The sequence below is a fragment of the Ylistrum balloti genome, unplaced genomic scaffold (assembly GCF_031769215.1).
Source record: "Ylistrum balloti isolate Yb309-2 unplaced genomic scaffold, AGI_CSIRO_Ybal_v1 Utg370138, whole genome shotgun sequence".
NCBI classification, from domain to species: domain Eukaryota; kingdom Metazoa; phylum Mollusca; class Bivalvia; order Pectinida; family Pectinidae; genus Ylistrum; species Ylistrum balloti.
The window spans coordinates 75,606-147,694 of record NW_026782146.1 but is presented as its reverse complement, the minus strand read 5'-3'; the positions used below and the strand labels follow the sequence as shown (position 1 = coordinate 147,694).

General features: G+C 37.1%; 3 protein-coding genes and 1 long non-coding RNA gene across 4 annotated transcripts; 1 reads left to right on the top strand and 3 right to left on the bottom strand.

Annotated features, from left to right (window-relative positions):
* The first annotated feature begins 13,808 nt into the window (after window positions 1–13,808).
* LOC132550644 (large ribosomal subunit protein uL10m-like) lies at window positions 13,809–19,197 on the top strand. The gene is made up of 5 exons (XM_060214735.1): window positions 13,809–13,837; window positions 15,062–15,258; window positions 15,743–15,930; window positions 17,900–18,036; window positions 18,504–19,197. Exons 1-5 carry the CDS (start codon window positions 13,810–13,812, stop codon window positions 18,737–18,739), a joined length of 786 nt encoding a protein of 261 aa, XP_060070718.1. The 5' UTR covers window position 13,809; the 3' UTR covers window positions 18,740–19,197.
* Window positions 19,198–24,011: 4,814 nt separating this feature from the next.
* Window positions 24,012–34,514, bottom strand: LOC132550659 (uncharacterized). Its single transcript, XM_060214750.1, has 5 exons — window positions 34,477–34,514; window positions 34,168–34,306; window positions 28,282–28,433; window positions 24,145–24,214; window positions 24,012–24,044 (listed from the first exon to the last, which is right to left on the bottom strand). The coding sequence occupies exons 2-5, from the start codon at window positions 34,243–34,245 to the stop codon at window positions 24,012–24,014; spliced, it is 333 nt and encodes a 110-aa protein (XP_060070733.1). The 5' UTR covers window positions 34,246–34,306; window positions 34,477–34,514.
* A 10,648-nt stretch (window positions 34,515–45,162) lies between these two features.
* LOC132550646 (beta-1,4-galactosyltransferase 3-like) lies at window positions 45,163–58,756 on the bottom strand. Its single transcript, XM_060214737.1, has 8 exons — window positions 58,717–58,756; window positions 57,805–58,013; window positions 56,623–56,855; window positions 54,769–54,956; window positions 52,251–52,373; window positions 48,639–48,734; window positions 47,388–47,576; window positions 45,163–47,124 (listed from the first exon to the last, which is right to left on the bottom strand). The coding sequence occupies exons 2-8, from the start codon at window positions 57,998–58,000 to the stop codon at window positions 47,100–47,102; spliced, it is 1,050 nt and encodes a 349-aa protein (XP_060070720.1). The 5' UTR covers window positions 58,001–58,013; window positions 58,717–58,756; the 3' UTR covers window positions 45,163–47,099.
* Window positions 58,757–64,332: 5,576 nt separating this feature from the next.
* LOC132550649 (uncharacterized) lies at window positions 64,333–66,990 on the bottom strand. Its single transcript, XR_009554224.1, has 2 exons — window positions 66,751–66,990; window positions 64,333–65,598 (listed from the first exon to the last, which is right to left on the bottom strand). It is a non-coding gene; the product is annotated as an uncharacterized LOC132550649 (long non-coding RNA).
* Window positions 66,991–72,089: the final 5,099 nt, after the last annotated feature.

Below are 72,089 nucleotides of genomic sequence, written 5' to 3'. Positions count from 1 at the left end.
TATCACTTTTATCAGTTTGAGATATCACAATATTTCACTGCTAAAAATGTAATAAAGTGTTATATCAACCCTAGATGTTTAAGTAGGAAAACACTCTGAAATCCTCGTTGTGTAATTATCTTTCCCATAGGCAGGTTGTGTAGATATATTGTTACAAAATGTGGTTTCGAAATTTGTGTAACTCACATACATAAGTCAATAATCTTTGACTGACTGGTTGATTAATTTTATCAATACGTAATATCTGGTAGACTGGGTGTGAATAATGAATGTACAGTGGACAGCACTGATATCTTCTGATCCTAGTCTATTCCATTGACAAATTGCTCACTATATGAACAACGTGTAGTGACCATTAATGCGTGTAGTGCCAAACACCCCCAGGGAGTTGACTCGGTAAACATGGCTGAAATAAGTGTACCTGAAAGCAATCGCGGTGAAATTCGAAAGTACCTCTTTCACGAACAATGGAATTTTGCCCACGACCCGACCTAATCCGAACCATATGGTATTTACAGCACCCCAATACACTCCCCTGAAATGGCCCCATAACAAGGCAAGGGCTTCTTATAACCACTTATTTTGTTCGTTGGAATCTATTTGTCATTTTAAGCAAATATTAATTGTCAAATTTGGCATAAGATAAAAATTTATGACCAATTAAATAAAGAAAAATGTGATTTTTTTCTTGATTTTTAGAACAAAGTTTGATCTCAGGACGAGTGTTTCAAACTCTGCCGGTTTCGGTGCACCCAAGCGCTTTTAATATAAATTGGCTATTTATAATTGCTGTTCTCAGCCAAAAACTTGAAAAAAAATTCGTGTCCGGTAAATTTATCAATTAGCAGCTTAATTGCGTGGAGTCAGAATCTCGAAAGTGACGTCATGTGATTGATATGATGTTTTGACATATTTCTTATCTTTGTTTTTATTCTTCAAAATATGAAACAGAGATAAAGGAAGTTTGGAGATGACATTGGATAAAAAAAATCTTTGCAAGTCAAGTAAGAGGCCTGGAGGGCCCATGTCAGTTCTTTAAGATACACCATTTTCATAGGCATCGCCGCGTTTAACTACAGGAATAAGGCTATACCAACCTGGCTCAAGTGGATGGCTGATTTACAATACAGATTCATTGAATTTACGACTGGCAGACTGGAGGATTTTAGGATTTGTCTGATGGCTATAATAGCCAAGGTAGTATAACATTGATGCAACATGTGCACACATGCCGGACGTTCTTTTCCCTGCAGGGCAAACACAGTAATATGCATTGATAGGATCATCTGAATCAGTTGTTTCAAACTGGATCCAAACATAGTACTTTGTTTGTGACTTGTGGAGTGAATGAATCTGTCCTAGAATGAGATCATCCGCAAGCTGGTATACCCAGATCTCATAGCCACCTTCAGTTGACTGGTGCTCAACAATATAACCAGGGGACAGTTTGATCTAGTATATACCACATGCTAATGTTTCAAGGTACTCAAGATTCCAATGAGGAAAGGAAACATTGGATGCTTCTAGTTCTAGAGCTGCAATTTGTTTGTCTCTCTGCTCACGCTGGGGGTCTGAAACGTATATTGGCCCTCTGAAACCATTCAGGCTTGCGGTTACTATACGTAAGTTTCTCAATGATTGTAATCAGATGATTTGAAGTGAGTGTATCTTTAAACAGTACCCATTATTTCAATTTTCCATGGTAAGACTCCACAACCCAACGTACCTTGGTACAGCAACGATTATCATTAGCTTGTTGGGAATCCAGTTGAGTCTTACCAGGAGGCAGGAAAGATGGCATTTTTCCATCATAACCCAACTGGGCAAGGAGATCAAGTACATCCCTGAAACCACGGTCTACAGTCATATTGTCATTTTCACGTAACCATGATCTTAGAAGATCAAAATTACCCATGATCTTTTTTGTAATGCTTGCATCATTGATGCTGCCATAGTATGGTTCTATTGTGTCTAACACGTATCCATCAGGTAACACAAATGACATGACACGATAAGACGCCAATTGAAACTCATGATGGCTGCTTTTGTTTAGATAAATATATGTTCCATCCAATATGAGATTTACATTGTCACCATAGAATGTCTTTGCAAAAACTGTATTGTAGGATATGGCTTCATCACGAGAACGATGTCCTGTTCCAAGATATTTTGGCACAAGTGTTGTGTTCAAAACATCAACTACGTTGTGAAAATATCTGTAGAGGTTCTCGATTACTCAAAGGTACCTCAGTATCCGGATGCAAGTAAGTGCCAATAAGGTGTTGCGGGCAGATCTGGAGGGCACCATAGGCATTTTTCAATCAGCAAAATATGGCGGACAGACTTAGGTATAGCAACACATAAATCATTATACTGCAAACGTATGGAACATTTGCGATGTGAAGATGAAGCATACTTAATATCAGTGATATTAAGGAATGTCGGCATCGGAGATATACTTGTGTGATTTTGCAAATTCGCATCAATTCAATTCACTGAAGAAATATTGGACTGCGATTCCTGACTACACTCCTCCTCCTCCTCCTCCTCCTCCTCCTCAGGATAGGGTCTTTTCCTTAGATACTGTGTCTAACATCTCTTACAAATATTACTGCCAACTTCTACAATCACCCCATCTCTCAGCCAACGGTTTTGTGGGGAATCTAGGCTCCTTGATGATTTTCTAGCCTTACCACAATCCTTAAATCGAATCTTGCAGCTTGGATTTATGCATACATCTCCCATAGTTGCCACAAAATCAATGAAGAAATTCAAGAATTCGTTGGTTCAAATGTTACAAGTATTCAAATGCGATATATAGATAGCAAGGTGTTTGCCTGTAAACACAGAATCATATAATGACTATGACAGCCAACAATGATACATTTTGGACTTAATTTAATTTTTACAGAGGTGTTTCTTCAAGGAGGCTTATTTGTATCATGTAATTACTGCCATTTTCATACTTATTACTAAGAGCATTCAATTCCCACAATTAATTCAATGTTTAAGTTTTACAAACTCTTTTTACAGGATTTTTATTATCAAAAAATGAGTTTCTGAGAAAATATTTTGCTAATTCAGCATGGTGACTTAGGTATGAATTAAAAAAGTATGACAATTTGCTTAATATCATTAATCATTTTCCACAATTGTATGGATTTCAAATCAACAGTATAACCATTTTCATCCTGCAACTGCATGGGCCTCCGTAAACGAAATACAGCTGCTACGTATACTTTTGCTGTATTCTGGCCGTGCGGAGATAAACTGTATGGATTTGCGTGCGTCGGAACTTTATTATCATTTATACAGGGAATTTTATACATACATTCAGATCTTTAACAAACCTTCAGTTTTAATGTCTATCTTATGTTCCCTTTTATTGTTGTAAAATAAAGAAAACAAAGGTTTTAGTAGAAAACATTGCAACTATATTTGGTACCGAGTACATTAAACTGCCAGACATGTAATTGTTATGCTCTCCGACCCACTTCAACAGCTGATAATATATTCATGCATCAAAAGATGACTGTCAAAAGATACACTTTTCAAATACAGCTTACATTCTCAGACTCTGACCATGTATTACAAATAGTATTACTGGTTACAGTTTTTTATAACTACAAATTTACCAGATATATCTAATGAAATAAAGTCAAATGGAATGAGGTGCACACAAGTAAATAGTGTGTTATTCTACTTGATGTTCATAACGAAATGTGTAACTTTACTGTGCATACTGAATATGTTTTCTAAAAGACTTGATCTAAAGAACTGATGCGGGCCCTCCAGGTCTCTTACTTTACTCGCAAAGATGTATTTATTCAATGTCATCTCTAAACTTTCTTTATCTCTGCTTCAGAACAAAAAAAAAAAAAAAAAGATAAGAAATACATCAACATCATATCAAGTTTGATATAGGTAGTTATAACATTGTTTGATATAGGTAGTTATAACATTATTTATATGGGTAGTTATAACATTGTTTGGTATAAATAGTTAAAACATTGTTTGATATAAGCAGTTATAACATTGTTTGATATAGAAAGTTACAACATTGTTTGATATGGATAGTTATAACATTGTTTGATATAGGTAGTTATAACATTGTTTGATATAGATAGTTATAACATTGTTTGATATAGGTAGTTATAACATTGTTTGATATAGGTAGTTATAACATTGTTTGGAATAGACAGTTATAACATTGTTTGATATAGGTAGTTATAACTTTGTTTGATATAGGTAGTTATAACATTTTTTGATATAGGTAGTTATAACATTGTTTGATATAGGTAGTTATAACTTTGTTTGGAATAGATAGTTATAACATTGTTTGATATAGGTAGTTATAACATTGTTTGATATAGGTAGTTATAACTTTGTTTGATATAGGTAGTTATAATTTTGTTTGATATAGGTAGTTATAACATTGTTTGATATAGGTAGTTATAACTTTGTTTGATATAGGTAGTTATAACATTGTTTGATATAGGTAGTTATAACATTGTTTGATATATGTAGTTAAAACATTGTTTGATATAGGTAGTTATAACATTGTTTGATATAGGTAGTTATATCATTTTTTGATATAAGTAGTTATAACATTGTTTGATATAAGTAGTTATAACATTGTTTGATATATGTAGTTATAACATTGTTTGATATAGGTAGTTATATCATTTTTTGATATAAGTAGTTATAACATTGTTTGATATATGTAGTTATAACATTGTTTGATATAGATAGTTATAACATTGTTTGATATATGTAGTTATAATATTGTTTGATATAGATAGTTATAACATTGTTTGATATAGATAGTTATAACATTGTTTGATATATGTAGTTATAATATTGTTTGATATAGATAGTTATAACATTGTTTGATATAGGTAGTTATAACATTGTTTGATATAGGTAGTTATAATATTGTTTGATATATGTAGTTATAACATTGTTTGATATAGATAGTTATAACATTGTTTGATATAGATAGTTATAACATTGTTTGATATATGTAGTTATAATATTGTTTGATATAGATAGTTATAACATTGTTTGATATAGATAGTTATAACATTGTTTGATATATGTAGTTAAAACATTGTTTGATATAGATAGTTATAACATTGTTTGATATATGTAGTTATAACATTGTTTGATATATGTAGTTATAATATTGTTTGATATATGTAGTTATAACATTGTTTGATATATGATAGTTATAACATTGTTTGATATATGTAGTTATAATATTGTTTGATATATGATAGTTATAACATTGTTTGATATAGATAGTTATAACATTGTTTGATATATGTAGTTAAAACATTGTTTGATATAGATAGTTATAACATTGTTTGATATATGTAGTTATAATATTGTTTGATATAGATAGTTATAACATTGTTTGATATAGATAGTTATAACATTGTTTGATATAGGTAGTTATAACATTGTTTGATATAGATAGTTATAACATTGTTTGATATAGGTAGTTATAATATTGTGTTGATATAGATAGTTATAACATTGTTTGATACGCATACTTTTTAATGCTCACAGATTCACCCCGCACAATGGGCATATTTTGTTTTATTTTGTTTGTTTGTCTGAGGTCAACGTTAGCCTTGCCCATAGCTGTTTCACCATATGAGGTAGGGCTTTCATATTTGGCATGCGTCGTCCTTGTGCCAGGTTTTTGCCATGTTTTAAACTACTTGTGACAAGAAATCGGATGGTATTTTAGATAAGATGTTCTTTCGTGTAACAGCAGTTCATGATGTAAATTAGCCTCTATAAGTTGTCTAATCGGCGATACCAAACCCTTTCCGTTTTCGTCTGTGTTAACTACTTCCCGTTAAGTAGATGGCTTGAGAATGATAGAGCGACCATGTCGAAAGGATACTTGTAGTCTGACCTATATGCTTGTCAGTGATGTCATACTATAAAACATGAACTGGTCCCATCTCTTCTCATTAGTCTGGTCACAAAGACTGATCCGGTCTCGTCTGATTGGTCTGGTCCCAAATATTGATCTCGTCTCGTCTGATTTGTCTGGTCCCAAAGATTGATCTGGTCTCGTCTGATTGGTCTGGTCCCAAAGATTGATCTGGTCTGGTCACAAGAACTGATCTCGTCTCGTCTGATTTGTCTGATCTCAAAGATTGATCTGGTCTCGTCTGATTGGTCTGGTCCCAAAGATTGATCTGGTCTGGTAACAAGAACTGATCTCGTCTCGTCTGATTTGTCTGATCTCAAAGATTGATCTGGTCTCGTCTGATTGGTCTGGTCCCAAAGATTGATCTGGTCTTGTCTGATTTGTCTGGCACCAAAGATTGATCTGGTCTTGTTTCGTTGGTCTGGCCCCAAAGATTGATCTGGTCTCGTCTGATTTGTCTGGCCCCAAAGATTGATCTGGTCTCGTCTGATTTGTCTGGCACCAAAGATTGATCTGGTCTTGTTTCGTTGGTCTGGCCCCAAAGATTGATCTGGTCTCGTCTGATTTGTCTGGCCCCAAAGATTGATCTGGTCTCGTCTGATTTGTCTGGCCCCAAAGATTGATCTGGTCTTGTTTCGTTGGTCTGGCCCCAAAGATTAATCTGGTCTCGTCTGATTTGTCTGGCCCCAACTATTGTTCTGGTCTCGTCTGATTTGTATGGCCCCAAAGATTGATCTGGTCTTGTTTCGTTGGTCTGGCCCCAAATATTGATCTGGTCGTGTCTCGTTGGTCTGGCCCCAAAGATTGATCTGGTCTTGTCTCGTTGGTCTGGCCCCAAATATTGATCTGGTCTTGTCTCATGTCATTTTTGCATTTCAGATTGACTGTGATTTCGATAATAAAAGCATGCTGAAGTAATACCGTAACTGTTATTTAATGTAAAAATGTGTGTATAAGGAAGAAAAAAGAATATACACATGTCTAGATCATGTTTTATAATATACCACAGAAATGTAGACTGTCCCTCGAATCAAGAAAATAACGATGTAAAGTGAGTTTTATCACTGTAATTTTATACTTGTCAAAGGGGGGATGTTATCTACTCAAACCTATACTTCATACCCAACCTGAAACTTCCGGAATAAAAATATATATATAAACACACATTCTTGTCAACAATTACATTACAGTTACAGGTTTTGCGAGATATTTGATAGAGTGCAATTTAAAATCTATGCTTAAAAATGTATCCGTAAGAACATTCATGTTTGTGTCTGTTAATTAACGGGTTTGTATTATTAATGCACATCCGGTTTGTTTGCAAAGCAAAATGCAAGAAGTTGAAAGTTCAAAATGTTGAACTCAACACCGAGCATCATCAATACTGATTAAATCCTGCACGCATGAATGAACCAGTTTAGGTATTTGTTAAAGGCACCTGTTATTTTTCTCCGATAAGCATCAGGAAACTGTAACAATGACACGGTAGATTCCTTACTGGTTTAACATAACTGAATGGATTAATTTTAAAAATAATATAAAACTTCCGGCCCTGTTATCTTATAGGTAATGACAAAAGTATCACTATAGACAGGTAATGACACATATGTGTCACTATAGACAGGTTATGACGCATGTACTACACATATGTGTCACTATAGACAGGAAATGACATATGTATCACTATAGACAGCAAATGACACATGTATTACTATAGACAGGAAATGACACATGAATCACTACAGACAGGTAATGACATATGTATCACTTTAGACAGGAAATGACACATGTATCACTATACACAGGTAATGACACATGTATCACTACAGACAGGTATTGACCTATGTATCAATATAGACAGGTAATGACACATGTATCACTATAAACAGGTAATGTCATATGTATCACTAAAGACAGGTAATGACATATGTATCACTATAGACAGGACATGACACATGTATCACTGTAGACATGTAATTATACATGTATCACTATAGACAGGTAATGACACATGTGTCACTATAGACAGGTAATGACATATTTATCACTACAGACAGGTAATGACACATATGTATCACTACAGACAGGTAATGACACATGTGTCACTATAGACAGGTAATGACATATGTATCACTACAGACAGGTAATGACACATATGTATCACTACAGACAGGTAATGACACATATGTGTCACTATAGTAATGTCACATGTATCACTAAAGACAGGTAATGACGCATGCATCACTATAGACAGGCAATGACACATATGTATCACTAAAGACGGGTAATGACACATGTATCACTGTAGACAGGTAATTATACATGTATCACAATAGACAGGTATTGACCTATGTATCAATATAGACAGGTAATGACACATGTATCACTGTAGACATGTAATTATACATGTATCACTATAGACAGGTTTTGACCTATGTATCAATATAGACAGGTAATGACACACATATTACTATAAACAGGTAATGTCATATGTATCACTAAAGACAGGTAATGACATATGTATCACTATAGACAGGTAATGACACACATGTCTCACTAAAGACAGGTAATGACAAATGTATCACTGTAGACAGGCAATGACACATGTATCACTATAAACAGCTAATGACACATGTATCACTATAGACAGGTAATGACACGTATATATCACTATAGACAGGTAATGACACATGTATCACTATAGACAGGTAATGACACTTGTATCATATAGACAGGTAATTATATATGTATCACTATAGACAGGAAATGACACATGTATCACTATAGACAGGTAATGACACATGTGTCACTATGGACAGGTAATGACACATATGTATCACTATAGACAAGTAATGACACATGTATCATTTAGACAGGTAATGACACATGTATCACTATAGACAGGTAATGAGATGTATCACTATATACAGTTAATGACACATGTATCACTAAAGACAGGTAATGACACATGTATCATATAGACAGGTAATAACACATATGTATCACTAAAGACAGGAAATGACACACATTTTTCACTAAAGACAGGTAATGACACATGTATCATATAGACAGGTAATGACATGTATCACTATATACAGGTAATGACACATATGTATCACTATAGAAAGGAAATGACACATGTATCACTAAAGACAGGCTATGACATATATGTATCACTATACACAGGAAATGTCACATATGTATCACTATAGGCATGTAATGACACATATGTATCACTATAGACAGGTAATGACACACGTATTACTATAAACAGGTAATGTCATATGTATCACTATAGAGAGGTAATGACACATATGTGTCACTAAAGACAGGTAATGACACATGTATCATATAGACAGGTAATAACACATATGTATCACTAAAGACAGGAAATGACACACATTTTTCACTAAAGACAGGTAATGACACATGTATCATATAGACAGGTAATGACATGTATCACTATATACAGGTAATGACACATATGTATCACTATAGAAAGGAAATGACACATGTATCACTAAAGACAGGCTATGACATATATGTATCACTATACAAAGGAAATGTCACATATGTATCACTATAGGCATGTAATGACACATATGTATCACTATAGACAGGTAATGACACACGTATTACTATAAACAGGTAATGTCATATGTATCACTATAGAGAGGTAATGACACATATGTGTCACTAAAGACAGGTAATGACACATGTATCACTGTAGGCAGGTAATGACATGTATCACTATAGACATGACACATGTATCACTTTAGACAGGATATGACTTATGCATCACTACAGACAGGTAATGACACATATGTGTCACTATAGTAATGTCACATGTATCACTATAAACAGGTAATGACACATGTATCACTATAAACAGGTAATGTCATATGTATCACTGTAGACAGGTAATGACACATATGTATCACTAAAGACAGGTAATGACAAATGTATCACTATAGACAGGTAATGACACATGTATCATATAGCCAGGTAATGACACATGTATCATATAGACAGGTAATGACACAGGTATCACTATGGACAGGTGAAGACACATGTATCACTATAGACAGGTAATGACACATGTATCACTATAGACAGGTAATGACACAGGTATCACTATGGACAGGTAATGACACATGTATCATATAGAGAGGTAATGACACAGGTATCACTATGGACAGGTAAAGACACAGGTATCACTATGGACAGGTAATGACACAGGTATCACTATGGACAGGTAATGACACATGTGTCATATAGAGAGGTAATGACACAGGTATCACTATGGACAGGTAATGACACATGTATCATATAGAGAGGTAATGACACATGTATCACTATGGACAGGTTATGACATATATGTATCACTATACACAGGAAATGACACATATGTATCACTATAGACAGGTAATGACACATGTATTACTATAAACAGGTAATGTCATATGTATCACTATAGAGAGGTAATGACACATATGTGTCACTAAAGACAGGTAATGACACATGTATCACTGTAGGCAGGTAATGACATGTATCACTATAGATATGACACATGTATCACTTTAGACAGGATATGACTTATGTATCACTACAGACAGGTAATGACACATATGTGTCACTATAGTAATGTCACATGTATCACTATAAACAGGTAATGACACATGTATCACTATAAACAGGTAATGTCATATGTATCACTATAGACAGGTAATGACACATATGTATCACTAAAGACAGGCAATGACACATGTATCACTATAGACAGGCAATGACACATGTATCACTATAGACAGGTAATGACACATGTATCATATAGACAGGTAATGACACAGGTATCACTATGGACAGGTGAAGACACATGTATCACTATAGACAGGTAATGACACATGTATCACTATAGACAGGTAATGACACAGGTATCACTATGGACAGGTAATGACACATGTATCATATAGACAGGTAATGACACAGGTATCACTATGAACAGGTAATGACACATGTATCATATAGAGAGGTAATGACACAGGTATCACTATGGACAGGTAATGACACATGTATCATATAGAGAGGTAATGACACAGGTATCACTATGGACAGGTGAAGACACAGGTATCACTACAGACAGGTAATGACACAGGTATCACTATGGACAGGTAATGACACATGTATCATATAGAGAGGTAATGACACATGTATCACTATGGACAGGTGAAGACACAGGTATCACTACAGACAGGTAATGACACAGGTATCACTATGGACAGGTGAAGACACATGTATCATATAGAGAGGTAATGACACATGTATCACTATGGACAGGTGAAGACACATGTATCACTATAGACAGGTAATGACACATGTATCACTATAGACAGGTAATGACACAGGTATCACTATGGACAGGTAATGACACATGTATCATATAGAGAGGTAATGACACATGTATCACTATGGACAGGTGAAGACACAGGTATCACTACAGACAGGTAATGACACATGTATCACTAAAGACAGGTGAAGACACAGGTATCACTACAGACAGGTAATGACACAGGTATCACTATGGACAGGTAATGACACATGTATCATATAGAGAGGTAATGACACAGGTATCACTACAGACAGGTAATGACACAGGTATCACTACAGACAGGTAATGACACATGTATCACTATGGACAGGTGAAGACACAGGTATCACTACAGACAGGTAATGACACATGTATCACTATGGACAGGTGAAGACACAGGTATCACTACAGACAGGTAATGACACAGGTATAACTATGGACAGGTAATGACGCATGTATTATAGAGAGAGGTAATGACACAGGTATCACTACAGACAGGTAATGACACAGGTATCACTACAGACAGGTAATGACACATGTATCACTATGGACAGGTGAAGACACAGGTATCACTACAGACAGGTAATGACACAGGTATCACTATGGACGGGTAATGACACATGTATCATATAGAGAGGTAATGACACAGGTATCACTACAGACAGGTAATGACACAGGTACCACTACAGACAGGTAATGACACAGGTATCACTATGGACAGGTAATGACACATGTTTCATATAGAGAGGTAATGACACATGTATCACTATGGACAGGTGAATCACAGGTATCACTACAGACAGGTAATGACACAGGTATCACTATGGACAGGTGAAGACACAGGTATCACTACAGACAGGTAATGACACAGGTATCACTATGGACAGGTGAAGACACAGGTATCACTATGGACAGGTAATGACACAGGTATCACTATGGACAGGTGAAGACACAGGTATCACTACAGACAGGTAATGACACAGGTATCACTATGGACAGGTGAAGACACAGGTATCACTACAGACAGGTAATGACACAGGTATCACTATGGACAGGTGAAGACACAGGTATCACTACAGACAGGTAATGACACAGGTATCACTATGGACAGGTGAAGACACATATCTGTATTTCTGTCATATTATCTTACATAGGCATGATCATCTGATTGCTTTTCGCGTGATATAACAAAAACACTGATTTTTGTTTGTTTGGTTTTAATTTATCAGTTCACCAAAGCGGGCAGTCGATCTGCTTTGTCATATTTTGACATCACAATTTCTGACTGGCGCACTCAATGAAAATAAAAGGAGATCGCAATAGGTCATCACTTCGGTCTGATGACCTAAAAACGCACCAGAGTATAGAACACAAGTGACACATACCTGTACATGTGTGTAGAATCAGTACACGTGCGAATTCATTTGTTAACAGGCAGATTATGTTTTGAACTAGTCTTTGTATTGATACCATAGTTGAGATTTAAAAAATTAAAAAAAGAAAAGATATAAAAAGAAATAACGTTTTATTTCCTGATCTGGTCTGGCACTCCCATCCAGGATCATTTCAGTAAAAGTTGTGTTATTTAAAAACATATAGAAACACTTTAATTTGTCCATTTATATTTCTTTTCAATGCCAAATTCATTAGACGATAAATGCACTTTATATCGTGGTATGATTGTACGATCACTGACCCTAGAAATAAACCTTTTCAAGTCTAAAACTTAAAAGTGAACGATGACTTTTGCGTTTAATCAATTACAGTCAGATTTCTATATCAAAACTTAAATAACACGGAGGGCAGGAGGTTTACAAGTTATAAACGAAAATCTGTTCATTCAAGCATGGAATTTTAGTTATTCATATCATCGTTTTTCGTCTTTCAACTAGGGCGGGGCCTCGTCTTTCAAATACATTTAGTTTATTGAAGCAGGTGAGCGATAAAGGCCCTATGGACCTCTTAGTTATGAAAATAATAAAATATCCCGAGCAAAGAAAGATTTCTTTTCCTTCCAAAAAGAAGTTACATTTTATCGGCACAACGAATATTTACTTCTTTTTTTAGAAATATGATGTCCGTTCGAATGTATGATTGTAATCTATACATCTAAACCCTCCTTGGAAAGTAGGGCGGGGCCTCGTCTTTCAAATACATTTAGTTTATTGAAGCAGGTGAGCGATAAAGGCCCTATGGACCTCTTAGTTATGAAAATAATAAAATATCCCGAGCAAAGAAAGATTTCTTTTCCTTCCAAAAAGAAGTTACATTTTATCGGCACAACGAATATTTACTTCATTTTTTTAGAAATATGATGTCCGTTCGAATGTCATTCAGCATGTTGTGCAATTTTGTTAGTACACACCATAGCTTTTCCTGCTGTGGATTTACCTTTGTTGTATCTTTTTAATTGTAAGATTGGTTGGAAATTGAAAATAATATTTTTTCCGGAACTTTAATCCGGTACCGATGTCTATTTTACGCGAAAAGCAAGATGGCGTCGCTTGTGAAGTCGACACGAGGTGACGATAGTTTTCTAACGTTATTATTTGTCTTAAAAATTCTTCAATGGTGGTATTATATTATTATTGATATGTTTTGGTCAAAACCAACTCCAACTATCTTAAATTTGACTGCACGCAAATTATACTGGTTCGAATGTTGTCTGTCCTTCCTACTACTTGTCAAGTTCATATTCTTGCGCAGCATTTGGTGAAATGTTTTGAGAGTGTACGCTTGCTAGCCTATATTGTTACTACTCGTCTGCACACAGTGTCTCATTTAATTGTAAAGTTTGATCTCTTTTCGGCTCTAGTCTCACATTCCCTTAGACTTATCGATTGTATGTTGAAAAATCCGGATTTCTGCAGGTTCGTAAATTACATGTCAATTTTACCAAATGTCTGTGAAAACAGACGTATGGTATTTATTTAGGGCTCTGGTGAAAAGAATGCTACCCTGATGGACAAAAAGTCTTTTTTTCCTCTCCCGTGATTTGTTAATAATATGAAAGAAACAACTCTACTTTTGAATATATCGTTAAAGCTGTTCATAACTACTCATTTGTTTTTACATTCAAACTACACAATGTATTCAAAAGTACTTAAGTTAATGTATGTTATCTGAATAGATTTAAGTTATTATTTTGATAACCATCCATTAAGTTATCCTACATATAATTATAAATTATCTAAAGAAAAAAAATACACCTGTATTTTACGATTGTTCCACAATACATAATCATATCAAGTCTTGACTCTGGCCCTGATACAACTTTACCTCTTGAGTCTATTTTAACAGATTGGGACTTTGAACACTTTCAGAAAGTTGAGACTGTCAAAATTTTTCAAGACTTTTTTTTTGTTAAAACCTTGTGGTGCCTTATTTTCATATCATACATACCACACTTTCAGTAAGTGGCAAAATTTTCCATATTTTCAACCCAGATTTTGTCTTGCAATGTGCAATCTCCTGTAGTTTATAATTTCCTCTCAGATTTATTTGTTGCCATATTTGTGTCACAAAACATATTTTTTCATGATATTTGGGGATAATTTTTAACCATTCATAAATTACTTGAAATTGCAGTTGTTAATCAAGTCATTTCTACTCATTTTATCAACTGTATGTGACTGTCCTGTATTTTTGTCCCCCTGGAGTTGGCTTAATTAAAATACTGACTGAAGGAATATCTGAACATTTAAATCTTGTTTTCTCCATATGTCAGATGTTGATTGATTTTACAGTGTGTCTGGCCCCGGTATGTCGTACATGGTCACAGCAAGTTCGAATGAAGCATAAGTTTAACAGTAAAAAACCTTGGAAAAATCATCGCTCCCACAAGTACAGGATATTCCAGGCAGTGACACAACCATTGTATGTACATGAAGATTATCCAGTGCAAACATGCCCTCGTTTGGAGAGGAAAAAAAACCTTCAGGAGGTAGGTACATGTGTGTCTATATATAAGCTCACACAGTTAAGCCCACTACAAAGTGTCTTACTGATCAAATTTGTCTGTAGCCATTCCTCATCCATAATTATCAGATGAATAATTACTGAAGATGATAAATACTTACAGGACATAGAAACATATTTGGTAGCCAGACTTCATATCATCTTGAGACAATGCTGTATTATTAGCTCAATGAACACTTGCAACAATTTGAATTATAGTTTATACAATTCTATATTATTAATTAAAGTTGAATTTATTATTAGTTCACATAAGATTAATGAATCCCTTATTTTTTAAACCAATTATAGTCCAGACGACTGAGGGATGCCAACAACAACAAAAAAATTGTGTCAGCTTGCTAGAATTATCTAGAATAATAGCACTAATACCAAATCTTTTACAATAACTTTTGATTATGTTGTGGTATCCAGAATTGTACATAACATCAACAGTCTACTTTGTCTTATAGAATGCTGATGATGCGATGTCGCCTGCCGAGGAATTCATCTATAGGGGATGTGAGCATATGTTTCAAGAGAACAAGATGATTATAGTGTGTCAGGTGCTGCCCTGTCCTGCTGTTGAGGTAGCCAAGGCCAAAGGATTACTTTTAAAATTTGGACTGAAACTCAAAGTCTACAGCAACAAATATGCAAGGTTTGTGAATAGTGAATATATATAGTATCATGCATTGATATGTGTTTTATAGACAAAGAATTTGCAAATCAGAAGGAAGGAACTTGACAGCGTAGAATAAGGCTTGTCAACACACTTTTGACATTTTTAGGGATACAATGTGATGGCCTGATAATCGCTTGTCTGCTGATTATTGCTTTTCCAATTGCACTGATCAATTTTGACTGAGCCAAACCAGTTATCATTAAAACATATGTGAACATGCCTTCCATGTTTTTCCATTCAAATATGCACCAGGAGGTCAACATAATCATGATGATACTTGTCAGTATAAAGTATACAACAAGCTGAAACACTATCCATACCGGTACACCTGGTTGTGTACAGAAATTTCCTACTGGTACATGTGGTTATGTACAGATATAACCTACCTGTAACCTGGTTATGTACAGAAATTTCCTACTGGTACACCTGGTTATGTACAGATATTTCCTACTGGTACACCTGGTTATGTACAGATAATTCCTACTGGTACACCTGGTTGTGTACAGGTATTTCCTACTGGTACACCTGGTTGTTTAGAGATATTTCCTACCTATACACCTGCTTATGTACAGATATTTCCTACTGGTACACCTGGTTGTTTAGAGATATTTCCTACCTACACACCTGGTTATGTACAGGAATTTCCTACTGGTACACCTGGTTGTTTAGAGATATTTCCTACCTATACACCTGGTTATGTACAGATATTTCCTACTGGTACACCTGATTGTTTAGAGATATATCCTACCTACACACCTGGTTATGTACAGATATGTCCTTCTGGTACACCTGGTTGTTTAGAGATATATCCTACCTACACACCTGGTTATGTACAGATATTTCCTTCTGGTACACCTGGTTGTTTAGAGATATATCCTACCTACACACCTGGTTATGTACAGATATTTCCTTCTGGTACACCTGGTTGTTTAGAGATATATCCTACCTACACACCTGGTGATGTACAGATATTTCCTAAGATGAACCAAAATTGTGAATTATACAGTCCCAATATCCCCATGGGCCTGAAGGGTGTTGCCAAAAGGGTCAAATTGACTCAGATTTCAGAGGTTATTGATTTTTCCCCAGATTTTCTATTTGCAATGGTGTCAAAATGGATCACTTTATCCCTTTGTGACATGAAGCAATAACACACATTTGTGTATATGAGCTGACATTCCTTAGTTTTATGAGAAATCTCAGGCAAGTGTGGTATGTTCATTCTTGGGGATGTATAATGTTCCATATCTCTTTGACATTAATCCGAGGTGTCCTAATAAGCCCATCCACATTGTTTAGTAGACAACAACTAATATATCATTTTCCTGACTTGAGTCAATGGTGAAGTGTTGACTCCATTTTTCAGGGCTTAAAATTGGATGAGAGAGTAAGACTCAGCTCAGGAGTCCTATGAGTCTAAATAGGAAATTCACAAAAATAACTTAGGAGTAGCTAATTTCTGAGTTAAAATATTATCTACCAAATTGGTGTGTTGGTGTGTAAGTTTAATGACAATAGATTGTAAAAGTTGAACAAGATTCAACTTATAAAAAGCTGCAAAAAGGTTGAACAATACTTGGCACCAAAATCTCTCTTGAGAACTGTTGTATTCCATCCTCTTGGCATTTGTATCCTAATAGCTTTACACATTTTTTCCTTTTAAAGTCATCTGTGAATATTGATAACAGCAAACTAGTGCATTTTATTGAAAAAAATTGATTTGAAGGATGTGTATTGTGCATCGTATCACAGCTAAACATAATGTTGCAATCCTACGGCAATTGTGTGATTGTCCACATTTTACATCTCTTGTTTCTTTGTATACACCCTCCATATAAAAAATAAAGCAAAATTGTAAAGTAACTGAGGTGACAAAGACTGCATCAATAAATGAATAGAAATAGAAAAGGTAGGCTGCTGAATTTGTTTTTATCTTCTTTTATAGAATGGCTGTGACTGGAACAGAACTGGAAAATATGAAGCCATGGTTTCAAGGGAGAAATGTCTTCCTTGTCTCTGAAGAGCAAAATATAGCAGCAGTAGTGAAAAACCTTCGGAAAATACCGTTTTTATTGATGTTAGGTATGAAATTGTGTTCTTATATTTTGTGTCGTTAATCCCATATATACAGTGAAACAGGGACAAGTCAACTGGATCAAATGAAATATTTGACTTACCAGATGGTTCGACTTTGCCATGTTGCTATGAACAAAGACATTTTGCATCGAAGATTGACCCTATTTTCATCAGCTGTTTACCCGATACATGTCTCCTAGCATAGTGTGACAGTAATGAATAAATATCTTTTATCTAAATAAACAATTATAAGTACAAATATAAAACAAAATATGTAATGTGAAACACTCGACATTGAATTGAACTCAGTGAAATTGATATCCTAAGTAATACAAACACTGTATTCACATTTATGTCTTTAAGGGTAACTATGATGTATACTGTACAATGAGATTATTAAATATCTGCTGTGCATGTATTTGTGATCATTTTGATGTTTTGCCTAATTTTTAATCTGTGCCTTCATTTTTTAGGCGGGCTTGTTGATGGGCGGTTGCTCACAAAGGAAGGCATAATGACACTATCCAAATTGCCACCAATTGAGGAGCTGAGAGGGGAGCTCTGTAGCATTCTAAATATGGCTGCTGGGGGTCGCACCTTGTCCCTTCTCGATACACATCAACAGACACTGGCCACTAATCTGGACCAGTTGGTGAAACAAGGAAACACTGACCCTTCATCTGAAGAGGGTGTCAAGAACCAAAATTAGAGCGTTGTTTTGATCAATGTGTTATCAATTTGTTATAAATTATAAATCATGGAAGATTGTGCTGTACAATAATTAACCAAAGAGGATTACAGGTCAGCATTCAATCAACCATCAAAATTGCGAGCCAGTGTGTAATGAGTCAGAGAGAATTGCTGGTCAGCATTCAATCAACCATCAAAATTGCGAGCCAGTGTGTGATGAGTCAGAGAGGATTGCTGGTCAGCATTCAATCAACCATCAAAATTGCGAGTCATTGTGTGATGAGTCAGAGAGGATTGCTGGTCAGCATTCAATCAACCATCAAAATGTGATGAACCATAGAGGATTGTGGATTGACTAAGCACCTTTTACTAGGTCTCATCAGAGAAAGTTTGGATCATCATTTGTTGTCATTTGATAAATTTGGAATTGTCAATGTTGAGCACTTTTCAGTGAATAAATTTAAGTCAGACTCCTAATTCACTATTTGCTTTTAGCTATCAAGAAAGAAAACATTCATTGATCTAGCAGAAATGTTTCATTTTTCTAGCAGAAATGTATGCCAGTCCTTTTTAATATATGTCTGGGGATAAGATATTTCAGGGATCTTTTGTTTTTCATCTTTTATGGAAATTGGTATAAAATACAATGAAACACTTACATTATCACCAATAAACCTGTTTATTGACACACATTGAACAAAAACGAAACATAATTTGATAAATAGAATTAAAAAAAAAATTACATGCATACAGTAATAGAGTCAAATCAATGTTTAAATGGCATAGGCCTCATACCTTCTATAGAGGCTACAAATATCCAGATAACTATCATATCTATCAAATAGCAATCAAATTTTACACCTACTTAAATCTAAGATTATTTTAAATCGGAAATATTCCTGTGATTGACTGACAAATCCAGGTATAAAAACTTACTTTAAATCGCTAATCTGATTATATCGCTTAAATCGCTAATCTGATTATATCACTTAAATCGCTAATCTGATTATATCACTTAAATCGCTAATCTGATTATATCACTTCAATCAAGACTCTGGGCTTACAAAAATAATACTGATGGGTAATAAATAAATAAACAAATATATAACATGTGAAAAAGGAAAAAGAGTGAATCAATATTTATCACAAATACCAAACTCACAGTGCATCAGTATAAACAAATTAACAACTACAAGATGTTCCTCTAGTAATACACTTCCAAGGAACCTAACATGATAAAATAGGTTTAAAACTTGATGGAAACTACAGGCTGCATCTAGAAAGTATTTATCCTTTTCTTCTTACTTCATGAAGATTCAAAGTGCATGGTTTAATAGCCTTTTCACAGCTAAAATTAAGAAAAAAACTTCTTGAAAGACATCAGATATAATGAAATTGGATAGGAGTTCTGAGTGAGTTATCTCCCTTCATTTACAATTGGAGTAAGACATAAAGATAATTTGCAAGATATTCCGAAAAAAAAAAAAAAAAATTATCAGTACAATTATTGCACCTGGTAATAAAACTGGATATTTTATTTTGACTCAAGTATAATGGTTATTATTTTCTATAGCTTTATAATCAGAAGAAAAAGTTGATTGGACTTAAATGTTCATGTCACGATCTTATGTGTGATGAGACCACAAAATATTTTCACAGTTGAGCACATGAATATGGTAATGACTATACAATATTTAGCATGATATATCATGTTTATGAAAAAAAGCATTTCCTGGAAAAAAGAAAATAAAAAATAAAATGAAATCCATTTCCAATCAGAAGGTGTTTAAAATAAACACTGATTATGTGGTTAGATAAATTTTGATTAACATTAAATTCCAAACAGAAACCTCATTTCATGGAAATTCAGCAAAATCTTCCAATTTGCATATATTCCCTATTTTTCTGATTAATTTTCAACTGTTTAAAACAGAAAATTCCCGAAGGAAAAAAACACCCAAAAAAATGGCATTTGAATATTGTATTTTCTATTTGCTGTTTAAAACAACCAGTGGGGTAGAATTTCACCATTAAGATCTATGATTCATTATCATCAGAATGTTGTTCCAAGGTCCAGTAGGGTCTTCACCACTGACTTTGGTAGTCTGTTGACTGGAACAAAAAAAAAATCTTAACTTGTACTGCTGTAGTTATCTGTCCAATAACCCTAAAGTTGCACTGCTGTAGAGATCTGTCCAATAACCCTAAAGTTGTACTGGTGTAGTTATCTGTCCAATAAGCCTAAAGTTTTACTGGTGTAGTTATCTGTCCAATAACCATAAAGTTGTACTGCTGTAGAGATCTGTCCAATAACCCTAAAGTTGTACTGCTGTAGTTATCTGTCAAATAAACCTTAAGTTGTACTGCTGTAGTTATCTGTCCAATAACCCTAGAGTTGTACTGCTGTAGAGATCTGTCCAATAACCCTAAAGTTGTACTGCTGTAGTTATCTGTCAAATAAACCTTAAGTTGTACTGCTGTAGTTATCTGTCCAATAACCCTAAAGTTGTACTGCTGTAGTTATCTGTCAAATAAACCTTAAGTTGTACTGCTGTAGTTATCTGTCCAATAACCCTAAAGTTGTACTGCTGTAGAGATCTGTCCAATAACCCTAAAGTTGTACTGCTGTAGTTATCTGTCAAATAAACCTTAAGTTGTACTGCTGTAGTTATCTGTCCAATAACCCTAGAGTTGTACTGCTGTATTTATCTGTCCAATAACCCTAAAGTTGTACTGCTGTATTTATCTGTCCAATAACCCTAAAGTTGTACTGCTGTAGAGATCTGTCCAATAACCCTAAAGTTGTACTGCTGTAGTTATCTGTCAAATAAACCTTAAGTTGTACTGCTGTAGTTATCTGTCCAATAACCCTAAAGTTGTACTGCTGTAGTTATCTGTCAAATAAACCTTAAGTTGTACTGCTGTAGTTATCTGTCCAATAACCCTAGAGTTGTACTGCTGTATTTATCTGTCCAATAACCCTAAAGTTGTACTGCTGTATTTATCTGTCCAATAACCCTAAAGTTGTACTGCTGTAGAGATCTGTCCAATAACCCTAAAGTTGTACTGCTGTAGTTATCTGTCCAATAACCCTAAAGTTGTACTGCTGTAGAGATCTGTCCAATAACCCTAATGTTGTACTGCTGTAGATATCTGTCCAATAACCCTAAAGTTGTACTGCTGTAGTTACTTGTCCAATAACCCTAAAGTTGTACTGCTGTAGATATCTGTCCAATAACCCTAAAGTTGTACTGCTGTATTTATCTGTCCAGTAACCCAAAAGTTGTACTGCTGTAGTTATCTGTCCAGTAACCATAAAGTTGTACTGCTGTAGAGATCTGTCCAGTAACCCTAAAGTTGTACTGCCGTATTTGTCCAGTAACCCTAAAGTTGTACTGCTGTAGAGATCTGTCCAGTAACCCTAAAGATGTACTGCAGTATTTGTCTGTCCAGTAACCATAAAGTTGTACTGTTAAAGTGTTGGGACAGCGAGAGATATGTCTGAACATTATGGGAGATGTTGGGACAGTGAAAGAGATGTTAGGACATTGAGAGATGTTTGGACAGTAAAAGAGATGTTAGGACAGTGAGAAATGTTGGGACAGTGGAGAGATAATTGGACAGTTATTGAGATGTTTGGACAATGAAAGAGATGTTGGGACAATGAGAGAGATGTTGGGATAGGGAGAAATTTGTTTGGACATTTTTGGAGATGTTAGTACAATGAAAGAGATGTTAGGACAGTAAGAGAGATGTTAGGACAGTGAGAGATGCTAGGATAGTGAGAGAGATGTTGGGACGGTGAGGGAGATATTGGAACAATGAGAAATGTTTGGACAGTGAAGAAATGTTTGGTCAGTGGTTTGGTGGTGAAAGAGATGTTTGGATGGTAAGAGAGATGTTGGGACAGTAAAAGAGGTTTTGGAAGAGTGAGAGAAATGTTTGGATAGTGAAAGAGATATCAGGATGGTGACGGAGATATCGGGACGGTGATTGAGAGATATCAGGATGGTGACTGGGACAGAGATAAAAAAAATTATGCCGACTGGCAGATTTCCGCCTTTTTCATGACAAATTTGGTCATTTTTGAGATCGATGCAAATTCGATGAGAAAATTTCAAGGGTGTGGTGGTGGGGGGGGGGGGGGGGGGGGGGGGGTAGGTTTGTTTTGATGATGCATTTTATTTTTAAGCAATCTTCATCAAATCGGTTCTTAAATCCTTCGATTTACATGCCCTTATAAACTGTAAAATTAAACATCGAGCAGCAACGAGCACCGAGCTTCCGGTATTGTCAAATCGATAATACGAGGGAAGATAACTTTTACATCAGTTCAACGTATGAAAGCTATAGTTGAATAACAACAGAGATGAAAATTTTCCGCCGATCGACGGATTTCCGCCTTTTCCAATGCCAGCCATTTTCATCTCTGGGATATCAGGATGGTGATTGAGAGATATCAGAATGGTAACAGAGATATCAGGATGGTGATTGAGATATCAGGATGGTGATTGAGATATCAGGATGGTGATTGAGAGATATCAGGATGGTGATTGAGATATCAGGATGGTGACGGAGATATCAGGATGGTGATTGAGATATCAGGATGGTGACGGAGATATCAGGATGGTGACGGAGATATCAGGATGGTGACTGAGATATCAGGATGGTGACGGAGATATCAGGATGGTGACTGAGATATCAGGATAGTGACGGAAATATCGGGATGGTGATTGAGATATCAGGATGGTGACAGAGATATCAGGATGGTAACTGAGAGATATCAGGATGGTGACAGAGATATCAGGATGGTGACAGAGATATCAGGATGGTGATTGAGATATCAGGATGGTGACAGAGATATCAGGATGGTGATTGAGATATCAGGATGGTGACGGAGATATCAGGATGGTGACAGAGATATCAGGATGGTAACTGAGAGATATCAGGATGGTGACAGAGATATCAGAATGGTGACTGAGAGATATCAGGATGGTGACAGAGATATCAGGATGGTGATTGAGATATCAGGATGGTGATTGAGAGATATCAGGATGGTGATTGAGATATCAGGATGGTGACGGAGATATTAGGATGGTGACTGAGATATCAGAATGGTGACAGAGATATCAGGATGGTGATTGAGATATCAGGATGGTGATTGAGATATCAGGATGGTAACAGAGATATCAGGATGGTGACAGAGATATCAGGATGGTGATTGAGATATCAGGATGGAGATTTTAAAGACACGTGATGTTTTAAGATACACGCTTATAATATGTTTGTCCCTAAAACATTGGACTGGACCTCTCCTGGTCCATCTAGTAGACAAACCACAGATAAAATAACATTTTTGAGAAAAACTGGCGATAGCTGAGAAAGTTGAAATATCACATTATCCAATGATATAGTGTAACTTACATTAAATCTTTTGGGCAATTTAGCCGAATATTCTACATTTTGTTGTTGTCTTAAATCTTCTCTTCTTTGCCTACAAAGTAATTAAAATACAAATATCAGCATCACCAACAAATATTTAAGCAAGGTGATTCAAGCGTCATTCAAACAGTAATTGTCTCACATAGGCAAGGTACAAAATAATTGACCTATCTGAAGGGGTCATGACCTCTATATACACATTGACTGATCAAGACATATCAACTTCACCGTTTATCTTTAAGGGGTCATGACACCTGTATACTAATTCACTGTGACTGTCCTGTCTGTAGATAAGGAGACATGACTTCTGTATACAAATTCACTGTGAACTGACCTGTCTGTAGATAAGGGGTCATGATCTCTGTATACTAATTCACTGTAGACTGACCTGTCTGTAGATAAGGGGTCAAGACCTCTGTATAAAAATTGATTGTGGACTGACCTGTCTGCAGATAAGGGGTCATGATCTCTGTATACAATTCACTGTGGACAGACCTGTCTGTAGATAAGGGGTCAAGACCTCTGTATAAAAATTGATTGTGGACTGACCTGTCTGCAGATAAGGGGTCATGATCTCTGTATACAATTCACTGTGGACAGACCTGTCTGTAGATAAGGGGTCATGATCTCTATACAAATTCACTGTGACTGACCTGTCTGTAAATAAGGGGTCATGATCTCTATACTAATTCACTGTAGACTGACCTGTCTGTAGATAAGGGGTCAAGACCTCTGTATAAAAATTGATTGTGGACTGACCTGTCTGCAGATAAGGGGTCATGATCTCTGTATACAAATTCACTGTGGACTGACCTGTCTGTAGATAAGGGGTCATGACATCTATATACTAATTCACTGTAGACTGACCTGTCTGTAGATAAGGGGTCATGACCATGACATCTGTATACAAATTCACTGTGACTGACCTGTCTGTAGATAAGGGGTCATGATCTCTATACAAATTCACTGTGGACTGACCTGACTGTAGATAAGGGGTCATGACCTCTGTATACTAATTCACTGTAGACTGACCTGTCTGTAGATAAGGGGTCATGACTATGACATCTGTATACAAATTCACTGTGACTGACCTGTCTGTAGATAAGGGGTCATGATCTCTATACAAATTCACTGTGGACTGACCTGACTGTAGATAAGGGGTCATGACCTCTGTATACTAATTCACTGTAGACTGACCTGTCTGTAGATAAGGGGTCATGACTATGACATCTGTATACAAATTCACTGTGACTGACCTGTCTGTAGATAAGGGGTCATGATCTCTATACAAATTCACTGTGGACTGACCTGTCTGTAGATAAGGGGTCATGACATCTATATACTAATTCACTGTAGACTGACCTGTCTGTAGATAAGGGGTCATGACCATGACATCTGTATACAAATTCACTGTGACTGACCTGTCTGTAGATAAGGGGTCATGATCTCTATACAAATTCACTGTGGACTGACCTGACTGTAGATAAGGGGTCATGACCTCTGTATACTAATTCACTGTAGACTGACCTGTCTGTAGATAAGGGGTCATGACTATGACATCTGTATACAAATTCACTGTGACTGACCTGTCTGTAGATAAGGGGTCATGATCTCTATACAAATTCACTGTGGACTGACCTGACTGTAGATAAGGGGTCATGACCTCTGTATACTAATTCACTGTGACTGACTTGCCTGTAGATAAGGGGTCATGACCTCTGTATAAAAATTGATTGTAGACTGACCTGTCTGTAGATAAGGGGTCATGACATCTGTATACTAATTCACTGTAGACTGACCTGTCTGTAGATAAGGGGTCATGACCATGACATCTGCATACAAATTCACTGTAGACTGACCTGTCTGTAGATAAGGGGTCATGATCTCTGTATAAAAATTGATTGTGGACTGACCTGTCTGTAGATAAGGGGTCATGACATCTGTATACTAATTCACTGTAGACTGACCTGTCTGTAGATAAGGGGTCATGACATCTGTATACTAATTCACTGTGGACTGACCTGACTGTAGATAAGGAGACATGACCTCTGTATACTAATTCACTGTAGACTGACCTGTCTGTAGATAAGGGGTCATGACATCTGTATACTAATTCACTGTAGACTGACCTGTCTGTAGATAAGGGGTCATGACCATGACATCTGTATACAAATTCACTGTGACTGACCTGTCTGTAGATAAGGGGTCATGACATCTGTATACTAATTCACTGTAGACTGACCTGTCTGTAGATAAGGGGTCATGACCATGACATCTGTATACAAATTCACTGTGACTGACCTGTCTGTAGATAAGGGGTCATGATCTCTATACAAATTCACTGTGGACTGACCTGACTGTAGATAAGGGGTCATGACCTCTGTATAAAAATTGATTGTGGACTGACCTGTCTGTAGATAAGGGGTCATGACATCTGTATACTAATTCACTGTAGACTGACCTGTCTGTAGATAAGGGGTCATGACCATGACATCTGTATACAAATTCACTGTGACTGACCTGTCTGTAGATAAGGGGTCATGATCTCTATACAAATTCACTGTGGACTGACCTGACTGTAGATAAGGGGTCATGACCTCTGTATACTAATTCACTGTGACTGACTTGCCTGTAGATAAGGGGTCATGACTTTTGTATAGAAATTGATTGTGGACTGACCTGTCTGTAGATAAGGGGTCATGATCTCTGTATACTAATTCATTGTAGACTGACCTGTCTGTATAGAAGGGGTCATGATCTCTGTATACTAATTCATTGTAGACTGACCTGTCTGTAGATAAGGGGTCATGATCTCTGTATAAAAATTGATTGTGAACTGACTTGCCTGTAGATTGGGGGTCATGACTTCTGTATAAAAATTGATTGTGGACTGACCTTTCTGTAGATAAGGGGTCATGACCTCTGTATACTAATTCACTGTGGACTGACCTGTCTGTAGAGAAGGGGTCATGATCTCTGTATACTAATTCACTGTAGACTGACCTGTCTGTAAATAAGGGGTCATGATCTCTATACAAATTCACTGTGGACTGACCTGTCTGTAGATAAGGAGACATGACCTCTGTATACAAATTCACTGTGGACTGACCTGTCTGTAGATAAGGAGACATGACCTCTGTATACAAATTCACTGTGGACTGACCTAACTGTAGATAAGGGGTCATGACCTCTGTATACTAATTCACTGTGACTGACCTGTCTGTATATAAGGAGACATGATCCCTATACAAATTCACTATGGACTGACCTGTTTGTAGATAAGGGGTCATGACCCTTGTATACTAATTCACTGTGACTGACCTGTCTGTAGATAAGGAGACATGATCTCTATACAAATTAACTGTGGACTGACCTGTCTGTAGATAAGGGGTCATGATCTCTATACAAATTCACTGTGGACTGACCTGACTGTAGATAAGGAGACATGACCTCTGTATACAAATTCACTGTGGACTGACCTGTCTGTAGATAAGGGTTCATGACCCCTGTATACTAATTCACTGTGACTGACCTGTCTGTAGATAAGGAGACATGATCTCTATAGAAATTCACTGTGGACTGACCTGTCTGTAGATAAGGGGTCATGATCTCTACAAATTCACTGTGGACTGACCTGACTGTAGATAAGGGGTCATGACCACTCTATACTAATTCACTTTGACTGACCTGTTTGTAGATAAGGGGTTATGATCTCTCTATACAAATTCACTGTGGACTGACCTGACTGTAGATAAGGAGACATGACCTCTGTATGCAAATTCACTGTGGACTGACCTGACTGTAGATAAGGAGACATGACCTCTGTATACAAATTCATTGTGGACTGACCTGTCTGTAGATAAGGGGTCATGACATCTGTATACAAATTCACTGTGGACTGACCTGTCTGTAGATAAGGAGACATGACCTCTGTATACAAATTCACTGTGGACTGACCTGACTGTAGATAAGGAGACATGACCTCTGTATACAAATTCATTGTGGACTGGCCTGTCTGTAGATAAGGAGACATGACCTCTGTATACAAATTCACTGTGGACTGACCTGTCTGTAGATAAGGGGTTATGATCTCTGTATACTAATTCACTGTGGACTGACCTGTCTGTAGATAAGGGGTCATGACCTAAGCCTGATGTGTCTCCAGGAGGACTTCCCAATTTTCTGAGATGAACTAGCTCTGTCTCGTAAGAACCTTGAGGAGCCTGCATCAGCTGACAGTCATCACGCTCATTGTCTTTCAGTATCATCATCTAAAGAGTGGAGAGGTAATCATGTGAAAACTTAAATAAGGGAAAACTATAGAGTGTTATATTGTCTAGATATCAGAGAGCCAACCTCTCCAAAAATATCATTTGTGAAGCAGTAAAATGTTGTACAATAACAATTAAAAAAAAAATTAATCTGTAAGGTTACTTTTAAGAATTAAAAGATTAAATATCTACTGCTGTTGGTTTGCTGGGCTCTAAATGACTTTTGAGTTGTACGAATTATACATATATTTGTTGTGTTTTGTTTTCATAAATTAAAATTCTTAATCATTTATTATCATATGGTAAACTTCTTTCCATTAATGTGTCATCACTGCTATATAGTGATGAATGACTGGTGTAATTTTTACTATAAACAAAACAAATCAATTTTTCAAATAATTCCGGCGATTTTTTTTAACCAAATAAAAACTATTGTCAGTAAAGACTATATTCACATATAATACTTTTTGTGATTTATTTATTTATTTGTCTATTTATTTATTTATTTATTTTGATATGTACTATAAAAAAAAAGAATCAACTCAAACTTGTTGCACTTACAAGACAGAATGACAATTGAAGTCTGGCTGCTTACAGAATTTGGCAGCTAAATCTCTAACTAAGCAGGAGGATAGACTTGTGCCAAGATAAATGTCGTGCAATATTGATAAATGGATATCACTGACACAGATCTTGATAATCTGTCTTACACAGTACGATATCAATCTGGGTCATTATGCACTGTTTAAAACAATACCTGAAAATCCTCAGAGTTCAAATCATAGTATTAAAGACCGAGAGGCAAACCTGAGTAAGAAAAACAACAGTTCATTCGACATGTGTAAGTTTTACTGACACATTCATCTCAAAATCTGAAAACAATCAAGGTTTTCATGTTAAAGGCAATTTCTGCTATGAATTACTGACCAGGATTTGTATGATTTCATAATGAATACCTGTCAATGTTCTACACTTTACATAGGAGAAAAAAAGCATGAAAAATATTTCAAAAACTATTAATATCTTTAAAACCAAATAACTGTGATATATGGGAGTAAAAAAGTGCTGTAGCATGCTGGATTTAACAAGTATTGATCTGAAAGCAAAAGAGATAAAAAAATCTTTCAATGAAACAATTTTGAAACAAGAATTTAAGACTTAAAGACTTACAAAAACAGGAATTTCATTAAATTTCTACCTGCATTTTAATGTTAAATGTGAATGATATACTAGATGTTAAAACCCTATTGTGAAGTATTCACTGACATATAATTCTAAATATAAACCACTTTGTATTAATATCCAACCAGTAATTAATCAAAGCCAGACAATCAATAAAAGACATCAGGGGAGCGATCAGCCCACCATTGTTAGCTTTACTTTGTTTTCAAATAATTCAGTATGAACTTCATATGGTAGATTCAACTTTGTAAAAAAAAAAAAATAAATAAATGATTTATTTATCGTCATGAATACATAAAAACATTCAACAATTTTGGAATTTATTTTTAAAATATTTTGATAAACATGAAATTAGACCTGTTGGTTGATCAGTCAAGTGACAATGAAAAATTATTCCTACCTCAATGTAGAGATTTACAATTCAAACCTGATATGATAACCGTGGTTTGATTTTAACCTTCATTGAAGCTTGAGATGTGTAGTTTGTTCATCTGTACTCTAAGGTCTACATATTTTGTTCTGTAGAATTCATTCATGATTGATTCTAATTTTTCATTAATAAAATTACTGTTTAAACTGGAATAATATCATCGTAACAGTATTCAGCTCAGCCAATATTTCAGGAATGTAGTGCAGGAATATTGATATACATATGTCATACCCTGACTTACACTGAACGAGACATAATGACACACTGTACTGGAATCAGTCAATAAAGCTGTGAGAATTTGTACAAATTTGGGGACTACAAACTGGAATTCAATAAAAGAACAATAGATCCATATGCTCTGTGTCGCTCACCTTGATTTGTTCAACTTTAACAATATATATATATATCTTACATTACAACCTTATAGTAAGAGTTTATATCTTCATGTAGATCCTGTATGTTTGACTGTAGATATTTGAATAGAGTTTGGTATTGTCCATGAAAAAATTAATGCAATTTCTGGAATAATACAAGGAGTCACAAGAAGTCAAAAAATTTTATAGTAACAGAAAAAAGATGAATAATAAAATGTCCTCAATAAGAAAAGGCACAACTAGTGCACTAACCTTTTATATATAGAAAGTTTTGTAGAATTTAATGGAACAGTTTTTAAGTTGTAGGCTGGAAAAGAAAGTTAACAATTTTGTGTTTTTTAGCTGTAAATATAAAATATAAAAATTGAAATGTTGTCACCAGCAAAAGGCACAACTAGGGCACTAACCTAATATATACAGTGAAATGGTTTTGAAGTTGTAGCCTAAAAAGGAAAGTAAACACTAATTTTGTGCTTTTTGGTTGTTACCATGGTAACAATAAAAATATGAAAAATAGAATGTCATCAATAGCAAAATGCACAACTAGAGCACTAACTTAATATATACAGCAAGTTTTGTGATGTTGAGTTGAACAATTTTGAAGTTATAGCCCGGAAAAAAATGCCTGGCAGCCCAAATTAATATTTCCAACAAACACTTTTCATCAGGGATAACAACAAGAAAGAAATGAAATGGTATTTTTTTTTATAGACCCTGTGAATTTTTCTAAAACACGATGACATGTTATAAGAGCAAATTCTATTTTACATCTTAAAACTATCTTCTGATTATAGAAGTTCAGGAACAGACAAAGCTTAAAGACAAATTCAAAGCTTATTGTTTAATTTTGGAAAACAGACATATATTCAGGAGACATTTGTTTTCAAAAAGGACTTGAGTTTGGAAAAATAAAAAAAAAAATCTCATTAAAACAAATACTGACATGCAGTGTACATATATATGTACATGTCTCAACAGTATTGTACTCCTGGACAGGAGCCCCCAGTGTGATGATGGTGTGACTAGTTATGATTAAATGTATTAATTATACATGTATGTATATGTATTTCAGTAGAAATATCTCCTGCTGCTCTGATGACAGATCAATACATTACATTGTTTTTGTTGAAGTGAAGGTGGCATCAGAAAAGCAACATTGTTGTAATGAACTGCATGCTTTTTTGACAATACTAGGTGTAAGAAAATTAAGAACATGGACATGAAAATGTACCATAACCCCTTAAAGCTACCATAACCCTTTAAAACTACCATCACCAACACTTATCCAGTATTAAGCATCACCAATAACAACTCTACAATCAATTTCACATGAAATTTACATGATGATTGACACCTGAATGGGTCACAGTCAGGTCTGATCAATTTTATTAATGGACCTGAACAGGCTGCTTGAAGGCAGAATAATCAAAGACATAGTTCAGTTAGAAAGTAAACACTGGTAAATGTCGTTCTTCTATCTAATGCAAAGTCTATAATATTGAGAGTTAAATGTATTCGAAAAAGTTACATATCAGAACAACACACTGCTTACCAAGGTATAACATAAAAACAGCCCCTCACCCCATCCCTTTTTCAAGTAAAATTGATCAGACCTGAAAATTATGCTTTAGGTATTATTACTCCGGACGAGAAACTCTGTACATGAACACATATTCTTACTAAAGATGGAGAGCGATGTAACAACGATGTTGAACTTCTCTGAAAACAAAGTCGGTGTTGACGATATCAAATATATTATACACATATGTGTAACATGGAAAACTTTGAAAAGAAAGTTGATGAATAAGCCTAGGCTGTCTGGAAATAAGGTTTTAAGCGTTTAGAAGTGATAATAAGTTTTCTCTAACAGATTTTATAATGTATGATCAACTTCGGGTCTTTTTTGTGATCTGAGAAGCAATGCCATATTTCAGATATTCTAAAATGTTGCTAACTCTGGAGGTGACAAAATATAGCAGTTAAAAGTGAAACAGGCAGTCATACACTGTCTAACTTATCTATGACCTTTTTTAGTGAGGACTAGGGACACCAGACTACCATATTCAACCTGTAAGTGGACTAGCAACTTATAGGTCTTTTGCTTGATGTTGGAAAATAAAATTTTAAGATTGTGCCTCAGGAAGCCTAGGATGATATCAGCTCTTCTAAGTAAGTGATGCAATGATGTCCCACTTTATGTTTATGCTGACCCCAAGATAATTGGCCTCTCCATCACATGCTCCGTGATCCGAAGATAACTGACCTTTCCATCACATGTTCCATTTCTTGGCCATGGAGTGACATGCAAAAATAATTGATAACATGTCTCTTCCTGGTGGAAGACAGGACCTGACATTTTCCTCGGATAGAAACCTTTTTCCTTTTTTTTATTTATTAATTTTTTTTTATATAACAAAAATACTTAGCTTAAGGTCTTACTAAAATCTAGAAGTAAAATATCTTTTTGTTTACCTTCTGAGTTATTTCAATAAATTCTATAAATTAAATATAGACACCATTTACTTTACAACTATTGGGAAACAAGCAATTAGCTTATATTAATCACTCTTGTTGGCCCATACAGAAGCATGAGAGCGTCGTTCTGTGGGAGGAAACCAAAGTACCCAAGGGAAAACCCACTTGGTCAGACAGGTGACCTCATACCTTTTCACATCCGCTCTGTGAATCAAACCCTGAACGGCTAGGTGAAAGGTGGGTGACTTACCACTGAGCCACCCAAACATCCATGATTCTATCAAATGACTCTCACAAAACTATATGAAACTGTATTGTAAGGATGTTGTTGGCATGATTTATATTGTGGCTTATTATGATACATTCTAGCAACTTACAATAAATACAAGTGAGAGATTAATGATATGGTCATTTTCAGAGTTAAATACTTAGCTTCTTTTGACACAGTGTTAGCAGTCAAGGGGGACATAAGACAGGGCAGAGAATGGGAGAAAGTTCCCTCACCAGCTCCTTAAGTATCTTTAACTCTAAATGACCTGGGCAAACTACTTTGGTGGTGTCAAGCATCCGTTAGATGTCTACATCTTCACGTTAATCATTCTCCTTCAACTAAAGATTTTGTCAATAAAATTGGTGTGTGATAAATACAGGGACGAAAAAAAAATTGTTACACTGAAGTTAGGTTGTGAAGCCTCTAAGAAAGTCAGCTGTGAAAAGATCTGCTGAAAGTTTGCACCATTCACCATTTTTTATGGTAGGAGAAAGGATGAGAGAATCAAAAAATGGGCATTGTTGTGTCTCTCGGATAAACGTGGCCAATACCATGTTACTAACACTACAAGTATGGTAGTATCTTTTAATAACAGATGTTTAGCATTTTCAGGTGGTATTTCACATCTGGTATTGTTGAGAAAATCTGTCTGAGCTAATGTTGTCAGCACTGGTGAAAGCAGACAAAACTGGATTCTATAATATGTTGGCCTCATCCATATACAACTGTATAGGGCCTGATACCGTTGTTAATGAGCAAGTTTGGAGAATACAAAACTTATGTTGTTCGTTAAATTTTGATCAATTTATTGATTGACTTTAGCATGGTCTAAAGAATGCATGCAACCCCCAATGTATCTATCAGCATCAAACTGACATTATGAAAGCATTGACTAATGGATAAATGGCCTGGCCCCAGTCCAAGCATATATAACCAATATGTCTTATAATTGTTGTAACGTTCCGATGAATATATGATCGTTTGTAAAGAGTATCGACTTACGCGAACAAAAGCCTTTCTCTCGTATTGGTTTTGTCGTCGTCTCGCCTCATGATGCTCGTTGATTCCTGAACAAGCCATCTTTAAGAGTAAATCCTACAGCTCCAATGAGCCTCCCGACTGTATCAAACGATTCAACCAACTGTAAAAATACAACAGGAATTAGAATTGTCAAGATCGCAGGCGGAAACAGTTGACATCTGATATTGCAACATCGTGAAAGTGATTATAATAATGCACTTCATATGAAACTTCTATGAAAATCGGACGTAAACTTTCGTGTTGACAACTAATTTCGATAACAATACAAACCTTCAGTACTGGATGAATTGTAAAAGAAATTATCGATTCACTTCTTAGGCAAACCTTTCGTTGCCTAGCACGCGGAACTGGATGACCTATGACCTAAAACAAAACTATGTAGTTATTACCTTATCTATCAAAAGAGTTCCGAATTAGGGGAAGTAATGAAAGCTATTAATGGCGTCAAATTTGGATTTTTTTTCATATAATTTGAAGAGATAATTTCAGTAAAATTGTTTCTAGTTTGCGCTTTATAGACATTATTAAAACGTTGCAATTGGAACTGACGATTGTAAGTAGATGTAAACTCCATTCCGTTTTAATATAGATCAATAAAAAAAGAAAAATAGACCACGATTTCAAGATCTTTAGCAAGTGTCATTCCTCTTACAAACCGTATATAATGTGGCTTGCAGCATAATCGCAAGCAGACATTCGCGTGCTTTACTCCTTAAGCTCTACCTTGTCAACACCAGCTATTCCAGCCCGTACTGTGTGCACTCTTTGTTCCGAGCCCGTCAATGACGTATTTTCTCACCTCTGCTGTTCCTGTGGTAATACCAATGAGCTGCGTAGAAGTTATTATTATTATTATTATTATTATTATTATTATGTTTATTCAGGCAAAGACATAATAAAATTACACATTACAAATATCACATTACATAAGCAACTCAATAATAATTAAAATCAGTAATAAATTAATGTGGATTTCTTAAAATTATTAATTATAAAATATAAAATATCACAGAAGAATTTCACATACCTTAAAATATCACAGTTTAAACTAGTATCGCAGAAATTAAATTACACTGTGCTTGCAAATCGTCTAAGTAAAATAGTTGAAAATTTTAGAAATATCAATAAAAAAGAGAGAAATTTGATAAAACCAGATGAAAATGCCTTTGGCCTTGGATTACCCATAAAGCCTATAAAATAGGCTTATTTCCAATGGGGTCCATTTAAGGTGTAATCATTCCGGTTGAGATGTAAAGCCATGGAAAATGAGATTGAATTAATTTTCGCAGCATTAACTATAAATGAAACAGAGCACTATATTTGAAAGAAAATTACATTTACATAGAAGATATGAAAACAAATACTGAAAGTGAATAAAATGTTTTGGCACATTTCAGGGCATTTATGAAAAAGGATGGGATTTGAAGAGATATTATATAAATTTAATAATATAATATGAACAATAATATAACATAATATGTACAATAATATAACATCACTACCCGTTCAACCAGACGCAAAGAAGTGGAGGTTGAGCTCAATAGTAGACGAAGGGGTTGTCAAATTCGCCTTTTGATTGTAGCATCAGAAATTGTTTTACTTTGTTTTTAAAATGATATTTATTTTTAGAATTTTTAATATTTTCTGGAAGGGAATTCCAATCTTTTGTGGCCGAAGTAGAAAAGGAAGAACTTTCTATGCTTTTTACGTTTTTTATTGAGAAACTCATCGTTCCAGATCTAGTACCAAAACAGTTTTTGTTTAGAGAGAAAAGTTCATATAAATATTGTGGACATTTACCATTATAGATGTTAAAAGTATGGTTGAGGCGAAGTTGACGGACCCTTCGTTCTAGTTTTTCTAATTCAGTGACAGTGATCCTTGTTCTGTTATCAAAGTTAAGAATAAAGCGGACCATTTTGTTTTAGGTAGTCTGGAGTATACCTTTGAGTTTCTTAGTAATTCCTTCATACCAGGAGGAGCACGCATTATCAAAGTGGCACTGAATCAGAGCAGAACATAAAGTTTTACGAGATTTTAGAGATAGACATTTACTATTTCTGTTAAAAAATTTAAGTCTTTGGTTGATTTTTTGGATAATGTTGGAGACAATTTCCTCTCCAGATAGAAATTTATTTATCGTAACACCGAGGTATTTTACTGAAGATTGCGAAACAATGTTTTGACCGTTACATGAAATTTTGAAATCATCCTCGGGTACTTGTCCTAATTTTCTCTTTGGTCCAAATAAAATACTTTCTGTTTTACCTAAATGTAATGATAATTTGTTGTCAACGAGCCAATCATGACATGATTCCAAAACTAAGGATAATTTTGAAGAGATTGTTTTGGGACAGTGATGTTTTCTACAGGAAGTCCTCTCAGACTTTGGTCCATTTATGTACCGACCAATTTTGTTAATACGCTTTTAGGCCTGACCTCAGGCCTCCAGCTGCAAGATGCTGCTGTCCAGAAACTTTTTCTGATGAAAGCAGCAAGATTCGTTGTAAGTGCTACGCGCTCCTTAGCTTAATTATTCTTATTTTTTTTGACGTTTCCACGCGATATTCAGGATTTACATTGGTAAATCCTCTACTTCCACGCGGTAATTGAACTGTTTCTGTTTATATATACCAATATTTCCTTTGGGAGGAAATAAATTTTGATGATGATGATATTACTGAAATATTCATGCAAGAAGATGGAAGGACCTTTCTTTCTCTTCATTCTTTCTTATCGTCAGTATTATTTTCATTTTATTATTTATTTATTTATTTATTTATCTGTCTATTTTTTTTTTTGTTAATTTGTATGGAATGTAATGAAGGATAAAGAGTCTGTTATAATTTTTTAAGCAAGCTGAATTGTGATTTTCTGGAAACATGAAATTTTATTTAAGTTCAAATGTAATGAAAATATTTTTCTGATACCCACCGTAACATATAGATTCCGTATTTCTTGGAGTGCAATAGCAAATTTCCCAAGTGCTTTCGCTTATAAACATGCAGGATAGCTCCCCTGATTGTCGATTATCTCTGTCACCGCATTTTTTGACATTCGGTGTGTCAAGGCTAGGTTCGTGGCCAGGGCGTGGGATTTTGGCAGGCGGAGCAAGGGAAGCTGGTCACTGTTGTATCCTTCAGTTTCATCTGGGATGAATATACAGTGGACATGTCCAAAAATATGAGACTGAAGATCAAGTTTAGTTGAGGATCGACCATACAGCAGATACTTAAGTTATTATGCTTTGGTTAATTATTTGTGCGCGCGTGTATGTAATCACAGCTCTCTGTTGATTGGTCGGTATAAGTAAATCAAATGTAGATTGCAAGGGACCTGGATACATCTCCATAGGATTACATACATGATTTTGAACATAAAATATTGTTTATTTTTTTTAACTTTCACAAGAGAGATCATTGCCAACTTCACTTTCCATAGTATATTTGTAAAAAAAAATACTACAGGTCGCCAAGCTGTTGTTACCCAGTCATACCCTGTTGTCGCCCAGTCATACCCTGTTGTCGCCCAGTCATACCCTGTTGTCGCCCAGTCATACCCTGTTGTCGCCCAGTCATACCCTGTGGTCGCCCAGTCATAGCCAGTGATCGCCCAATCATACCCTGTTGTCGCCCATTCATGCTCTCTAGTCGCCCTGACATACCCTGTTGTCGCCCAGGATGCTTGTCAGCACACCTGTTACGTGTGTGATACACTGGACGTGTTTGATGCTCGACAGCACACCTGTTACGTGTGTGTGACATTGGACGTGTTTGATGCTCGTCAGCACATCTGTTACTGTTGTCGTTAGTCGCCCAGTGATACACTGTGTGTTTGATGCTCGTCATACACCTGTTACGTGTGTGATACGACGTGTTTGATGCTCGTCAGCACACCTGTTACGTGTGTGATACACTGGACGTGTTTGATGCTCGTCAGCACACCTGTTACGTGTGTGATACACTGAACGTGTTTGATGCTCGTCAGCACACCTGTTACGTGTGTGATACACTGGACGTGTTTGATGCTTGTCAGCACACCTGTTACGTGTGTGATACACTGGACGTGTTTGATGCTCGTCAGCACACCTGTTACGAGTAGGATACACAGGACGTGTTTGATGCTCTGCAGCACACCTGTTACGTGTGTGATACACTGGACGTGTTTGATGCTCGTCAGCACACCTGTTACGTGTGTGATACACTGGACGTGTTTGATGCTGTTGTTACGTGTGTGATACACTGCACGTGTTTGATGCTCGTCAGCACACCTGGACGTGTTTGATGCTCGTCAGCACACCTGTTACGTGTGTGATACACTGGACGTGTTTGATGCTCGTCAGCACACCTGTTACGTGTGTGTGATACACTGGACGTGTTTGATGCTCGTCAGCACACCTGTTACGTGTGTGATACACTGGACGTGTTTGATGCTCGTCAGCACACCTGTTACGTGTGTGATACACTGGACGTGTTTGATGCTCGTCAGCACACCTGTTACGTGTGTGATACACTGGACGTGTTTGATGCTCGTCAGCACACCTGTTACGTGTGTGATACACTGGACGTGTTTGATGCTTGTCAGCACACCTGTTACGTGTGTGATACACTGGACGTGTTTGATGCTCGTCAGCACACCTGTTACGTGTGTGATACACTGGACGTGTTTGATGCTCGTCAGCACACCTGTTACGTGTGTGATACACTGGACGTGTTTGATGCTCGTCAGCACACCTGTTACGTGTGTGATACACTGGACGTGTTTGATGCTCGTCAGCACACCTGTTACGTGTGTGTTTGATACACCTGTTACGTGTGTGATACACTGGACGTGTTTGATGCTCGTCAGCACACCTGTTACGTGTGTGATACACTGGACGTGTTTGATGCTCGTCAGCACACCTGTTACGTGTGTGATACACTGGACGTGTTTGACTGTCAGCACACCTGTTACGTGTGTGATACACTGGACGTGTTTGATGCTCGTCAGCACACCTGTTACGTGTGTGATACACTGGACGTGTTTGATGCTCGTCAGCACACCTGTTACGTGTGTGATACACTGGACGTGTTTGATGCTCGTCAGCACACCTGTTACGTGTGTGATACACTGGACGTGTTTGATGCTCGTCAGCACACCTGTTACGTGTGTGATACACTGGACGTGTTTGATGCTCGTCAGCACACCTGTTACGTGTGTGATACACTGGACGTGTTTGATGCTCGTCAGCACACCTGTTACGTGTGTGATACACTGGACGTGTTTGATGCTCGTCAGCACACCTGTTACGTGTGTGATACACTGGACGTGTTTGATGCTCGTCAGCACACCTGTTACGTGTGTGATACACTGGACGTGTTTGATGCTCGTCAGCACACCTGTTACGTGTGTGATACACTGGACGTGTTTGATGCTCGTCAGCACACCTGTTACGTGTGTGATACACTGTGTTTGATGCTCGTCAGCACACCTGTTACGTGTGTGTGATGCACCTGTTACGTGTGTGATACGTGTTTGATGCACACACTGTTACGTGTGTGATACACTGGACGTGTTTGATGCTCGTCAGCACACCTGTTACGTGTGTGATACACTGGACGTGTTTGATGCTCGTCAGCACACCTGTTACGTGTGTGATACACTGGACGTGTTTGATGCTCGTCAGCACACCTGTTACGTGTGTGATACACTGGACGTGTTTGATGCTCGTCAGCACACCTGTTACGTGTGTGATACACTGGACGTGTTTGATGCTCGTCAGCACACCTGTTACGTGTGTGATACACTGGACGTGTTTGATGCTCGTCAGCACACCTGTTACGTGTGTGATACACTGGACGTGTTTGATGCTCGTCAGCACACCTGTTACGTGTGTGATACACTGGACGTGTTTGATGCTCGTCAGCACACCTGTTACGTGTGTGTGACACTGGACGTGTTTGATGCTCGTCAGCACACCTGTTACGTGTGTGATACACTGGACGTGTTTGATGCTCGTCAGCACACCTGTTACGTGTGTGATACACTGGACGTGTTTGATGCTCGTCAGCACACCTGTTACGTGTGTGATGGACACTGGACGTGTTTGATGCTCGTCAGCACACCTGTTACGTGTGTGATACACTGGACGTGTTTGATGCTCGTCAGCACACCTGTTACGTGTGTGATACACTGGACGTGTTTGATGCTCGTCAGCACACCTGTTACGTGTGTGATACACTGGACGTGTTTGATGCTCGTCAGCACACCTGTTACGTGTGATATACACTGGACGTGTTTGATGCTCGTCAGCACACCTGTTATGTGTGTGTGACACTGGACGTGTTTGATGCTCGTCAGCACACCTGTTACGTGTGTGATACACTGGACGTGTTTGATGCTCGTCAGCACACCTGTTACGTGTGTGATACACTGGACGTGTTTGATGCTCGTCAGCACACCTGTTACGTGTGTGATACACTGGACGTGTTTGATGCTCGTCAGCACACCTGTTACGTGTGTGATACACTGGACGTGTTTGATGCTCGTCAGCACACCTGTTACGTGTGTGATACACTGGACGTGTTTGATGCTCGTCAGCACACCTGTTACGTGTGTGATACACTGGACGTGTTTGATGCTCGTCAGCACACCTGTTACGTGTGTGATACACTGGACGTGTTTGATGCTCGTCAGCACACCTGTTACGTGTGTGATACACTGGACGTGTTTGATGCTCGTCAGCACACCTGTTACGTGTGTGATACACACCTGTTACGTGTGTGACGTGTTTGATGCTCGTCAGCACACCTGTTACGTGTGTGATACACTGGACGTGTTTGATGCTTCAGCACACCTGTTACGTGTGTGATACATGCACACACACCTGTTACGTGTGTGATACACTGGACGTGTTTGATGCTCGTCAGCACACCTGTTACGTGTGTGATACACTGTTTGATGCTCGTCAGCACACCTGTTACGTGTGTGATACACTGGACGTGTTTGATGCTCGTCAGCACACCTGTTACGTGTGTGATACACTGGACGTGTTTGATGCTCGTCAGCACACCTGTTACGTGTGTGATACACTGGACGTGTTTGATGCTCGTCAGCACACCTGTTACGTGTGTGTTACACTGGACGTGTTTGATGCTCGTCAGCACACCTGTTACGTGTGTGATACACACACCCTGTGTGTGTGACACTGTGTTTGATAACACCTGTTACGTGTTTTGTTTGATAGTCAGCACACCTGTTACGTGTGTGATACACTGGACGTGTTTGATGCTCGTCAGCACACCTGTTACGTGTGTGATACACATATATAATTTACTCAAAGTCTTATCTGTTATAATGTACAAACACATCTGATGTCTCAATTGTTACAAGGAGAACCAATATTGTTGGAAATGCAATGTACATGTATATCTGTTTCCATAGTAACAATTTTGGAAATATCTGATGCGTCAAAGTATAGACTTTGACAAGCTGAATTAGTTCCCAGGTTTAAGAGAAGAATGGACAAGATCCATGTATTCGTTGGTCTTATTTGGTTACCATGGCAATTAAATGATATGAGTTATTTTGGAAGAAAATATCACCATTGTAAGTATCACACCTGAAGGCTCTTATTGATCAATCTTAAGCATAACAGAAAGATATCTAAATTTCAATCAATCAGAAGCCTCCATTATGTCTCTATAGCAATGGTTCTGGAAAGACATAATACTGCGTGCGTAAGTTATGGGTTTTAATATGTTACACTGTTTGACAAAGTTTCATTAAAATTGATATCAGGACAAATGATCTATAGCCACTACAGGTCAAAATTTAAGTAGAATTATCTGTTTCCATGGTAACTAATATTACTAGCAAAATAAGAAAACAAGGGCCATCAGAGACGATTAATGCTCCCTGAATGGGAAAAAATTTAAGTATGAAAAATAACAAACGGTAACAAGGGAGTTCTTGTACACTGCCCCCATTCTTGTTGAGATCTATCTACTTCACCTTAATACCTGTTATAGTTTTAGTGTAATGCTCCAGACAGAGTTTAAATATGATAAATAACAAAGGGCAATAACTCCTAAATTATGCTTCTCCTTGTTGAGATTTATCTGCCTATGAAGCATTATGTTGATACCTCTTGTGTTATGCTCCAGACAATTGGATGGATGGACAGACTGACAGAAAGATTGACAAAGCAGCAATTACATGCTCTCCCTTCGGGGAGCATAAAAAATTGCATGTACATTTACATGGTACTAAATATTTTTATAATGTTTAAAAAAAGTGGTTCACAAGTTATGTCTGCTGATAGATACACAGACAGATAGACCAACAACCTGATTCCAGTATACCCCACACCCAACCCTCAAACTTCATTGTGCAGGGAATAGAAATACCTGAAGTGACATCTGTTGTAGACATTTCTGAGGTGTTGCCTTTTACAAATACACTTGAGACAACACCTGTTACAAACATATCTGAGGTGTTGCCTTTTACAAATACACTTGAGACAACACCTGTTAAAAACATATCTGAGGTGTTGTCTTTTACAAATTCACTTGAGACAACACCTGTTACAAATATATCTGAGGTATCAATTCTTGCTTATACACTTAAGGCATCACTTTTTACGGATATCTAGCCTAATAAAAACACACTTTAGGTATTACCTGTTAAAAACAAACCTGATTTGTCACCTTTTACACAGACACAAGAGGTGTCACTTACTACAAAGACACATTAAATGTAGAATTTTACAAATATACCTCAGAGATGTTACCTGTACAAACATACATCTCTGAGGTGTGACCTGTACAAATATACCAATGAGGAGTTACTTGTAGAAACATACCTCTGCGATGTGACTTGAACAAACAAACATCTGAGGTGTGACCTGTATAATCATACCTCTGAGGGTCGACCTGTAAAAACAAACATCTGAGGTGTGACCTGTACAAACATACATCTGAGGTGTGACCTGTACAAACATACATCTCACGTGTGACCTGTACAAACATACCTCTGAGGTGTGACCTGTGCAAACATACATCTGAGGTGTGACCTGTACAAATATACCACTGAGGTGTGACCTGTACAAACATACATCTCTGAGGTGTGACATGTACAAATATACCACTGAGGTGTGATTTACACAAACAAACCTCTGAGGTGTGACCTGAACAAACAAACCTCTGAGGTGTGACCTGAACAAGCATACATCTAAGGTGTGACCTGTACAAACAAATATCTGAGGTGTGACCTGTACAAACATACATCTGAGGTGTGACCTGTACAAATATACCACTGAGGTGTGACCTGTACAAACATACATCTGAGGTGTGACCTGTACAAATATACCTATGAGGTGTGACCTGTACAAACATACACCTCTGAGGTGTGACCTGTACAAACATACCTCTGAGGAGTGACTTGTAGAAACATACCTCTGCGGTGTGATTTGAACAAACAAACATCTGAGGTGTGACCTGTATAATCATACCTCTGAGGGTCGACCTGTACAAACAAACATCTGAGGTGTGACCTTTACAAACATACCTCTGAGGTGTGACCTGTACAAACATACATCTGAGGTGTGACTTACACAATCAAACCTCTGAGGTGTGACCTGTACAAACATACATCTGAGGTGTGACCTGTACAAACATACCACTGAGGTGTGACTTACACAAACAAACCTCTGAGGTGTGACCTGAACAAGCATACATCTGAGGTGTGACCTGTACAAACATACCTCTGAGGTGTGACCTGTATAATCATACCTCTGAGGGTCGACCTGTACAAACAAACATCTGAGGTGTGACCTGTACAAACATACATCTCACGTGTGACCTGTACAAACATACCTCTGAGGTGTGACCTGTACAAACATACATCTGAGGTGTGACCTGTACAAATATACCACTGAGGTGTGACCTGTACAAACATACATCTGAGGTGTGACCTGTATAAATATACCACTGAGGTGTGACTTACACAAACAAACCTCTGAGGTGTGACCTTAACAAGCATACATCTGAGGTGTGACCTGTACAAACATACATCTGAGGTGTGACTTGTACAAATATACATCTGAGGTGTGACCTGTACAATTATACCTCTGAGGTATGACTTACACAAACAAACCTCTGAGGTGTGACCTGAACAAGCATACATCTGAGGTGTGACCTGTACAAACATACATCTGAGGTGTGACCTGTACAAACATACACCTCAGGTGTGACCTGTACAAACATACATCTGAGGTGTGACCTGTGCAAATATACCACTGAGGTGTGACCTGTACAAACATACATCTGAGGTGTGACCTGTACAAATATACCACTGAGGTGTGACCTGTACAAACAAACATCTGAGGTGTGACCTGTACAAACATACCTCTGAGGTGTGACTAATCAACAATTTCTTGTCCACAAACTTTTAAAATGTGTGTCTATGTAGATTTACTGAGCTATATTTATCTATGAAATCAAGTGACAATGAAAATAAAATGAAAAAAAAAAACCCATCAAAATTGAGTCTGAACAAAAATACATATGATCTTAAAGTACATGGGAATGTGGTGTGTACGTTAAATAGATATATTATATCAATGTAAATGTAATTTCCCATATCCCATCAGAGCACCAATATACAAAAAAAATAAAGAAATAAATAAAAAATGTTCATTGTATGCATAAAGTGTAAATATTTTCCATAAAATGAATATACTCTCTGTTAATTTAAGTTTTCACAAGTAAGTTTACCTACTTGTCTTCCTGCCATGGTTTGATTTCAATAATCGCTTTATAAAAGAAGGGACGTAACTCTAGAAAAGGGCAGTAACAGTAACAGATGTAAAGTGTATATATGACTTCTTACGATGAAGGGAAAAATGGTAAAAGTTAAATCTTTAATCAACAAAACAACACAAAAAATTGAAGAATGGATTTCATCTTTTGTGTTCATGGATTTGATATGTATTTTAAGTTATATGGATGATTTTAAAAACTAATCTAAAATCTAAAATTATTCAGATATTTTAAACCAAAATTTCTTAGATTTTGATAAATGTAAGTACTCCTGTATAATAAAAAGAACTTTCACCACATCCTCATACCAATTATAGACATTCATCATGTCATTATACAAATTACAGACTTTCACCACATCCTAATACAAATTATAGACATCATCACATCCTTACACAAATTATAGACATCATCACATCCTTATACAAATTGCAGACTTTCATCACATCCTTATAAAAATTATAGACATCATCACATCCTTATACAAATTATAGATATCATCACATCCTTATACAAATTATAGACATCATCACATCCTTATACAATTTACAGACTTTCATCACATCCTTATACAAATTGTGACATTCATCACATCCTTATATAAATTACAGACTTTCATCACATCCTTCTATAAATTACAGACTTTCATCACATCCTTATACAAATTGTGACTTTCATCACATCCTTATTCAAATTGTGACTTTCATCACATCCTTATACAAATTACAGACTTTCATCACATCCTTATATAAATTATAGACATCATCACATCCTTATACAAATTGTGACTTTCATCACATCCTTATACAAATTACAGACTTTCATCACATCCTTATACAAATTACAGACTTTCATCACATCCTTATACAAATTGTGACATTCATCACATCCTTATACAAATTACAGACTTTCATCACATCCTTATACAAATTACAGACTTTCATCACATCCTTATATAAATTATAGACATCATCACATCCTTATACAAATTAGACTTTCATCACATCCTTATACAAATTGTGACTTTCATCACATCCTTATACAAATTGTGACTTTCATCACATTCTTATACAAATTGTGACTTTCATCACATCCTTATATAAATTACAGACTTTCATCACATCTTTATATAAATTACAGACTTTCATCACATCCTTATACAAATTACAGACTTTCATCACATCCTTATACAAATTACAGACTTTCAGCACATCCTTATACAAATTGTGACATTCATCACATCCTTATACAAATTACAGACTTTCATCACATTCTTATACAAATTACACACTTTCATCACATCCTTATATAAATTGTGACTTTCATCACATCCTTATACAAATTGTGACTTTCATCACATCCTTATACAAATTGTGACTTTCATCACATCCTTATACAAATTGTGACTTTCATCACATCCTTATACAAATTACAGACTTTCATCACATCCTTACACAAATTACAGACTTTCAGCACATCCTTATACAAATTGTGACATTCATCACATCCTTATATAAATTATAGACATCATCACATTCTTATACAATTTACAGACTTTCATCACATTCTTATACAAATTACAGACTTTCATCACATCCTTATATAAATTATAGACATCATCACATCCTTATACAAATTGTGACTTTCAGCACATCCTTATACAAATTGTGACTGTCATCACATCCTTATACAAATTACAGACTTTCATCACATCCTTATACAAATTACAGACTTTCATCACATTCTTATACAAATTACAGACTTTCATCACATCCTTATATAAATTATAGACATCATCACATCCTTATCCAATTTGTGACTTTCATCACATCCTTATACAAGTTACAGACTTTCATCACATCCTTATATAAATTATAGACATCATCACATCCTTATACAAATTGTGACTTTCATCACATCCTTATACAAGTTACAGACTTTCATCACATCCTTATACAAATTAGACTTCAACCACCTCCACATAAAATTTGTTATTATCCAGATATCATCCCTTAGTGTCCAGTCTAACATGACGAAACATTTAATCATTGGGCGAAAGCGTTCAGGTGTTTTTATAGCATTCTGCATCATCTTCTATGGAAAGTAGAATTTCAGAAACCTGTAAAAAATCAGCACATGCTTTAACCATAACTCATCAAAATGGTTTTTCTCACTTATCAAAACATTTTCCTTGAATTATAAATCTGCACTATCTGCACTAAGCAGAGATTTATATTCACTGAAGACAACCACTTCCTGTCCACTTAATTACCTTTACAGAAATTACCTTTACAGAAATTACCTTTATAGAAATGTTTTTTGAGGTTTTTATAGACAGATATTTTTCATATACTGGCAATTTAAAAGACAGCATAAACATACCACCAAAAGGATTCGTGTGTGGTATCCTTGGAGACATCTATTCTGTGTCCTGCTGAAGGGCCAATATCGACCGTGATATTTGTGTATAGGGGATGTTCTGTCAGCTGTTTCACAGTGTAATTCATCGTGGATGGTGTATTTAAGCCATCGTTCATCCATCTACCCCGCCATCCCAGGAAGGCATCATAACTAAGACCACAAAAGATACAAACACAGAAATTATAACTCAGTAACATGTATCAAAGTAGATACACCATGTAAAAGTTTGTATACAAAATTGAAAATTTACATATCAAAACCAAAGTGCAATATAGTAAAAGTATAACAATGTAACACATGAATTTTCAGTGAATTTTGAAATACTGCACAACAGACTTTTTCACTTCAGTGTATCTTATTACTACCAAGATTGCATAGCAACTATTACAATCACAACTTTTTTTATTCAAGAAAAAATAATCTTTCCCTGAATCAGGTGTATTGTATAGATAATTGATGTTACTGAAGTTTAAATGTATTTGCAATTGCAATTTAAATACAATTGCACAACGATAGTCAATACTTTATTGGTGCTTGGGAATTTACATTCATTTACAATGCTGGTATATAACAGTATTGGGTTATCATGTTAAAGCATTTCCTTTTCAATGAGAAACCATAGTGTAAAATTTCTGATCTTTAACATTACAAAATGATACGGCAAATGTGAGATATCTCATTTTCGACATGAAGTAGAGAAATTTGTACACCTTTATGAATTGCTCAATTTTCATGATTTTTCACAATTCTATATTAACTACAACAATTTATGGACATATGAATTCCTGGACTAAGAAAATCCACAAAACTGACAAAAATAAATCCTCCATGAAAATGAATTATTTACAGTATCCTGAACTTGACCATAAAATTTAAGAATCCATTCAGTCATTCTTCAGGAATAGGAGCAACAAATTTTAAACATCAAAACGCAAAATGACGACTTGCAGTCATTTTTATTATCTATCGAAGCCCAACATGTGACATGCACATCCAGGACCCATAAATATACAAAACTTTTCAAGGAAGTCTTCAGAAACAGCACAGTAACAAAAAAATTGTTCATGGTGTGGATGGATGGACAGACCAACCACAGAAGCAAAGTGATTTAAAAAGAACCAACATTTGATGACGATTATCTAAAAATTGTTATCAGATCTATTTGTGTGATATATCACAAGACCTATTTTAGTAAGATAAAATATTGTTTACCCATTGTCAGATCTTGTCTCCTTCACATGGCGCACCATCTTGAACATGCCAATGTATTCTGGAGGTCGTGTGATCAACAGTCCTGCTTCTTGTGTTCTGTATTAATAAATATAAATATCTTTTTAGATTCTGCATTTCTGTTATCATTATCCTTGTTGGTGGTCACATGACTGTCATAAGAATTTCTATGCTGTGATGTCCTCATTTCTCAAGCCCAAGTATGAGTTAAGTTAGCCATGTGACAGTCATATGATTGCAATGTGACCAACTGTGCAGGAACATCATCATGTGAATGTCATGTGACTTAACCTGCTGAAATGTTGCCATTTTCATTCCACCAACTCCAGTAAGAGTTAGGGTAGTCATGTGACTACCATGTAACTTACCATGCTGAGTAATCCTCATTTTCCCAGTCACAGTAATCTTCATTTCCCCAGCCCCAGTAATCCTCATTTCCCCAGCCCCAGTAATCCTCATTTCCCCTGTCCCAGTAATCCTCGTTTCCCCAGCCCCAGTAATCCTCATTTCCCCAGCCCCAGTAATCCTCATTTCCCCAGCCCCAGTAATCCTCATTTCCCCTGTCCCAGTAATCCTCGTTTCCCCAGCCCCAGTAATCCTCCTTTCCACAGCCCCAGTAATCGTTTCACCAACCCCAGTAAGAGTTTGGGTAGCCATGACTTACCATGCTGAGATGTTGTCGTACTCATTTTCCCAGTCACAGTAATCCTCGTTTCCCTAGCCCCAGTAATCCTCGTTTCCCCAGCCCCAGTAATCCTCCTTTCCCCAGCCCCAGTAATCGTTTCACCAACCCCAGTAAGAGTTTGGGTAGCCATGACTTATCATGCTGAGATGTTGTCGTACTCATTTCCCCAGTCACAGTAATCCTCATTTCCCTAGCCCCAGTAATCCTCGTTTCCCCAGCCCCAGTAAGAGATAGAGTAGCCATGTAACTTACCCTGTTGAGATGTCATCGTCCTCATTTCCCCAGCCCCAGAAATTCTCGTTTCCCTAGCCCCAGTAATCCTCATTTCCCCTGTCCCAGTAATCCTCATTTCCCCTGTCCCAGTAATCCTCATTTCCCCTGTCCCAGTAATCCTCGTTTCCCCAGCCCCAGTAATCCTCATTTCCCCTGTCCCAGTAATCCTCATTTCCCCTGTCCCAGTAATCCTCGTTTCCCCAGCCCCAGTAATCCTCATTTCCCCTGTCCCAGTAATCCTCATTTCCCCTGTCCCAGTAATCCTCATTTCCCCAGCCCCAGAAATTCTCGTTTCCCTTGCCCCAGTAATCCTCATTTCCCCTGTCCCAGTAATCCTCATTTCCCCTGTCCCAGTAATCCTCGTTTCCCCAGCCCCAGTAATCCTCATTTCCCCTGTCCCAGTAATCCTCGTTTCACCAGCCCCAGAAATCCTCATTTCCCCAGCCCCAGTAATCCTCGTTTCCCCAGCCCCAGTAATCCTCATTTCCCCAGCCCCAGTAATCCTCATTTCCCCAGCCCCAGTAATCCTCATTTCCCCTGTCCCAGTAATCCTCGTTTCCCCAGCCCCAGTAATCGTTTCACCAACCCCAGTAAGAGTTTGGGTAGCCATGACTTACCATGCTGAGATGTTGTCGTACTCATTTCCCCAGCCCCAGTAATCCTCGTTTCCCTAGCCCCAGTAATCCTTGTTTCCCCAGCCCCAGTAATCCTCGTTTCCCCAGCCCCAGTAAGAGATAGAGTAGCCATGTAACTTACCCTGTTGAGATGTCATCGTCCTCATTTGCCCAGCCCCAGAAATTCTCGTTTCCCCAGCTCCAGTAATCCTCATTTCCCCAGCCCCAGTAATCCTCATTTCCCCTGTCCCAGTAATCCTCGTTTCCCCAGTCACAGTAATCCTCATTTCCCCAGCCCCAGTAATCCTCATTTCCCCTGTCCCAGTAATCCTCGTTTCCCCAGTCACAGTAATCCTCATTTCCCCAGCCCCAGTAATCCTCATTTCCCCAAACCTAGTAAGAATTTGGGTAGCCATGACTTACCATGCTGAGATGTCGTTGTACTCATTTCCCCAGCCCCAGTAATCCTCGTTTCCGCAGCCCCAGTAATCCTCGTTTCCCAAGCCCAAGTAAGGGATAGTGTAGCCATGACTTACAGTGTTGAGATGTCATCGTCCTCGTTTCCCAAGCCCCAGTAATCCACTTTCCCCAGCCCCAGTAATCCTCGTTTCCCCAGTCACAGTAATCCTCATTTCCCCAGCCCCAGTAATCCTCGTTTTCCCAGTCCCAGTAATCCTCGTTTCCCCAGTCACAGTAATCCTCATTTCCCCAGCCCCAGTAATCCTCATTTCCCCAGTCCCAGTAAGAGATAGGGTAGCCATGTAACTTACCGTGCTGAGATGTTGTTGTCCTCGTTTCCACAGCCCCAGTAATCCTCGTTTCCCCAGCCCCAGTAATCCTCGTTTCCCCAGTCACAGTAATCCTCATTTCCACAGCCCCAGTAATCCTCGTTTCCCCAGCCCCAGTAATCCTCGTTTCCCCAGCTCCAGAAATCCTCATTTCCCCAGCCCCAGTAATCCTCGTTTCACCAGCCCCAGAAATCCTCATTTCCCCAGCCCCAGTAATCCTCGTTTCCCCAGTCACAGTAATCCTCATTTCCCCAACCCTAGTAAGAATTTGGGTAGCCATGACTTACCATGCTGAGATGTTGTTGTACTCATTTCCCCAGCCCCAGTAATCCTCGTTTCCACAGCCCCAGTAATCCTCATTTCCCAAGCCCAAGTAAGGGATAGGGTAGCCATGACTTACAGTGTTGAGATGTCATCGTCCTCGTTTCCCCAGCCCAAGTAATCCTCGTTTCCCCAGCCCCAGTAATCCTCATTTCCCCAGTCCCAGTAAGAGATAGGGTAGCCTTGTAACTTACCATGCTGAGATGTTGTTGTCCTCGTTTCCCCAGCCCCAGTGATCCTCATTTACCCAGCCCCAGTAATCCTCGTTTCCCCAGTCACAGTAATCCTCATTTCCCCAGTCGCAGTAATCCTCGTTTCCCCAGCCCCAGAAATCCTCATTTCCCCAGCCCCAGTAATCCTCGTTTCACCAGACCCAGTAAGAGATAGGGTAGCCATGTAACTTACCGTGCTGAGATGTTGTTGTCCTTGTTTCCCCAATCCAAATAATCCTCATTTCCCCAGCCCCAGTAATCCTCGTTTCCCCAGACCCAGTAAGAGATAGGGTAGCCATATAACTTACCGTGCTGAGATGTTGTTGTCCTTGTTTCCCCAGCCCAAATAATCCTCATTTCCCCAGCCCCAGTGATCCTCATTTCCCCAGCCACAGTAAGAGATAGGATAGCCATGTTGCTTACCGTGCTTAGATGTCATCGTCTTCATTTCCCCAGCCCCAGTAATCCTCTTTTCCCCAGCCCCAGAAATCCTCATTTCCCCAGCCCCTTTAATTCTCATTTCCCCAGCCCCAGTAAGAGATAGGGTAGCCATGTAACTTACCATGCTGAGATGTTGTTTTCCTCGTTTCCCCAGCCCCAGTGATCCTCATTTCCCCAGCCCCAGTAATCCTCATTTCCCCAGCCCCAGTGATCCTCATTTACCCAGCCACAGTAAGAGATAGGATAGCCTTGTAACTTACCGTGCTGAGATGTCATCGTCTTCATTTCCCCAGCCCCAGTAAGAGTTTGGGTAGCCATTAATTTTTTGGAAGCTGTCTGCCTTCATAGCAATCACTCCCCCGGCATAGTTAAAATACATAACACTGGCAACAAAAATAAAACTTACATGTAAGTTAAATAATGTTCTACATATCATCCTACATTAAGTCATCAGATTAGAATCACCTCTTACACTGTACCATTAAATAAAAGGCAGCACTCAAGCATTCCTGGCACAGTCATAGCAAGAACACACAGCAACAAAATGTATTTCCGATGACAACATTTAATTTTATGTTATTATTCAATACTTATTCAAAAATTTGACATAATGCTTCAAAGGTCTATACAAGTAATTTTGCTTTGTGCATTAACTATACAAGATATTCTAAAGACTTGAACATGGAAGTTACAAGAATGTGTTATCAGCCCAGAGAAGCTATAATGATATCAATTGAAAACAAAATGTCTGGGAAATCATGACATGAAAGTTGTTGTGTTTGTTGGAGACTGTGTGGCTGACATGTCTGCCATCGGCGACAGTAGTCAACTCATCCATGTTATTCAGCAATAGAATGTGAGGCAACAAGATTTTCTTTTACAGGCAATAGGTAAATTATTTTCTCTTCCTGATACGAAGTTACGGACTGGGAAAACTAGTTCCATTTTTTTTGTCTTTTACTACATAATAATAACATAATTGTTAAGAAAAAATAAATGAAATATTTTCTTCAATGATTTAAGACGAACTTGATGTAAATATTTAAATCTGGGGAACAGATTAGTGATGCCAATATCTAGATTCATCACTAGCAGACAACAATTTTTAAATCTGGGGAACTATCACTGATATCTAGTTTCATCACTAGCAGACGACAATTTTTAAACCTGGGGTACAACTCACTGATATCTAGATTCATCACTAGCAGACGACAATTTTTAAATCTGGGGTACAATTTAATGATATCTAGGTTCATCACTAGCAGACGACAATTTTTAAACCTGGGGTACAACTCACTGATATCTAGATTCATCACTAGCAGACAACAATCTTTAAATCTGGGGTACAATTTAATGATATCTAGGTTCATCACTAGCAGACGACAATTTTTAAACCTGGGGTACAACTCACTGATATCTAGATTCATCACTAGCAGACAACAATCTTTAAATCTGGGGTACAATTTAATGATATCTAGGTTCATCACTAGCAGACGACAATTTTTAAACCTGGGGTACAACTCACTGATATCTAGATTCATCACTAGCAGACAACAATCTTTAAATCTGGGGTACAATTTAATGATATCTAGATTCATCACTAGCAGACGACAATTCTTAATTCTGGGGTACAACTCACTGATATCTAGATTCATCACTAGCAGACGACAATTTTTAAATCTGGGGAACTATCACTGATATCTAGTTTCATCACTAGCAGACGACAATTTTTAAATCTGGGGTACAACTCACTGATATCTAGATTCATCACTAGCAAACGACAATTTTTAAATCTGGGGTACAACTCACTGATATCTAGATTCATCACTAGCAGACGACAATTTTTAAATTTGGGGTACAATTTAATGATATCTAGGTTCATCACTAGCAGACGACAATTTTTAATTCTGGGGTACAACTCACTGATATCTAGATTCATCACTAGCAAACGACAATTTTTAAATCTGGGGTACAACTCACTGATATCTAGATTCATCACTAGCAGACGACAATTTTTAATTCTGGGGTACAACTCACTGATAGCTAGATTCATCACTAGCAAACGACAATTTTTAAATCTGGGGTACAACTCACTGATATCTAGATTCATCACTAGCAGACGACAATTTTTAAATTTGGGGTACAATTTAATGATATCTAGGTTCATCACTAGCAGACGACAATTTTTAATTCTGGGGTACAACTCACTGATATCTAGATTCATCACTAGCAAACGACAATTTTTAAATCTGGGGTACAACTCACTGATATCTAGATTCATCACTAGCAGACGACAATTTTTAATTCTGGGGTACAACTCACTGATATCTAGATTTTTCACTAGCAGACGACAATTTTTAAATCTGGGGTACAACTCACTGATATCTAGATTCATCACTAGCAAACGATAATTTTTAAATCTGGGGTACAACTCACTGATATCTAGATTCATCACTAGCAAACGACAATTTTTAATTCTGGGGTACAACTCACTGATATCTAGATTCATCACTAGGAAACGACAATTTTTAAATCTGGGGTAAAACTCACTGATATCTAGATTCATCACTAGCAGACGACAATCTTTAAATCTGGGGTACAATTTAATGATATCTAGGTTCATCACTAGCAGACGACAATTTTTAATTCTGGGGTACAACTCACTGATATCTAGATTCATCACTAGGAAACGACAATTTTTAAATCTGGGGTAAAACTCACTGATATCTAGATTCATCACTAGCAGACGATAATTTTTAAATCTGGGGTACAACTCACTGATATCTAGTTTCATCAATAGCAGACGACAGCTGACGAAGGTGATCATCACACATGTAGAGATTTTTGTCATTTTCTGGGAGAAGATCCACGTCATGGAAAATAAAGCAATCAAATTTTCCAATCTTCATTGCTTCTCTGAATCCAACATTCATTAGCTTTCCTCGATTAAACCTGTCATCTCCTGCCTGTAAATAAAATCATTATTATTGTTGCTAATTATACAATATAAATCTTCTGTAACCTAGACGAGCACGACTCGCAAAGAATGGCTAAAACAACCAAAATACAATATATACAAGTTTATTACACTCTATACACATAACAAGATATATCTCCTACCCTAATTCAGCACACTTCACTCCCTCACTCATAACCACACTTACACTTATAGAAAATATAGAAATATATATTAAAGTCTATACAGCCAAGCATCTATACATGTCTCTGGTAAAGACTCTGAAAAACGTCTCTGGATGACCTGCTTATAAAACGTTACATGAGTCAGCAAATGTTCACCGGATTGAACAAATGTCCTCCCTGTTAACAGATCCAATGACGCACCAAGTACTGTCCACAAAGGACATCTCAATAGTTGTCCACACAGGACATCTCAGGACTGCCCACACATGATATCTTCATAATGGTCCATACAGGACATCTTAGGACTGCCCACACAGGACATCTTTATAATTGTCCACACAGGACAGCATATACAGTAGATAGGTCTGTCTACCTCCAGACTATATACTGCAACAGTCCACACCAGACCTCATATGTTTACAGGACTGCCCACACAGGACATAGTATCAGGCTACACTGCCTTGCCCACACAGTACGTTAGCAACAGCTATCTTGGCCCACATAGGACACAAACATGTTCCATCTCTGTACCAGTAGTATCATCATCGTCCTCACTAACATCATGGGGTAGAACTGTAATTACATAATATAACCATGTCTAACCAAATATCCCATTCCTATTACTAAGCTATACATATATTCATTTAGTATCTCATAATATACACAAATATCATATTATTACAACCATATAATACTGTATGTAGCTAATTAACTGATATAATTCCATTAGCAAATTCTAGTCTTAATTTCAAGTTTCTGATAATAACTAAATACATAATCCAATTCACAAAAATTAGTTATTCTATACCCATAACATATGTATTTTGAACTGTACTCATCGGCTTTTATAAGCATATACATGTATCTCTTAATATTCGGCCCAAATACCAAACAGAACAGATTCCGGGTAAACATTGGAATATAAGGGTGTTATAAAGGTTTACAAACTTACCGCAAACTGTATTTTGCGCTGGCTAACCCCATACAAGCAATTATCAACCTGCCGAAATCTACACCGCTGCTCTCGCTTACATGTACATTTCCATTCTCACGAGACTAAATTCAAATATAAAGAACTCGGATCCGGAGAATCCGTAATTAAATCTTTTACGTGGAATTATTAAGAAAAATAAATAGACAGTATTTAATTTAGGTATTATCAAAATTATTTCATTAAATACATGTACGAAATGTTCAGAATAACTGGGATATTATTTCATACATATAAACAGATAAAATGTACAAAATTATTGTTGGGACTGTGACATCTTCATCAATCAATTAATGGTACTTTTCAAAATATGAACTGGTTTATTTAGAACGACAAAACCATCAAGGACATATTGACAAGCATCGAATACCACCCTAAGGAACACAATATTTCCATAGAGATCATGCCAGTGACCATAATGGACTTATTTCAATAACAGTTCTGATTCTTAAAACTCATCCAAGACATCTATTTTAAATATTAGAAGGATGTTGACATACCTGCTCTAATAAAAATACTTGGTAGTCGATGTTCTGTTTCCTCAGTAAAGGATGTATCCTGTTGAGCATGATCTTGAGGTGATGGAGACGGTTTCTGTAGGGAATTATGATCGCAACTTTCTGAAATGATGTACAGCCCTCAGGTTTCCATTGTCCACCCAGGGAAACATGTGGATTTCTCTGCTTGATCAGATCAAACGATGGTTCAGAGAAAATATCTAACTTCACTACATCTGGAATCAAGATAATAACAAAAAATTCATCAAAATGGAGCTTGTGAAGAACACACATAAATGTACATATGTATGTTTCCTTGGCAACGCCTGGATGTAAACTGCCTAGAAATGTAATTTAGGGTATGATGAATGACATTCGTCACATGACCATTACATCATTATTATAGGTAAGGAAACAGTGAAAGATGACAGTGTAAATGGCTGTCAACCTGATGGAGTGCAAAGTTCATAAATAATAATTTATTGCAGCATAATAAGTTCATTATTGGCATAACGTAGCAACATACATAGCAATTATAAATACAGTGAAACCTCACTTTTAAGGCCGTGTTGGTGACTCAACTGGATATGTCTTGATAACCGGTAAAAAGCTTAGTATAGTGAGTAAGCCCAATACTGCTACTTTTATCCATACATTTTCAGTCATTGAATCTGTATGTTGGTCTTATAGCAGTTTGGCACCTAAATACAGCTAAATGGCCCAACACCTGGTAGATATACTCAGGAATACACAGCACCTTGGTAATAAGGTGACTGCCTAAGGTAGGTTCTAATAAGCGAGGTAATATTAAGTTCACAACTGATCCTTAGGACTTTTAAAAACTGGTCTTAATTTGCGAGGTGGTCTGAATAGTGAGGTGGTCTTGTTAGTGAGGTGGTCTTAGTAGTGAGGTGGTTTTAACAGTGAAGTATGCAATACAAAGATATCTATAGGGTTTTTTGGGGACTGAATTACATTGATCTTCATAATGATCTGGTCTTTTTTTAGGTTAGCTTTAAGTGAGGTTTCACTGTATAAGCACTGAAATTTCATTGGTTTGGTAGACATATTTAACAAAGTGCACTCATGTTGATGTTATCCTGCGAAGTTGTGCTGCTTATTACGATCATGAATACCATATCTAAAGAGATCAATATTTAAAGTTTATACATCCAACTATCTTACCGAGGCTGTCAAAGTCGATTGGACAGATATGTGCTGCTTTGAGAGGATTAAGTATGTGTGTGCGTACTAATGACTCCGGGCTTGTGTATGTACAGTGGCTGCGATAGTTGAACAAAGAAAAGAGCACCAGACTGATGTAAAACACCAAAAGTGTTAGGAACAGGAGTCTTTGCCAGTGCAGCAAACGTTTCTTCATACTGTTAATATATCTATAAAACAGAGACAAAATGATTAGTTTTACAAGCCAAGAGACATGGATCTATCAATTAATGAGCTGTACATAGACTGATAGATGAAATACAAACTTGATTTAACTGTTTGTATTATGAAATTAAAAAAAATATATATATGGTACATTTGAAAATAAAAAAAATGCAATCAAAATTTAAACCTAACTTTTAAAATAGGTGCACAATCCGACACAAAAAACATAAATACAACTTCATTTGGAAAATTCATAATAGTAATATACTATGGATGGCTGAAGGTTCCATGCATATGCATAACACTGAAGGAGTTACCTTCCCCTAACAGGGGACCAGGTCCGAGATCAAATGTAAACTAACGACTTGTGATCGCCGTGGTCAGAAAAAATGCAAGATCAGATATGACTCTTTTTGGAGTAAAACTGTAATTAAGATCACAAAGGTATAGCTATTGTTTGAAATTTTTAAAAAAACGGAAATGTCATGGATGAGCGTTTTATATCAGAACATCGCCGGTATAGAGTATAGTGACATAAATCGTTGTCTACTCACGAGGGCGTTCCAACCTGTCATCCTCATTAAACGTTGGAACTCATAATATCAGCTGTTAAGACTTCACTGTTTAACTGTCTCGGTCAGACACTGGTTATATCATGTCCTAGTGATTGATAATCTAAAGCAACAGATTAATAAAAGCCAAACTTACATACATTCCACCTGGACAAATGACGGTAACACCAACCAGTAAACAATCAAATCCGGAAGTGCCTATAAGTCAGGGGAGGTCACTCCAAGACTCACGTATGGTTGCCACATATAGGTATAGATACGTTGCACATGTATATTCTGACGTTCGAGCTAAATGATTTTGACATGTAGCGAAAACAAAAACAAAACAATGGAGTCCCGCTTTGTTACATTTGAATAAGAAAACACTTGTTTAAACAAGCATTAAGACAACATATTAAAGAAAGTTGGAGAAACATTAGCATGATCTTTTGAGTTTGACGTTAGGCCTACTCTTCAAATCAAGTTGATTCTGTTTTGAATCGCCCACTCTGAGCGGTAGTCTACAATTTTATGTTTTTATCTGGTAACTTGTTTGATTACTTACACAGGTGTTACCAGATTTTTTTAATAGTGTTTATACAGATACAGAGTTGTGTGGTTTTTATTTAGCTCACTTGATTCTAAGCGACACGGGTTGATGACTTTTGGCGAAACACCAACATAATCATTGCATTTTAACATGTTTTATGTAAAGAATGAAATTGCCAACCAGTTCCATTGTTAGAGAAAATGGTTGATACCGAATCCGCACGGCGAGGTAGCATTCATTTTCCCTAATAACAGACTGGAAATAGTCCTAGGTCCTCCACTATGAATCTGTCCTACCAGCCACTGAAATGTAATCATTAGTTGTCCAGGGATGTCTATAGAATGTGCCCTACCAGCCACTGAAATGTAATCACTAGATGTCTATAGAATGTGCCCTACCAGCCACTGAAATGTAATCACTGCTTGTCCAGGGATGTCTATAGAATGTGCCCTACCAGCCACTGAAATGTAATCATTAGATGTCAGGGATGTCTATAGAATGTGCCCTACCAGCCACTGAAATGTAACCACTAGTTGTCCAGGGATGTCTATAGAATGTGCCCTACCAGCCACTGAAATGTAATCATTAGTTGTCCAGGGATGTATATAGAATGTGCCCTACCAGCCACTGAAATGTAATCATTAGATGTCAGGGATGTCTATAGAATGTGCCCTACCAGCCACTGAAATGTAATCATTAGATGTCAGGGATGTCTATAGAATGTGCCCTACCAGCCACTGAAATGTAACCACTAGTTGTCCAGGGATGTCTATAGAATGTGCCCTACCAGCCACTGAAATGTAATCACTAGTTGTCCAGGGATGTCTATAGAATGTGCCCTACCAGCCACTGAAATGTAATCATTAGATGTCAGGGATGTCTATAGAATGTGCCCTACCAGCCACTGAAATGTAACCACTAGTTGTCCAGGGATGTCTATAGAATGTGCCCTACCAGCCACTGAAATGTAATCATTAGATGTCAGGGATGTCTATAGAATGTGCCCTACCAGCCACTGAAATGTAATCACTAGTTGTCAGGTATATCTATAGAATGTGGCCTACCAGCCACTGAAATGTAACCACTAGTTGTCCAGGGATGTCTATAGAATGTGCCCTACCAGCCACTGAAATGTAACCACTAGTTGTCCAGGGATGTCTATAGAATGTGCCCTACCAGCCACTGAAATGTAATCACTAGTTGTCAGGTATGTCTATAGAATGTGCCCTACCAGCCACTGAAATGTAATCATTAGATGTCAGGGATGTCTATAGAATGTGCACCACCAGCAACTGAAATGTAATCACTAGTTGTCCAGGGATATCTATAGAATGTGCCCTACCAGCCACTGAAATGTAATCACTAGTTGTCCTGGGATGTCGAGTGCCATGGACAACTTCTATCATTTTTTACGGATAACAAAGAACACAAGAAGGAGTTACAATAAGTGTACTGTGATAAACCTGTCACCAGTCTTTATCTTTAACATTAGGTATTTCCTCAAAGAAAATAATCGTTGATGAGGGAATGGATATAACAATTGAAGTGAACAAATGAAGAACTGCTTGTGGACAGAGAGTTGATAAGATTGAATGAGAAGGAACTAAAATTTAGAGTTTTCCCAACAAATTAGATCATATGGTATCGTTTGTGTACGACAGTTCTAACTAACAGACAAGCTTCTGCCAACTGTGCCACCGATACAGTAGTCATCATCATGATTATTCTGTAGATATCATGAAATAATTTCATGAATTGTGTAAATGAATGGAGTTTGAAAGGAAGAATATAGTACTCAGTACTTTCTTTGAAATCATGAAGCCGCTTTGGAATTCAAACTGTGCAAAATTGAATATTCAGAATACTTAAATATCTAAAATTATATTTTTATATAGATATGTTTTTTTGCAGTTAACTAGTATTTTAATTAGATTACTTTTTATTGTAACTATACATACATTTTACACATTTTTACAATATATTTTTAATCAAACAATACCTCATTTAGAATGTGGCCGAGATGTACCGGTAGACTACTTTCCTCGGAGTGTGACGTGTAATTGTTTTCATTGCGATGACATATACACTCAGCGTCTAGAGTGCAAAACATACCTAGATTTATGTAAAACATTTTTGTTATTTTAATCACCATCATCATACAACAACTTGGGATGGTTTTGTGTCCAAGACACCTTAAAGGACCTTCGGTGTCCATCGGCCGAATGGATTATCGAGACACCTAAATTTACACCACCGCTCTCGTTTTAGATTTATAACTTTCTGTTCTATGTATATGATGTAATTTATGTAATATTTGTGTCTTGATAAAGGGGCAGGTTGCCTCCAAAATTTGACAATTCGCTTGTCCGTACTGTTGCTATTACTTCATTGATCATATATATATGTAGAAAAAATTAAAACACTGGAAAACACATGATGTAAAACATAAGTACTTTCATTTCTTCTTCAGATGTTTTACATATTTACATAGGTCTATGTCTGGTCTCTGGTTTGTGGTGTGATGACTTCCTTTGGCAATTCCATCCTGCCGTTTAGATCTGCCTTCATCTGTCAGTCTACTGCTGTTGTCGTGATCCCCGTTCCATCCATTCTTCTCTTTCCAATTTCTCCTGCTCGTATAAAATATACAAACTTGGCCCCTTTGCCATCTTTGCTGGTTTCTCCTTATGTACCTCCAGTGTTACTGCAACTGAAGAAAGCACTTATTCTTAGCGCTAAATGTATCGCCCATCCTTCAGAGGCACTTGGCAGCATGATAAGATATATTCAAGGTTCGCCACTCTCTGGCACAAGGTACACTTCGGATCTTCACTGAGACCCCTTGTAGAAAGGTTCGCTGGGTTTGGCAGCACACCATACACAGGTCTCAGAAGAAATCTGATACGTTGCGCCTCCATGATCCAGATGATGCTCCATGAGAGAGTCCTCTCGCGAACACCCTGCCAGTTAAGCTAACTCCCCTGTTTCTTCATGGATGCTGACTTTACCAATTTCTGCTCCTCTTCCATTTTTCTGCACCATGTCTCTCCATTGTTATGTTTCTGTTTTACTCCATATCTGTCTTGTCGATGTCCCCAGTCCATGCCTGCCGATTGCTATACTTCCCAGGAAGTCCTTTTGTCTGAGCTCGACTCTACCTCTTGGCTTGTCCTGTCAGTTTTCCACTTCCATCCGGTCTTATCGTTCACCTTTGATTTCCTAACCTTCACACCTATGATGTTCTGCAGTAAGAGAAGTGTCCTGACCTTGGTCACCTTATATTCCTCTGTAAGAGATTTCAGACGAATATACAGCTTTGTACCTTCTCCATACAAGTCAAAGCTGCTAAAGCTTCTTTGTACTCCCAACCATCTGCATAGAAAGCTTGTCACCACGCATTCCATCTTCTCAGCTGCTGACAAGTGCACATCGTATAAAAGTATTGGCAATAGTAATCGTGGAAACACACCGTGTTGGTAAATCCAAGCCTTTAATATTCTAAGTTGACCTCTCCTGTATACCATTGTCATTCATCCCTTTGTTCGAACACATCTACTACATTTTCTCCATCAGATAGCGAGCTATCAAACCGCTTTTCAAGGCAAGGATCGGCTTATCTGAGAGAGTTGGAATCGGAATAGTCTCGCCTCCAATCCTGAATTTATCCTTCCTCAGTTTCCCAAGCTTCTGGATTTCGAAGGCTTGAACCTCATACATGCCCACGTGATCACTGTCTCCTCCTTCTGCAATGTGCATTTTGCCTCCACCTCTGTTTTTGGTGGCTATCGTCATGTCATCTATGAAGGCCTTTGTTTCGGTTGCCGTATACCTAAAGCCATGTATGAGCCTCGGCTCATCTTTTCGAGTCTTCACCCTAAAATTCATTGCAACAGAGAACAAAATGACAGTTATCCTACAAGAATCTTGAAGTCCATCATTGCATGATCGCTGTTGGTTCTATATACAAAAGAGGTCCTTGTGGGATCTTGGCGCTTACCATTGTGTACTCTTTTTCCGTTCTTTCATCAGTTGCTTATTAGTTTTATGTTATATAACAAGGATGATAAATTACTGTGTAACATCAAAGCACAAAAGTAAATAATCAATAAATTCAGAGTGTTTTAAAAATAAATTTGCATTCTAGCGATCTATTTGAAGAGCTAAATTGAGCTAAATTGTGGGACATGATTTACAAATCTTGCATGGAAAGCATGATTAAAGCTCTTTTACACTACTGAACTCTGAAAATAAGTAATGTTTCACCATTGACTGAGGTATTAGTGATTAGGATTATATAAACAGCAGGAAAACATTTGACAGGTTGTTGGCAACTAACAAATGAGGATAGAGCACACCCACAAATGATAATAAAAACATCAAGAGGGCACAGAAATTTACCAAAAATAAAGTTGTGGTAACAAATAAAAAAACAGGACTGATGAGCGTATGCGCGTTTGAAAGAGTCAGTATGCAAAGCTTCCAAACGACTCGAAAGTTACTCCAAAATTTCATCGGCTACTCATGAGTTCTAGAACAGTTGTTGAGCTCTTAAACGGCTGGGCAGTACTAACTCTCATAAGTTCTAGACCAGTTGTTGAGCTCTTAAACGGCTGGGAATTACTAGCACTAATGAGTTCTAGAACAGTTGTTGAGCTCTGAAACGGCTGGGCAGTACTAACACTCATGGGTTCTAGAACAGTTGTTGAGCTCTTAAACGGATGGGCAGTACTAGCACTCATGAGTTCTAGAACAGTAGATTAGCTCTTAAACGGCTGGGCAGTACTAGCACTCATGAGTTCTAGAACAGTTGTTGAATGCTAAACTCATTGGTCAGTCCCAGAATAATTCACGAGCCATAGCACAGTCGTTGAGCCCTTATACTATAGGCCAGCCCTTAAATTACTCCGGAGCCATAGAACAGTTGTTAAGCCCTTAAACTGTTGATCAGCCCTTAAATTACTCACGAGCCATAGAACAGTTGTTGAGCCCTTAAACTGTTGGTCAGCCCTTAAATCACTCATGAGCCATATAACAGTTGTTGAGCCCTGAAACCATTGGTCAGACATGAGCCATATAACAGTCGTTGAGTCTTTAAACCTTTGGTAAGTGACTTATAAGTTGTATTTTGACCAAGTAAAGAAAGACTATGTAGCAAGCCTTTGTTGGGTCACTTTTGTCTTCATAAGCAGCATGTATTTATAGAAAAAAAAAGAGAAAATACCGAAAAGTTAAAAGACTTTTAATAAGATCAAAATCAATAATATCAGGACTAAACATAAGAAATAGGAACATCACAGGAAGAATAAGACCAGGTGTTCTGGAAGGGTAAGCATCCATCCTCTATATTTTATCTATGACACCGCCAGAGAAATCATTGTAACATCAATATTCAAAGATGGCATTCTTTTCTAATACATTTATTCAGGATGCACGAAAATACTGGGTTTGCACATGGATTCAATCAGAGTCCCTGCTGCTAAGGAATAAACCATTATCATAATAAGAGGCCCTAGGGGCCTTAATTGTCATCTGAAAATTCAAGAGCAGAGACAATGACCTTTAGACCTTGAAACTTTTGTAAAAAAAAAATCTTTCAAATGTACTTGTGTCTTTAAAAAGTTTTGGAAAAAAATGGTTGTGTTGATAATACTAAATGTTAATGACCTTTCACCTTTAACACTGTGATCTGGAAGCTTTTCAGAAATAATCATCGTATTAAAGCCTATAACTCTCAAATGCATATGGTTCTACTAAAGTTGACAGTTTTGGAAAATATGAATTGACCATTATAGCACTTTTAAGTGTCAATAACCTTTGACATTTGACCCCGTAACCTTGAAAGTTTGCAAAAATAATCCTTGCATTAATTCCTACAGCTTGTATATGTAAAATTTAAGGATTTTGACAACGTCCAACATTAGCCCCGTCCTTGTAGACTAACGATATATAAAGGGGCCATAGATTATGTTATTTTGATAGAGCATCTCTATGACATTACAGTGAAGAAAAAAATGTTTCAGAAAGATACCAAATGCGGAGGAGTTCTTCAAAATAACCCTTTTTATCAAAAGTTTTCGGTCAACCACAGGGCCCTTTGAGATGAGAATCATGAATTCTGATATCTCTTGAGGTATTGATGTTTGTGCCGACGTTTGGTTGTTATTGGCAGAGCAGCCCCAGAGAAGAAGTTGAAAATGTAAACATTTGACCCACAAAGGCCGACGATACACGATTGCAACATTAAAGTCATTATCAGCAAGGTTCAGGTGGCCTAATATATAGATTATAAAGTTATGCTTGTTCAATTTTCAAGATTTCAACTCCGAGGTAGAACGAGAGAACGGATGATATCTGCTGTGTCTATGGAACAAACGTAAGGCAAGAAGTTTTCCGGAGACACAAGGATTTTATCTCTGGTTTGATATCTTACAATCGCCTGCACTTTGTCCTTATTGGGTCCTGGATGTAACCACATCGCTGACCATTTACCTATAAAAGAGTAAACAATCTATCAATACATCAACTGGTGATAGAAATATAATGCACACTGAGCAAACAAGCGTAATAATTTTCTACAGCATAATGTACTAAAGGAGGTATGTAAATCAGAGTAAAAAATTAAGTAATTCAATTAACAAATGAGTATCAAAGAATCCGAGGAACTAATATCGTCCTCTGTCAATATATATTTGTGTCTGTATCTCACCACTAATATCGTCCTCTGTCAATATGTATTTGTGTCTGTATCTCACCACTAATATCGCCCTCTGTCAATATATATTTGTGTCTGTATCTCACCACTAATATCGCCCTCTGTCAATATATATTTGTGTCTATATCTCACCACTAATATCGTCCTCAGTCAATATATATTTGTGTCTGTATCTCACCACTAATATCGCCCTCTGTCAATATATATTTGTGTCTATATCTCACCACTAATATCGTTCTCTGTCAATATATATTTGTGTCTATATCTCACCACTAATATCGTCCTCTGTGTATGTATATTTGTGTCTATATCTCACCACTAATATCGTTCTCTGTCTATGTATATTTGTGTCTATATCTCACCACTAATATCGTTCTCTGTCTATGTATATTTGTGTGTATATCTCTCCACTAATATCGTTCTCTGTCTATGTATATTTGTGTCTATATCTCACCACTAATATCGTCCTCTGTCTATGTATATTTGTGTCTGTATCTCACCACTAATATCGTCCTCTGTGTATGTATATTTGTGTCTATATCTCACCACTAATATCGTCCTCTGTCTGTGTATATTTGTGTCTGTATCTCACCACTAATATCGTCCTCTGTCTAAGTATATTTGTGTCTGTATCTCACCACTAATATCGTCCTCTGTCTATGTATATTTGTGTCTGTATCTCCCCACTAATATCGTCCTCTGTCTATGTACAGTCAAACTTCGATGAATCGATCTTCGATGATTCGATATTCTCGCTGTGTCGATATTTTTACTTGGTCCCGACTATTTTCCTTATATATTTCTACTTAACTCACTACTCATGAATCGATCATTTATGTTTCGATATTCTCGGTGTTTCGATAATTTTCTACAGTACAAGTCATATAAATTCGTGCAAAATCACCATGAATAAATCGATCAAAATTTACCTGTGGTCACTGTGCTCGATGGTCAGTCGACCGAAACAAATTCACACCTGTAGCGAGACCCTCCAGCGTTAATCTTTTGTTTACCGTTACGGTCGATCAGGACAATGGCATTTTACCACCTCTTGTATACAATTAGTCAATGACCAATAATTAGTTTGAACAGTAATATATGCTATGTTAGAAAGATTGATACATACACACGCCGAATTGAGGCAAGTGTTATTATTGTCAAATCACATGACGCCATTTTGAGATGTTATGGTTGTACTAATTACCGTACTGTACTCAGCCGCCTCACAGATTGCCGACGTCAGTTATTCCATCCAACAGTATTTCCTCCTCGAGAGAAAACAGTGTACCCTGAGTGAGTTCTTTGGAACTGTTTCTAAGTGTGACTGATTAATGTGTTATTTGTGTTTTAGTGCTAATGGTGATAGTGTTTAAGAGTACTAAATAACTGACAGTGCCAATTTCGTGCTTTTCGTGACATGTGATTTTTCTGTTCCGTAAAATACATTTACCCATTTCGTCATTTACGTGTGATACTTCATTGCCATGTACTTCGAATGTTTCATGTTATTTATTGTTGTTTGGTCGTAATAAAATTCAATTTAACTGTTTTTGATTGTTGAGTCTTTATTTAAATCATTAATACACACATAATTGTTATCTTTTGTCTAAAACATAATGAAAAAACTTTTAAATACGGACCCCTATTACGTGGACCAGCTATTTGACTGAACTATTTTTGTATCGAAGTCCCGATGTATCGATATTTTTATGACGGTCCCTTGAATATCGAATTATCGAAGTTTGTATATTTGTGTCTGTATCTCATCACTAATATCGTCCTCTGTCTATGTATATTTGTGTCTATATCTCTCCACTAACATTGTCCTCTGTCAATATATATTTGTGTCTATATCTCACCACTAATATCGTCCTCTGTGTATGTATATTTGTGTCTATATCTCACCACTAATATCGTCCTCTGTCTATGTATATTTGTGTCTGTATCTCACCACTAATATCGTTCTCTGTCTATGTATATTTGTGTCTATATCTCTCCACTAATATCGTCCTCTGTGTATGTATATTTGTGTCTATATCTCACCACTAATATCGTCCTCTGTCTATGTATATTTGTGTCTATATCTCACCACTGATATAGTTCTCTGTCTATGTATATTTGTGTGTATATATCTCCACTAATATCGTCCTCTGTCTATGTATATTTGTGTCTATATCTTACCAATAATATCGCCCTCTGTCTATGTATATTTGTGTCTGTATCTCACCACTAATATCGTCCTCTGTCTATGTATATTTGTGTCTATATCTCTCCACAAACATTGTCCTCTGTCTATGTATATTTGTGTCTATATCTCACCACTGATATAGTTCTCTGTCTATGTATATTTGTGTCTGTATCTCTCCACTAATATCGTCCTCTGTGTATGTATATTTGTGTCTATATCTCACCACTAATATCGTCCTCTGTCTATGTATATTTGTGTCTATATCTCACCACTGATATAGTTCTCTGTCTATGTATATTTGTGTGTATATATCTCCACTAATATCGTCCTCTGTCTATGTATATTTGTGTCTATATCTTACCACTAATATCGCCCTCTGTCTATGTATATTTGTGTCTGTATCTCACCACTAATATCGTCCTCTGTCTATGTATATTTGTGTCTATATCTCTCCACAAACATTGTCCTCTGTCTATGTATATTTGTGTCTATATCTCACCACTGATATAGTTCTCTGTCTATGTATATTTGTGTCTGTATCTCACCACTAATATCGTCCTCTGTCTATGTATATTTGTGTCTGTATCTCCCCACTAATATCGTCCTCTGTCTATGTATATTTGTGTCTATATTTCACCACTAATATAGTTCTCTGTCTATGTATATTTGTGTCTATATCTCACCACTAATATCTTCCTCTGTCTATGTATATTTGTGTCTATATCCCCTCACTAATATCGCCATGAGGTTATAATGTGACTTTTTCTGATAACAAATATATTTACTCTGACACACAACATCATTCTGGCGGTCGTTCGGTTCCGTAAGTCCAAAGTTGTCAGTGGTGGGATAATAAAGAACGCGAACGAGGCTGTCCTTCTCGTTGTTTGTATGATTTGAGCGGAAGTTCATTTCGTCTGCATTGACGAGGGTCATTGGTCCAGTTGTCCAGCGATAGACGTAATCTTTCTCCACTAAGTAGTGCCCTGTGTAATACGACTGATATTCGGAAGATCTGAAGATCAAAAAAAGAAGTGAAACATAATGAGATTTTACATATATATATATATCATGTTTTTAAATCAGTATAGTCCTGTTGTAAAATCATAAACCAGGTCATCAGTGCATCGGAATCCAAAGGTGACTCAACTATCTAACTTTATTTAAGTAGACTGAAAAATCTTGGTAGGAGTGAAGACAGCTGAAAGATTATCGACTGAAATGACGATGACTTAATTGTCTCCTAGGAATGAAGGTGGTGGAATTACCTACTGGGAATTAAGTTGACTAGATTATCTATTAGGAATGAAGGTGAATGGATTATCTACTGGGAATAAAGGTGACTGGATTATCTACTGGGAATAAAGGAGACTGGATTATCTACTGGGAATAACGATGACTGGCTTATCTACTGGGAATGAAGGTGAATGGATTATCTACTGGGAATGAAGATGACTGGATTACTACTGGGAATGAAGGTGACTGGATTATCTACTGGGAATGATGGTGAATCGATTATCTACTTGGAATGAAGGTGACTGGATTATCTACTGGGAATGAAGGTGAATGGATTATCTACCGGGAATGATGGTGACTGGATTTTCTACTGGGAATGAAGGTGGCTGGATTATCTACTGGGAATGATGGTGACAGGATCATCTACTGGGAATGAAGATGACCGGATTATCTACTGGGAATGAAGGTGACTGGATTATCTACTGGGAATGAAAGTGACTGGATTATCTACTGGGAATGAAGGTGGCTGGATTATCTACTGGGAATGAAGGTGGCTGGATTATCTACTGGGAATGAAGGTGGCTGGATTATTTACTGGGAAGGAAGCTGGTTGAGTTATCTACTATCATCCAGATAGCTCCATTTTGTCAAACCTCTTGTTATACTATGTTGACACACCGTCCTAATAATTTTTGTAAAACACTGCCATAATAAAACGTCGATAACATTGTTATGCTATGTAGACAAAATGTTGACAACATAGTCGTACCATGTTGACAATAAATTTTTCAATCTATGTAAATAATTTTGTTGTGAAACTATGTTGACAACACCGCCCTATTCAATGTTGAAACGCCCTAATTCAATGATGACAACACTGTCTTTATACTATATTAATACAAGAATACTAAAGTCAGCATACTTACGTGAGATTGTTTGACTTAAGGAAATCAAGAACATATTCCAGACCTCCGTCGTAAAGTTGGATCAACGTTTTCCCAGTATCTGTGCAATGTTTTAAGGCTACATCGTACTTAGAAGCTGTTCTTATCCTTTCTAGATCTGTTTGACGAACCCGAAGGATAAAATCAATATCATATTAAATATTGGTTTACTAAATTTTGATAATTGTCTACACCACAAGAGGGGGTATTGGGGGAAGGCTCATCAGGATTTTATCAGTGCCTCCTTCTTTTGTTATAGTTTTTTTCTACACAATGATAACGACTGAAATAAACCTAATTACAAGTATCTACGAAATCGGCCTTGCATTTTGTTGAAAAATGGGGTAAAATCGAGGCAGGAAAATGCTTCCAGACTGAAAGTCAACTTTTAACCATAATAGCACTATGAAGGCTTATAACGCAGGATGTCCGCCAGGTTCTCCCTTCTATTGTTCTATGGGGTCAAAATATTTTACCAAATAAAACATGAATGCTATCGTTTCCATAACGTTGAAAAAGACTTTTCTCTGTGATCTAGCCTTCAGAAAGCCTTTTCTCTGTAATCTAGCATTGAGGAAGACTTTTCTCTGTAATCTAGCCTGGAGAAAGCCTTTTCTCTATAATTTAGCCTTGAGAAAACCTTTTCTCTGTAATTCGGCTTTGAGAAAGCCTTTTCTCTGTAATCCAGACTGGAGAAAGTCTTTTCTCTGTAATCTAGCCTCAAGAAAGCCTTTTCTCTGTAATGTAGCCTTGAGAAAGCCTTTTCTCTGTAATCTAGGCTTGAGAAAGCCTTTTCTCTGTAATCCAGACTGGAGAAAGTCTTTTCTCTGTAATCTGGCCTTGAGAAAACCTTTTCTCTGTAATCTAGTAATTTCTGAGAAAACCTTTTCTCTGTAATCTGGCCTTGAGAAAACCTTTTCTCTGTAATCTAGCCTTGAAAAATCTTTTCTCTGAAATCTAGCCTTGAGAAAACCTTATCTCTGTAATCTAGCCTTGAGAAAGCCATTGCTTTGTAATTTAGCCTTGAGAAAGCTTTTTTCTGTTATCTAGACTTGAGAAAGCCTTTCTCTGTAATCTAGCATTGAGAAAACCTTATCTCTGTAATCTAGTTTTGAGAAAGCCTTTATTCTGTAATTTAGCCTTGAAAAAGCATTTTCTCTGTAATCTAGCCATGAGAAAGCCTTTTCTCTGCGATCTAACCCGAGAAAGCCATTTCTCTGTAATCTAGGTATGAGAAAGCCTTTACTATATAATCAAGACTTGAGAAAGCCTTTTTTCTGTAATCTATACTTTAGAAAGAACTTTCTCTGTAATCTAGCATTGATGAAACCTTTCCCATATAATCTAATTTTGAGAAAGCCTTTTCTCTGTAATGTAGCCTTGAGAAAGCCTTTCCTCTGTAATCTAGGCTTGAAAAAAAGCTTTTCTCTGTAATCTAGTATTGAGAAAGTCATTTCTCTGTAATCTAGGCTTGGGTTTTTCTCTTCTCGGTAATCTGCTCTCGAGGAAACCTTTTCTCTGTAATCTAGCTTTGAGAAAGCCTTTTCTCTGTAGTCTACCATTGAGGAAACCTTTTCTCTGTAATCTAGCCTTGAGAAAGCCTTTTCTCTGTAATCTAGCCTGGAGAAAACATTTTCTCTGTCATTTAGCCTTGAGAAAGCCTTTTCTCTGTAATTTAGCATTGGGAAAGCCTTTCCTCTGTAGTTTAGTCTGAAGAAAGCCTTTTCTCTGTAATCTAGCCTTGAGAAAGCCTTTTCGCTGTAGTCTAGCATTGAGGAAACCTTTTCGCTGTAGTCTAGCATTGAGAAAGCCTTTTCTCTGTAATCTAGCATTGAGAAAATCTTTTCCCTGTTTTCTACCTGGAGAAAGTCTTTTTCTCTGTAATCTAGCAATGAGATAG

Coding starts and splice junctions, on each gene's coding strand:
- LOC132550644 (XM_060214735.1), top strand. CDS start 13,810: ATGGCGTCGCTTGTGAAGTCGACACGAG. Junction 15,931..17,899: donor TACAGCAACAAATATGCAAG/GTTTGTGAATAG, acceptor CTTCTTTTATAG/AATGGCTGTGACTGGAACAG. Junction 18,037..18,503: donor ACCGTTTTTATTGATGTTAG/GTATGAAATTGT, acceptor TTCATTTTTTAG/GCGGGCTTGTTGATGGGCGG.
- LOC132550659 (XM_060214750.1), bottom strand. CDS start 34,245: ATGGCTTGTTCAGGAATCAACGAGCATCATGAGGCGAGACGACGACAA. Junction 28,434..34,167: donor AGAGAAAGGCTTTTGTTCGC/GTAAGTCGATAC, acceptor TCCACTCTTTAG/ATGATGATACTGAAAGACAA. Junction 24,215..28,281: donor GACCCCTTATCTACAGACAG/GTCAGTCCACAG, acceptor ATTACTTTGTAG/GCAAAGAAGAGAAGATTTAA.
- LOC132550646 (XM_060214737.1), bottom strand. CDS start 58,000: ATGAAGAAACGTTTGCTGCACTGGCAAAGACTCCTGTTCCTAACACTT. Junction 56,856..57,804: donor AATCGACTTTGACAGCCTCG/GTAAGATAGTTG, acceptor TCTTGATTCCAG/ATGTAGTGAAGTTAGATATT. Junction 54,957..56,622: donor AAGTATTTTTATTAGAGCAG/GTATGTCAACAT, acceptor TTTTATTTACAG/GCAGGAGATGACAGGTTTAA.